Source organism: Antechinus flavipes, chromosome 1 (genome assembly GCF_016432865.1).
Source record: "Antechinus flavipes isolate AdamAnt ecotype Samford, QLD, Australia chromosome 1, AdamAnt_v2, whole genome shotgun sequence".
Classification (NCBI taxonomy): Eukaryota; Metazoa; Chordata; class Mammalia; order Dasyuromorphia; family Dasyuridae; genus Antechinus; species Antechinus flavipes.
Window position 1 is genome coordinate 343976695 of NC_067398.1, and position 72089 is coordinate 344048783.

Genomic DNA, 72089 nt, shown 5'->3' on the forward strand with positions numbered 1-72089 from the left:
TAAATTAGATAATTATCGTCTATCAACTCTAATGACTTAACAATTTGTAAAGATTCCAACAGTATTTTGCTTTAATTTTTGTTGTTTTGTAAAGGTATTCAGCTAGATCTGAGATTATCTTTTGTACAGTAGAAGTTAAAGGAATGCAAGAGTTCCCCTTCCTTGTTTTCATTTAACATCTTCCATTTTGAAAAGATTTACTTTGGCTTTGGAGAAGTCTGAAGAATTTTTCAAAAATTCCTAAATAGGAACTCAAATACTGACAAAAATCCATTAAATAACTCGAGTAAATATTACTTTAATTTGAACAAAGGAGTTTTAGTGTGTGTTTTTTTTGGGGGAAAAGGGAGGCAGAGAAATGGATAGTCCAGGTGTAGGATACCTTAGTGTGTATTTATATCGTCAACTTGTCTAAAATTTCATAGTATTAGAGAGTCTGGGAGAGAGTGACTGAAGCAGGACAGTATGAAAACTGATGACAACCATATTAGAAAAGAGTTCAATAAATTATGAAAAAGAAAAACCTTTTGAAATTAGGTGTAGTCTATGGTTCAAGGAAAAATATGGTAAGACAATACTGACTAAACTGTTAGGAAAAAAAAAAGTCAAACTAACCATATAATTTGAAAATACAAAAGACCAGGTTAAAACCGATGTCTCATTGTGGGATGTGGTGTGTGTGTGTGTATGTGTGTGTGTGTGTATGTACACACATGAAATTACAGAACATACCTCTGGCTAAGGCTTAGGATGTTTAAAAGTATCAACATTAATTATAAATGTCAATAAATTTTTAAAAAGATTTTGTTTTTTATTAAAATGAAAATTTAGTTCTTATTCCTTATGCTTATTTGCTTCACCACAGTAACAAACATTTCAAAACAATACATTTTAATATTGAATGAAATCATTTATACATCTGTTTGCCTGATTTGTTATTGTAAAAGGACTTTTAATTTGATATGACACATATCAAACTTTTCATTATTTCTTTAACCTTCTACCACTAATCTACATAATTTTCAAATCTCAATTAAAGTGGAAAAAATAAATTTATTATTTATTATGACTAATCATGTGTTACAAAATACTTTTCACTTTAAAGCATTCTTCATTTTATTTTCAGTGATCAGATACTTAGGAAATCTAAGCAGTTTTCAATTTTTCTGCTTTATTAATCAAATGTTTCAAGTATATTTATTCAGTGTCTAAAAATGGCAAAAACAGAGATTAAGGAGCAGGCAGTGCAAAGAAAGATATTCCTCTATAGCCAGTAAAAACTGAGGTTATACAACCTGTAAAAATTTAATGTTATTTAGGAAAAAACACAAAAACCTGTTTTGTTTTGTTTTTTTTAACACTGAACCAATCATGGAGGCCAGACTAAGGAAAAGAGGAAATCTTTGTTAAAATTCTTCTTCAGCTTGCTTGCTTCGAGACTGCTTTAGCTGCTGTAACCTCTCGATTGTTTCAGAGACTGTGCGTTCTCCATGTACCTTGTTATCTCTTGTACGGATATTCACAGTCTCACTAGTTTTTTCTTTTTCACCAACAACTAAAATACATAAAACATCTTCATTAGACAGACCAGACCAAGAACAAATCTGAAAGAATAGTTAGAAGAATCATAACTTCCTTAAAGGGAAATTAAAGACTATATAGTTATTGATATTTGTACCTTACTGACTTACCAAGGATAACCAAGGATCAACTATTATATGAATCTTTGCATTCAAACTCTGTACATTTTACTGGCTCTATCACAAAGATATGGGACCTTAGATAAATCATTTTCCCTTGTAACAGTTCTCTCATACATATAAAAGGGGAGAACAATATAATACGTATATTATATCACTCATAGGATTATTGTGGAAAAATAGGATTTTATAACCTTAAAGTATCTTGCAAATGTGAATTACATGTAATTAAAACTTCTACTGCGCATTGAGTTATATATATTCTCAAGCATGATAAATAGAAGAGAAATATTCTGTGTTAAGTGAGAAATATAAGGGGTGAAAAGATATAAAAATGTAAACTTTGTTATCTTTCTATACATCAAAATATTTCATTATATCATGTGTATTACAGTATTACAGAAATCTGTAGCAAAACTATAAGGGTCTCCAAACCAGCTGATTTAAAATGATCTGGTTTTTCTATCAGCTCACCCAACCCTCTTGTGGTGTTCAGCCTCAGTCCAGCCCAGTTTTTTAAGGCACTAGAGATAGCCCTTACTTTTTTTTTTTTTTTTTTTTCATTTTTACCTAGAATGAAGTTATATTGTGCTAGCTGTGCATTTCTGATCTTCTTGTTCAATGTACAGCCTGGATCCAAATCAATGTCAGTCATTAATTTAGCATCATGGAACTGTTGCTGGACCTAATAAGACAGAATAAATCCTTATAGATTTTACATTCAAACCATATTTTGATTTATGACTTTATAATCCATTGACGGCCCTTAACCTCCTTAACTTGAATCTTCCAGAGGGTAATGTTGAAAATAATAATAAGATATTTAAAGGACACACTTAAAAATTTTGCATTAAAATGATATTAAAGACCATGAGAATAATAACTCAAGATATTTTACTCTATAAATGAAAGCAGTCATTAGATTAACTGATCACTTTATGAGATTCAAAGTACAAATTTTTTGTATTTGTATCACTGATTACAAACAGATTATGACTAGCTTCCATTTAGTATTTATGAAATGATTCTAATTCTTTATATAGGATTGCTTTCTCTATTGAATACCTTACGAAGATTCACAATAACCAAAATAATCAGCAGTAACTATTCATAGTCAACTCTCTATGGCCACACTTTTTTATCTGGTTTATTTTATTGTTTTACAAAAAGCAAAAATGCTGAGTATGGACAATTAAAAGATGGTAACAGATTCTATTTTAAATCAGGTGAAGGAATATCATCTAATTGATCAATAAAATTTTCCTAGCAGCAAGTTACTGCACTTAAAACTGCCTCTTAATCCAATTATTTTCTTTATACTCATATACACAATGATCTAATTAAAGAGATTACTGAGAGGAATTTAAATGAACCTGAAGAACACATTCTAAATTACTATGTTTAAAGAAATATTTACAAACAGTTCTTTTCATTACAAATACAAACTTTCCTTTGAAAACAAGATAAGCATTAAATGAACAGCTGCTGTTGTTATAGGCAACAGTAAGTTTTGTGAAATGAATTTCGAATACAATTTTAAAGAAACTTTTAAGCTTGTGAGCTAATGTATTACAGAAATCATCATTCTGGAACCCACTTTCTAACAGGCTCTTTTAACGCCATCACTTGTCCTTGCCATTAGCACACCAGTTTAATCATACTAGTTTACCTTTATCTCCCAACAAAATATCAATCAAGTTTTTGATAAGTTTTTTTTTTCCTTAATTGTACAATAAATTAGTACACTTGGCTAGCACCAATATTTCTACCTATACAACAAGTGAAACACTACAGTTACTTTGAAGGAAGCACTTTAAATACAACTATTTCACAATGTTTTCTACCATTTAAAAGTGAGAAACTCCAACTAAATCATGCTTTGGGAAACTTCTGGGTCATATGACCAACAAGATGAAGAACTGACTATTTTCTCTGATTTTCATGGCCTCTAAAATGTCTTCAAAAGGAATTGTGCACATGAGATAAGACACTAAGAATGGGTAAAATCTGGTTTAAAAAAAAAAAAAAAAAAAAGGTAAAATCTGATGAACTAACAGCAGAGAAGGCAAATTCTCAGCACCCAAAACACTCAGCACTCTTTACAGAATCACAGTATTATATTACAGAACCCAATTATCGTATTACAGAAACCAATGTAGGATAACATAATACTTATATAACAGCACTCATTGATTATCCTTTCTACCTTCCACAGCAACTTGGAAAATTTAAAAAGCAAAAATCTGCTCTAGCTGGGACTGTAGCACTCTGTGCTCTAACATTCCTCTGCAAGAGGTTAAGAGGCCAGCAGAGATCAATTCTGTCCTCCAGAAATCACAGAATACAGAAAATGAGGCTGGTGAAATGTGAATTACCCAGCAAAGGAAGGATGAACTAGAGATGGCTTTGAGACCCACCGCACAGGGAAGGCACAATCAAAAAGAAAGATATTATAAAGTGAATAAAAGGAATACTAGGGAAAAGACCAAAATTAACAAAGCTCACAGGAGAAAGAAAATTCAATTAAAGTCCTTAAACATAAGCATATCAATCAATAGGGAAGATAGTAATTAACAAAAAGGAGTATGGCCTCCAGATCAGCTAAATGAGTCTAGACATCCATGAACAAATAATGGAGGACAAGACAAGTCAATGAAGCAGAAGACATTAAAGAACCACTAGTGAAATGTACTAATTTGAGAGCAACAAGAATTATGAAAGCATAATTAATGATCTGCATGATTGAAATAATTGGCAGAACAGGAAAATTTGAATCCATTGTGACAAAATTTACTATTAAAACAAACAAACAAACAAAAACTGGGAATGTGATTACACAAAAGTGAAGGACTATGTAGGAAAGAAGCTAAAAGCCCTGCTTGACATGAAAAGAAAACATGATTTTCACAATAGCAGAATATATGATGTTGAAAACAGAATGTAGAGAAACAATTTAAAAATTATATGTCTCCAAGAACACAAATAAAAAAGTCTGAATATCATAATCTAAGAAACACTACCAAAAAAACTGCCTAGAATTTCTGAATATGGAAAACAAAGTGTCAAAAGAATCCACAGATTTGCCTCTAGGAAAAACAAAAACCAAAACCTCTATGAAATAAATTCTAAGACAACTAGTGGTTAAATTTAACAGTTCCAAAGAGTAATCTTCAGTGAGGCGTTCTTTCTTATTTTAAGTAAACATGAACTTCAAAGTATGAGAAATGTTGACTTTTTCAAAGATCAAGTTCACATGGGAATTAATTTATTTATGCCATGCTAGTCAAAAACAATCAGGCTCAAGATTTTGATCTGTAATACATAGAAGTTAATAATTGGTTATACACTGCATCAGCAGATCCAATTTACAAAAGCCCTTCACATGCGATTACAAAGCAGAGAAATCCAAATCTGTAGCTCTTGCTTTCCAAGGATCAACTAAGATTCTCCAATTCAGAATACATGAAGAGAGACTAACTTGAAAAAGTGGCAATGTTCTCTTCTAAAGCAAATAAAGAGATTTAAAGATTCCTGGTACCCAGAAGTATCTATCCTGTACTTTGAAGAATACTTGCCCCCTACAGGTTATGCAAAGAAAGCAAATGGAGGATATGTATTGTACAGAACAGTCACTCAGTGAATACTCACTAAATTTAATTAATACACAGTTGAAACTTGGAAACTTATCTTTATTACCACACTATTACAACTAATAATGATAATCTATTAAAGCCCTACTTCAAAGGCTACTTGTAGTCCAAGGACCTTGAAATGTGGCCCTCAGTTCTTGAAGGATGAGGTTTTGGGATAAAAGTTTTAATAAGTCCTACATCGAAGATGGAAAGATTATGTCTAGGCCGAGGTTTGAACTAGATGTCTGCCATCTGGGAACCAATCTCTCACAAGTATGGAGAAGATCATCACAAGACTGACCACCAGTTTTCAGTTACTTTACAAAGTTCTAGTGGATCTCAGTTCTGCTTCCAAATGCCTGACTTACACGCATTCATAAAATGTACCCTTCAAATTATACATGTCAATAAAAGGAAATTTGATAAAATTTAGTCATCTACCCTAATGTTAAAGAATCCAATTCATAATAGGTACTGTTTTAAACCACAGGCTAAAAAAAGTTATTTCTCAATTTAAATGAATTTTAATATTCATATAAGGGTGATAAGAAAAGTCAAAAATTTCAGATGAAATTACTCCAAGGGCCAAAGCCTCAGGTAACCAAACTAAACTAAAGGACAACAGCTGGATGAAACATAAATTTGCAAAATGCTTTCCTAGTTTTTGTCTACTATGTTTTCAAAAGGCTCAAGGACATTTTAAAGAAAAATAAAAATATTTTTAACATAGCAATCTGTTTTTAAATTTGTTTACAATACTTTTAAAATCTACAGCTGTATAAATCTTGCTTCTGACCATGCAGTAATTATGTTCCTCAAAGTTAAAAAATGAATATAATTTGCCAGGGCATACTGATGACTGCGAGAATCACATTTCTCTTTGATATAGGCAACTTGAGAGAAAAAAAAAATCTACAAATAGTTTGCAAAAACCTAAAAAGAAGAAAGTTAGCTATAAAGTTTAAGCTCCCAAACTTTATGGATCACCTTTTGGGCATATCCATCACATGTTGGTCCCACTGGTACCACCATTACTTGCCGAGGAGACAGCCAGAAAGGCCTATGGAAGAAAAAATGTTAGGCATACTAGTTACTAGTAACAATGGTAAAATTCTTTTATCTGTTTTTAACAATACTCAAGTAATATCTGAATAGAATTCTATTCACAATGATGACCAAGTTTTAAAAAGTGATTTGGAATAAACTATCATTCACTGACATTTTAACTGAAATGAAATAAATAAAAGATATTCCTTTGACTATTTTACATATTCAGATGAAATCACATGGCATGGTAGACAGGACGAAGGCCTTGAAATCACTAAGACTTAGCTTCAAGTTCCTTCTCTGACACACACTGGTTATATATCCCTGGGCAAATCCAGTAACTTCTTGGTCCTCTAGGCCCTAGCTTCTTCAATTATGGTTTGTGATTCCATATGGAGTCCTTTAAGTGAAAATGGGGGTGATGGTGGGGGGAGGGGGTAATAAAATTATGATTTATTATCAGTAAATGTTTGATTTGTAGATCTATTTTATATACTTATATACCTGGAGTCACATAAAAATTTTTGGGGCAAAAAATGGTGACAAGTAGACAACATTTAAGAAGTCCTGGTCGAGACAATTCTCTTTTGTTACTGAGAAGGTGCTGATTTGCATTAGTAGAGAAGTTTCTTCCCCAGGAAGTTCCCTATACCAAATGAAATCACAGATTCACTTGGCAACACTATCTAGATACTACCATTTCCCCCCTTTGCCATCCTCATTCATCAAATGCCTAACATATGCACAGTCCCAAGCTAGGTTACAAACCTAGCACAAGTTTTGTCTTTGTGTTCCTAGGCCAGGGAGACAAAGACAAAATTAAAATATTCTGTCCTCAGAAAGCTTACATTCCTAATTTTTACTGCTATCCTTTATTTGTATCTCACCTCCATTTCCCAATATATTCCTTTACCACCCCTACTCAAAGGGTCATTCCTTACAACAAATAAAGGAAAAAACAAAACAAACAACAGTTTAGCAAAACCAATAAACACATTAACCAAGTCTAACAATTTGTGTAGGCATTATATTTTTTAAAAAACTTGTTTCTTTCTTACCATTTGCCTCCATAGTTTTCAGTTAGAATAGCAATCATTCTTTCCACAGATCCTAAAATGGCTCTATGAATAATTACTGGCCTTTTTTTATCATCACCATCATGACTAAAGAAAAAAACAACAACAACAACATATTTTTGCTTATTCCAGAGTAAATATTTAGCTTTAAATATGTCTTATTCTTTGATGTAGGTTTTTCCACCACTGGCATGGATCACGACCCATATGTAATTTGGTAGACAGCTGTTGAGAATTGCTATAGCTAAAAAAAAGTCACACTTTTTTGTCAACCCAATAGTATGAATCTCCACATTTAACTAGACAAATCCCTAGGACAACAGACAGAAAGTGCAGAACGGGGCCCAAACCCCAAATCTTTCTAGCTTCGTTAGGCCCACAGAGTTAATTTTTATTTACATCAGTTTCCAAAAAGTAGATGAGTTATAACTATGATACAATAAAAGCATCAGAGGAGCACTTTCTTGGAGGAGCCTTTAAATATTCCTTTTTAAATAAAAGACTCACCTGGAAAAGATGTAGATGTGCACTCACCTTACATAAGTAAGATTAAATCTAACTGGCAGTTGAAAATCTAGTTGAATTGTTGCACACTGATGGTATCGACCAATAGCATCTTTAATCTGAATGTCAATCTAAGAAAGATCAAATTCACTGAAATAATCTCTATAGTAATAAAGAATGGTAAAATGAAATTTTGTTGTCAATATCTTTAATCAAAATTGAGTAACAATTAAATTAAACGCGTATTACACACAAATAACTAATTAAAATAAGCTAAGTGCAAGAAAGATAATACAAACAAAATTAGCAGACATTTAAAAAGTGCAATTAATTTATATAAATTGTCTCCTCTGAGATTGCTAACAGCTTGGCAGAGCAAGTTCTACATGAATTATTACTGAGGAAAATGACATTCTAAGAGTTTAAAGTGATTCAGGCAAAGTCACATAGTAATTAGATCTGTTGGAGGCTGAATGTGAACAGATTTTTTTCATACATTGCCTATCTGATACAATTGAAAGGCTATGAATGTTCAGAAAGAGAGAAATCATTTGTCGCCTATGTACACCCCTCAGGTAGGGCTGAGGAGAATGAAGGGAGTATGAAGAAAGGGATAATAGAGGTGGTTTTACTGAGGAAGTGCTATTTGAAAAAGGACTTCGAGGCTGGACATGCTTTTAGAATGATGAATAGCTGGGTGTGGATGAAATATAAAAAAATAAGTGTGAAGAATGGGAAAAGATAATCTATACAAAGTGCACTGAATTTGTCAATAGTCTGGACCATAGGCTAAGAGTTTAGATTCCATCCCAGAAGACATAAAGAGGGAATGTGAACAGTCATCAATGTCAGGAATGACAATTGTCCCAGGTGGGGATAGAACACAAATAAATGGTCAGTCAGTCAATCTGCATTAGGAACCTAATATGTCAGGTACAATGCTGAGCAGTGAGGATAAAAAGCCTAATGAAAGAAACTACAATCACACAAAAACAGGAGAGAACGTTAGAAAGAAAACATTAATGTCAAGGAAGGTTTCTTGCAGAGTGTAAGACTTTAGTTTGTATATAAAGAAAACCAGAGAAAGTCAAAAATGAGAAGGGAAGGTTAGTCCCAGAAGGTTAGCCTGTATCAGGAAATGGAATGTCTTGTGCAAGTAACAGAAAGGAGGTAACACAATAATGAAGAGAAGAGAGAACAAGAGCCTGAATTAAAGTGCTAGCAGTAGGAATGGAAGAGGGGCAGGACAGCAGATTCAATATAAGAGATGAAGGAGGAAGAGGAGGAATAAAAAAAAAATTTGAAATTTTGAAAATAGGTGATTGAGATCATAGTGTGTCATTCACTGGATGAACATTAAAGTAGTGCCTACTGTATACAAGAAACAAATCAGAGTCATGTCATTTAATCTCTCTGTAAAATGAGGGCACTGAGGTAAGGGATTGCTGAGATCCATTAATTTAACTGAATTATCAAGAACAAGTTTAGAAAGGAAAAGAAGAGATGTTTGTCTTGGATATGTTAAACTTCAACATACAGGGAGAGAGAATAGCTAGGGAAAAATATGTAGTAGGTAGATGAAAATTCAAATATGGAGAAGTTGAGGACTAAAGATATGGATTTGGAAGCAAATATCAGGGAGAGGCACTTGAAGTCATGGGAGCAAATAAAAGTGGATATCTGGGGAAGAGAGGGAGAAGGGGAGAGAAGGAGAAAGGGAAAGAGAGAGAAAAGGAGAGGAGACAGAGAGAGAGAGAGAGAGAGAGAGAGAGATGGCCAAGGGCTAGGATTTCTATAATACTTCCATTTATGGGATTAGCTATGAAAGGAAGCCAGAACTAGAAGAGTCAAAAAAACCAACTTTCAGAAGGGAAAGCAGAGGGTAGGGCCAGCTGTCAAATATTCCAAAATCTGGAACTTCCAGAGTGACCGAAAAAAAGAACATTGGATCTGGTGCTTAATTGGCAAGATCCTTTACAACCTGACCCTAACTTATCTTTCTACCTCACTGGACATTTCTTTCCTGTAGTACTTTTTAATGTAGCCAAATCGGCCTTAGCTGTGTTCCTCCCATGTGACAATCCACCTCCCATCTCTACACTTTTGCCATCCTCCATGTTTGAGATGTATTTTCTCTTTACCTCAGCCTCAAAGAATGCCTTTCTTTAGTCAAGACAAAGCTCAAGCATCACCTTCCACATGAAGGTATTATTTCTTTTCCTGATCCCAACAACCAGTGCCTCCCCAATATGTTATGCAAGATAGTGTTCTTTTTACTGATCTTTAATATACAGCCATAAAAATTAACTCTTACCTAAAGAAAATGTATCAGATCAAATGGTAAAGGATGGATGCTATTGCCTCTTTAATAGAAACATGTTGGTACCCAAAAGAATGGAAAACAAATTTTGGCTTAATAAAAACTGCTAAAATATGTGTGCAAACAGTTTTCAGATAAGCAGATTTTGTTGTACAAAGAAAATGAACTGTGAAAAAAGGGGTGGGGGATTAAATTGCAATGTAAAGGATAGAGGGTGATAACTTATATATGACTAGTTGGATGGTTAAAAGAGAAAGAAAAAAAAAACTTTTGTTAAAAACTGAGAAAATATGAATGTAAAGAAATACTTGTCAAGAATACAAACTGTGGCAGAGAGAAATTAATGTGCAATGAAGCTGGAAATTGAGTGGGGCCAGGTTGTGACGATCTTTAAAAGCTAAAGAGAAATTTAAATCCAGTCCTAGAGGAAGAAGAGAAACACTATCCATTGATTGTCCCTCATTCTCTTTGTGTGAAAAGCTCACATCCTTCTATTCCTGATGACATAACTATTTATTCTTTTTCTGTATGTAATATATTTTAGAAATATTTTACCAGGGAAAATTGAAACAAAGTCTTAGTAGTATAAAAGAAAAATACTTCAAAAGTGACAGCAGGATACAGATTATGCTCAGTGCCTCTTACTAATCCGGTTATGAAAAACTGAAGGAGAAAGAAGCAGCTTTCATTGAATAAAATTATCAAGAATGTTACATCAGAGAAAAGCCAAGATTTTCTGAGACTTTTAATTATCCCTTCCCTGCATCTACATTAATTAATATACTTGGGTACTAACCTTTGGTCCGTAGAATGCTCCATCCCCAGGGTTTAACTCCCACTTCTCACCAAATTCATTAAGGCTAATTTCAAGTTGCTAAAGATAACAAAACAGGTTAAAACAGAAATATGAATCACTAACTTCAATTCTAGTTTAAAACTTAAGATAGTATTTCCGACCCCTTCCTATACTACCTTTCCCAGTAAATACAACTTGAATGTTTTTAGAATAATAATCTTTTCTTTTTAAAAAAAAAATAAAATCAATGAACCAGGCAGAAATGATAACAATTCTCTGCAATGTGTGGGTTATCACCAATGACAACATCAACACCCTCACCAGCCTCTTGCTTTAGCTCAAATATTCTCAGATTCAATTCCAATTCAATTCGAATAACTTTTCAATAAAATAAAAATACCTTTTCAGCTTGATTCCATATTTCAATATCTCCAAGGAATTTTTCTGGGCGAGTTGAAAGGTTCAATTTAAAAGAAAATCCAAACACATCATACACTGTACGCAAGAAGTCCAAACAATTTTTTATCTCCTCTTCAATCTTTGTTTTGTTTAGCAAAAAAAAATTGAAAAATGTGTTGATTACTTGTTATTACTTGAATTCTGGCATTTTAAATTGGATTTCACAGGATCTAGTTAGTACCTGCTCCATGGTACAGAATATGTGAGCATCATCTTGCTGGAATCTCCGTACTCTTGTGAGCCCTGTAAGAGCTCCTGACAGTTCATTCCGATGAAGTACCCCAAAGTCAGCTATTCGTAGAGGTAACTCCCTCCAAGATCTGGGACGGTGATCAAACATAAGACTATGTTTGGAAATAAAAGGAAAGGTATGAGAATACAGATATTTAAGTCTCCAAACAGTCAATTAGTTTAATGATAATGGCAAAATATTACAACTGTGGTTCTCAAAATTCTTTGGTTTCAGGATCCCTTTAACACTTAAAAATTGAAGAACTTGCCCCTTTTCCCCAGTCCCAGACACCTTTTCTTAATAAGGTTATATCTATCCATACTTACCATAGTAGTATGAAAACAATTTTGACCTTGTGATCCCCCTTGAAGGGGTGTGAAGGTCCTCTACAAGTCCCCAGATCACTCTTGAGAACCACTGATTATAGTGCAATAGATTCCCACAGAAAATTAAGAGAAAATCTTATTTCAAAGTAGAAGTAACATCTCTCAAATTTTGGGTTCCTGACTTTATTCATGAATAGATTATTTAAGGGCTTTATATAAATAAAACTAGAGAATACATTTTGAAACAATCAGCTCTAGACAATGAGTAATTTCTTTGCAGAAATCTGAGGAGGTTAAGCTAGGCCACTTAAAAACCTGCTAGCTCTATAGTGACATGATTTAAGATTAAATCAAGTTTCTGTCACTCTTCATAAATCTCGTGCAAATCAATCTATACCTAAATGGTCTCTGAGATTCTAACCAAATTTCTATCTATGAAGGCTGCTATGAAGGCAGGTCTTTAGGATCACTCATTACGAATCTTTATATTTTTCTTTTAAAATTTCAACAGTCCAGCAGCTCCACAGATGGCCCTCCCATTGTTAGAACCAGTCTGGGGATGATTCCTCCCCACATTCCTCTCCAAAAGCTTTAATGTTTGTTTAACATGTTTTGCATAACTTTACGTATATAATAGGCATCATATTGCCTGCCTTCTCAATGGATAAGAGAACACCTGGAGAGAAGGAAAGAATTTGGAATTCAAAGAAAATTTATCTTTGTTTAGAGTGGATGAACTGCAAATATCATGAAGAAACCTAGAAAAATGAGTAACCCCATCCGATTCCTACAAATATAGTTCAGGTTTTCCTTAATTGCTTTTGTGACTTAATTTCCTGTTTGAGAAACTACCTGGAAGGCCATTTTTATCTTTGTATACCTATGCCATCATAAAAAACAGGTACTTAATAAATGCTTGTAGAATTGAGAAAAGAACAGCCTGACTTTGAATTTCTTAGATCCACAACACTCCTCACCCCTATGGTCAAGCAATCCTTCCTCCACAACATGTAGGTAGAAAAAAAAATAATACTTTAATAAGAGCATATATATTCAAGCATCTTCCCAACATCCATGGAGTTTTTACATATCTTTCCTGAAGGTCAGTATTTCCAGATCCTTGGGTCCAAGTCAGAAAAAAATATAATACACTTAAACCAAATTCCCCAGAAAAACATGGAATATATCTTAAACAGAAAATCTTTCCAGAAAGAGAAAACAAATTCAATTTAATTATAACACTTGATAATATTTTACTAGAATCTCAAAGCAAGCTATATACCAGTGTCCTGGGCAGTTCATGGGCTTCAGAGCAAATATCTCCTTTTCAACTTCAAAAGAGAACATGTTTTCACTGTAGTGCTGCCAGTGTCCTGAAGTCAGCCAGAGTTTGCTATTATAGATATTTGGGGTGACGACTTCCTGGAATCCCCTTTTCCTATACTCACTCTGAAAAAGCAAACACCCAAAATAAAATCAAGATCCTAAAAATAATGGACTAGAAAAACAATTACATCATTATTTTAAAAACTAAACTAAACTAAGTCAAAGTAAACAACATACTAAGAGAACTTTGAGATGAGTGTGACAAAAAAAATACAAGACCAGATAAATGTCTCTAGATCACACATCAATTTTAGTGACTTTATTCATGTGTATATATATATATGCACTGCCTTTTAATATAATGGTTATCAATATATATTAATATCAAAAGACTTAAAAAAAACTTTATAGCATGAAAAAACAAATTCACAAACAAGCAGTTTTATCTACCCACCAAAATCAAAATTAATTCCTCCCCCCCTTGAAATTTAGATTGTGTATTTGGAAAGGCTTGGGAACAACATAATAAAAGAAGATTATTTACCCTAATGAATTCAACAAGTGTATTATAGATGTAGGCTCCCTTTGGCAGGAAAAAGCAACTTCCAGGACTGAGTTCATGGAAGAAATAGAGTTCCTGATCCTAGGTAAGAGAAGAAAAGGAGAACGTCCAAAATATATAACCATAATAATTATCAACTTCATCAATGTTTATGTAACACTTTAAAATTTGTCAAGTATCTTAAATAAACTATTTCATCTAAGCCTCACAACAATTTTACAAGTTATTTTATAAGTTGTTATTATTTTAAGATATTATTATCTCAAATACTGATGAGAAGACAGACATATCCATGGGTATAACTAGAGTCAAGGCAATATTTTAACGCAGACCTTCCTGCCTCCAAATCCTGTATATTATCTGATAAATCAATCAATAAACATTAAATACTTATGATGTGACAAACATTGTGCTCAGCTGGAGATGCAAAGAAAAGCAAAAGTCACCATCTACCCTCAAAGTCTAATAATGAGCTAAACAGGAGAGGGGTAAACAGGAGAGGGGTAGTAGGTGGTGATAGTGAAGGGCTGGCCAGGGCCATATGATGATCTCTCCTGAGACCCTCCTCAAACAGAGAATCTAGGATGAGTCCTTTCATATGTACCTTCCACTCTCTTCAATCAAGAGTGAGAGTACTGAGGAAGAAAATTTCAGAGCTGATATAATTTTGCAAGAAGATGAATTTCTGGAGATAGCAGTGAAGTCCGGGTGAGCAGTCAAGTAGTAATGTTCTGGTACATTTTAAAAATTTTGTCCTGGTTCCATACTAACGACCTTCCAAAAGCATAGAGATATGTCAAAACTTTAGCTGAAGGCCAAATTAACTTCTTGGGCTACAAATGAAGTCCCTCAAAGGATATTCATTGATTTTTTTTTTTTTAAGCTGATTTTTAACATAAGAAAATGCAGACAAAATCCCTTCTGGTCTCTCCTATTCTACTCCCCTGAATAGGGATACCTAACCTTTTCATGAGACAGAATTGTTTCTTATTCCCCTTAAAAGAGGGAATATTCAAGGGATATGAAGAGCTACACTGAACTTCTTGGTCAGGAGATGGGGGTGGCCACCTACAAACTACAATAAAAGAGGTAAAGGAGTTGCTTTCCATGTCTCAAAGTTCATGACTCCCTATTTTAAATGTCCCACAATAAGGAGGTCATGGCTATGGGCTGGCCTGAAGGCAGCAGGAATTTTTGGTAGGCAAGGTGAGGTGGCAGAAGATCCCGCCTGTGACACAATCAATCAATCAAGTTTCTTTACTGACCAGTTGGGTATCTTAGCCCAGGGCACAACCAGTACTTGCAGAATAATGCATGAAAGACTTGTGACTTCTTGAGGGCAAGAACATCTTTTATTAAGACAAAATGAATTTCACCTATAACTTGTAGTTTTAGACAGTTGCCTGAGGCACAGAGAAATTCAATGACTTGTTCATGGTCGTACAGTTAGCTCCAGACCTTCGCATCTCCATCACTAACACACCATCCACTATATAAGGCTGCTTCTCACTTAAGTATCTGTTAACAATTCTTTCAATAATAATACTACCTTAGATCTGGTTAGAACAGATTCAGTATTTTAGCTCAACTAACTATTAACTCAATATAACCAACATTTAATCATATCAGCAGTTTTCTATGGATTTGGGAAAGGGTCCAGATGTTGTTTGTTTCAAACTCTTTTTATCTTACATGTCTAAGGAGGGCTTCAAGGGGCATACAATGGTTACCTTCATCCCAAGGGAGATGCTGGAACACTGTTAGAATAGAAGTCTGATTCCATCTGCCTGGAATGCTCTAAGCCCAAGAATTCACCCAGGAATTCTCATGGTGACAAAGAAGAAAGGGTTTGGGAATACTATTTTAATTTCCTTTGCTGAAATAGTTTAGGGTACAAATCTCTGGTATTACTCAAGCCACTGAGACATCTACTTGTGTGCATAATAAAACAAAGAGAAAAGGTGCCATCCATTCTCCATCATTTATTATTTCAGTTCTACTGGATTATCAGCACAGCTTGAAGGGACTGGCATTTCTTAGAAACTGAAGCTATTAGAATTTTATCAAAGTAAAAATGATCAGAAACAAGGTAGAAAGCATCCTATCCTGAACATTCCTTTATGGTACAGATATTCTTAAGAGCAGATTTATGGGATTATATCACAGGAGTTAGTAGTCAAATGTAGCAAAATTAGTGTATACCACTATGAGCATGAGTATGTATCAGACATGGTATTACTTTAGTAGAAAGCACCAATTTTTTTTATTAACACTGATTGATGATTAGGGTTATATGAAATTTGATACTATTCCAAATGAAAATAAAATACTTCAAGAGTATATCTAATTAAGGCATTTCATTAATTATCAATACATAATATTAGATATTTAACTTACCCGGCCAATTTTTCTGTGATCTCTATTTTTTGCTTCCTCTTGGAATTTCTCCCATTCTTTCAACATTTTAGGGTCTGGGAATGAAATGCCATAAACTCTTTGAAGAGTTTCCATATCAGCTTTGCCTTCCCAATATGTAGATGAATTCTGCAAATAAGAATTAGTGATATAATAATCATTTAACAAATGGCTGCTGGAATGAAATTAGCCTATTTGTCAACACCTTATAATCACTGCAGTCATTATAAACTCACGTACGTCACCATTCACTTCACTGAACAGGAAACAGCTATCAGAGTATTATTATTTGTCATCTGTCTATTAAGTCATTCTGATCATCTTTGTTCTAACAAAACCAGAGAAAACATTAACAGGGGAAGTAGGACATTCATCCAGCTCCAGTGTGACCATTGCTTTTCTCCCACAGTACCTAGTACCCAGCTTCTCATCCATCTAAAAAATTAGCTTTTGTTTAAAAATCTACTTACATGCTGAATATTGTTACTATAACCTTACCTTACATACAATTGTTAAGTTAGATTAGAGGGAAAATACCTGGCATTAATATACAAATAACTTTCATATAATTCAAATCTTATTTTCATGGCAGTTAATCCATATGGTATTTAAATAATAGTAAATAATAAAAAAAGGGTATTTCATTCAAAAGAGAATTTGAATATGAATTAAATTAGCCATTACTTAAGTCAGATTACACCATTGTAGTAAATAAATCAATTTTTTTTTGCAGTCATGAAATCATATTGACATACTTTCTAATAGGGTGCTTGCTGTCTTTTATTTATTGTCTAAACACAATAACAACTAACTTTTCATAAGATTTCAAAGTTATGAAAAAGAAATAGTTAATATGATTTTAATGTTTGCATTAGAGCAGACTGGAAAATCTGATTTAAGAATTCTCTAAGAATTTCTAAATATTTCTTTGAGATCACTTGAGATGAGGAAAAAGTCGTAAGAAAGTTTCAAATTATTATTCTATAGAAATAAAACTGGAATGAGAGAAAAACACAAAAGATCATCAATAATATGCATAAAAATATAAATAAAAATGAATTAAACACGAGGGAAGACAGTAAGAAAACCCATAATAAGCATTCTAAGAATACTGAAACGTAGTGAAAAACAGATGGACATTTATTTGATTTCCAGTTATGAAAATTAAATAAGAGAAATGAAACAAATCAGAAAACTAAAACCCACAAGGACATCGAAGAATAATCAAGGGTAGAGATTATCTTCCCCCCAAAAAGAATGTAAGCTTGTTGGGGGCAGGAACTAACTATGTAATGAAGGATAGACATTCATGGCCTATAACTTCTGTATATCCAATTAATGGGGAATCAGAGGAGGGTCTTGTGCTTCAGGATAGGAAATGAAATGCTGCCTTTGAAATTTTAAAGGTATGTCTACTAGCTTAGGCACCCATTTTTGTAACAATGTAAAATAAATCTTTCCTGCATTCATCTGTCAGTAGAGTTCTTGGTAAGATATTTTGTTTCTTACATTAAGATTAGGAATGGCTTCTAAATAAAAAATATTTTTAAATAGGCATTTTGAGATTATACAGACTTACTTTATGAATTTTCAAAGTCTTAATCTTGCCAGTATGTCTTACATGAGGACCTCTGCACAGATCTATTAAGGGACCACACCTAAAAGAAATGAAAGCAAATTGTACAAAATTTTAAATAGATGGACTTCAGTACACTATGAATTCCTATTATATTATTATTATAAGACACTATACTGTAATAGCTCACCTATAGACTGTAGTAGTTGGAGTATTCACTTTTTCATTCAAGATCCGACATTTGAATTTATTGTACTAAAAAGATAGAAAATTAGAAATGAATATGACACACCTAAATTTTCAGCTCTGTATCATACATTATTTCTGCAAACTGTCCCCACTCCTGGAATGCTTTCCTTTCTCATCTCTGGCTTTCAGAATCCTCATCCTCTTTCAGAACTTAGATCAAATGTCAGCTACTGTTTAAAGCCTCTCCCATTACCTCCAGGTTGGGAATGCTCTCTCCTTCCTGATATTAACTTGTATTTACTTTCTGTTGCCTTGTCATATCCTTGCATCACCGTTTCTCTAGAACAGAATATAAGTTTCTTGAAGGCAAGTTCTATCTTATTCTTATTTTTGCATGTTCTCTTGTGATAATAGATACATTAGATTCATTTAAATTCAATAAATGCTTACTATGCCACTATAACATTAATTCAAGAATAACCCATAATCAATTTAGTATAGAAATGTCTTACGTATAAAAGTTCACATTATTAAAATACCCAAGAAGTTTCATTAACAATCTTTAACTTAGTACACTAAATATCAGATAGACAATCCCTAATACTAAATGAAGATAAATATGTGATGTAATGTAGCTAAATTAAACAGTGAAACCTCTTCAGACATATGTCTTTCTGAACTAAGTACAACTTACCTTAAACATTTCAAGCAAAGTTTCTTTCTTAACTTCCAGTCTTTCAAATAACTGTTTCTCTTTAATGATTTTCTTACATAAAGCCTCCAAAGCAGAGAAATCATTACTAGACACGCCTCTGGGAGGGGAATGGGAGGTGAAAGAAAAAAAAAAAAAGATAAATTTGTCTTCACTTCATTTCAATGACAACAGAAGAGTGCAAAGATACATTTTAAAACAAAATTTGGGTTTCATCAGGAAAATTGGCACGTATGCATACATGCATATATACAAATATACATTCTGCATATATGTACACACATATATACAAAAAGATTGTTGTTCAATCATTTCAATGGCATCTGACTCTTTGTGACCCTAATTTGGGTTTTCTTGGCAAAGAACTGCAGTGACTGGTATTTCTTTCTCCAGGCCACTTTATAGATGAGAAAACTGAGGCAAATCGAGTTAAGTAACTTGCACAGGGTCACACAGCTTGTAAGTATTTAAAACAATAGGTCTTCCTGGTTTCAGATGCAGTATTTCTTACCATTGTACCATCTAGCTGCCCCCTCCCTACATATATATGTGCACAGATAGTGCCTGTATATACTATATATGAATACATATGTATATGACACACATATACATATATAATGCACCGAAGAGTTGGCACTTTTTAATATAAGAAGTTTTTATATTTGCTATAAAACATAATTCTTATTTGTAAGAAGAGCCTTAACTAGGAAGTGGAAAAGAAAACAGCTTCAGAGGAAGCAAAGTATACTTCTGAATTTGAAGTCAGAAGTGGTTTTGCATTGTGACTGTCACTTTTGGGCAGGGAAATATAAAGAACTCATTAGAACTCTATGAACCTCAGTTTCCTTATTTATCAAATAAAATTATGTCTGCATTGACTATATGACAAAGCATTGTGAAGAAAGCACTTTCCCAACTTAAAAACACTATTGATATATGTGAGTTATTATTCTCCCCAGATAAGGTCCCTATGGCTTTTGAGATCTAAGAACTAAAAATTCTTAGAGCCAGCATTGCCTTACCTGCAGAGAATAATGTGCAAATTGTTTAATATGAAAATATTAAGTGTTAACTCAAGAATAACCAAACTTATTCTATAAGCAAAACTTAAGGGGAAAAAAAATCAACCAAGTCATTTTAATTATGACATGTTATGAAGCCTTCAAATTTATGTATTCAGACAATCAAAACTTGATTGAACTCACCCATTTTCAAGATACATGTCATAGTAAAAGCCATTTTCTATTGGTGGACCATAGCACAAGCATCCACCATAGACTCTCTCCATGGCTTCACCCATTATATGAGCACTGGAGTGCCAGTACACCTGAAAAATGAAAGATAAATACGGTCATATGAGTCTCAGGGATATATTACAATATAGTCTACAAAACAAACAAAAAAATTGAATGCTATAAACATAATTTTAAAATATAGTAATTAACTTGTTTTAAACTAATCCAAATACAGAAAGAAACTTAAGCAGAAGAAAATTTAAGAGGATTTTTCATGTATAAAGAAAATTCAGTATAAGATGTTCGTAAGTGAAATTTCCCAGTACATCTAAAAACATTCAATTTATAAAAATTTTAATTGCTTATTGGGTTTATAGCAGTCCTTTTTATAGCAGTAAGGAACTGGAAACTGAGTGGATGCTCATCAGTTGAAGAATGGCTAAGTAAGCTATGGTATATGAACGTTATGGAATATTATTGTTCTGTAAGAAATGATCAGCAGGATGATTTCAGAAAGGTCTGGAGAGATTTACACGAACTGAAACTAAATGAAGTGAGTAGAACCAAGAGAACATTGTACACAGCAACAACAAGAGTTATGGTGGATCACTGCATTCATCAGAGTTACTAAGTCTTTCTACAGTTGATTATTTTAACAATATTGCTAGTATTCTGTAGATTGCTCTCTCCTGGTTCTGTTTACTTCACTTTTAATCAGTTCATATAAGATTTCCCAGGTTTTTCGGAAGCCCTTCCCTTCATTATTTCTTACAGCACAATAAAATTCCAGCACATTTATTGGCTTTTAGGTATACATTTTATTTCTAATTTTTTAAGTTTCAAAGTTTCAAAATGTAAGGTAACATATAACAAAGTATGTGATTTATGGACCCACTATCAAAGTACTTAGATTCTTTATCATAGATAGATATGTATTGTCAGAAGAAAAATACAGGAAAAAATCATTCACATAAATGATTTTACAATGCTAGTTTATATTAGGCTACCTAGAATTCTGGGTTTCAAAAAATCATACATTCTATGTTATCAAAACTATAGTTCAACCAAAGCAATTATAAGCTATGTTATTTTAAATAGGTTCCAGCCTATTACTTTTAGTAAAGTGAATGCAAAAGCTTGTATGAGGATATTTTCAAGGACGTGTGTTATTAGAAAAAGAGATGTACTAATCACATAAGAGCAAGAGTTAACAAATGACTACCCAGTATTACAATGAAATATGTGACATATTAAAATTAAAAAGAGAATATTCCTCTAGATCATTTGAACCCTCATTGGACCCTATATGGAAGGTCATGAAAAGCCATGCACAAAAAATGCACAGAATGAAAAGATATTGTTTAAAAGATACAAAGTGTGGTTCCAAATGCAACTTTTCTATTCAAAAACAGTCATTAGAATTTTTTTATGTTGTCTTAATTTAGATAACTTTATATAGCAAGATAAGACTAACTTATATTTGATTTATTTTCAATGTCAAAAAAGGGTTGCATTCCAATTTTTTTGAAATTAGGAAATTAGTGGCATTCTATGTAAAAACAGTCCAATGTTATAAATGTTAATTTGCTGTGCATTGTTATAAAATGGTAACTAAAAGTTAAGTTGGGTATTAAAACCTTGCATTATAAAAGTAATTATCTGTCCATTATAGGCAATTTTGTAATAATGAAAAAGAATTTAATTCCACATCTTGATTTTTAATAAAAGCATATACACATGTGTGCACTGTCTGTTTTTTCTTTTCTCTCCTTTAATCTAATTTCAATAAATGTAAACCTTTATAGTTGAACCTTTGAATGTGTCCTGACTAGAAATTTTACAATAACCTTTGTTTTAAAGATACTTTGAGGAAGTCATTTAAGTTTTCAAATTTTATTGTCTTACTCTATTTTGCTACTGTTTTTGGTGAATCTTTAAAATACTGTGAGTTTTTGAAGAGCAATCTTACAAGAAACAATAAATTTCATGAACTAATTGGGTCCTAGAGCTCACCAACCCCTACTATGGCATATATGGGAGGAAAAAAAGAATCTATCTTTCAAAAATGTTGATCAGAATTTAATCTTAACAATACATAGCAGTAAAAATCAATCTAATGTTTGGAGAATGATACAATGAACTACTATAGAGCTATTAAAACTGACAAATTTGAAGAATACAGTAAACTAATGTTAAGATGTGAAATAAAGAAAATTGAAATAGGAACTAGAAGCAGCATATACATAGCTTACAACTATATAAAAGGGAAATGATGCTAATGATACAGAGCAGAGCTTTAAAAGCACACAAATGAATTGTGAAGGTGACAAAGTGACACAATGTTCTTGCAGTGCGCTTAGTTTAAAAAGGCCAAAGTCTCCCATTATTTCCAAGGTCATCTCTATCTGGTCACTAGTCCCAGATGATAGCTCTGGAGAGAAAAGACCTTGTACAGCCTTTTCTCACTTAAATCCAATTCATTTGCATGTCATGGTCCTCTTCCAGAAAGAAGAGAAAACAACAACAGCCATTGGCAAATCTCAACAATTAAAATGTATGGCACAATATTGGTGAGTTTTTTCCTTTTCCAATTATGATATAAGCAGTCAGTCCAAATTTTGAGATTTATGCTATATTTGGACTTATTACTTGTTTAAAGGTTATTTGTTTTAAAATTTACATTTGTAATTATGAGAAAAAAATTATTATTTTTTAAAAATTGTCTTTATGAAATAGAGGATCCCGAGAAAAAAAGGCAGGGAATACATCGTTTCTTTATAAACAGTATGACATAATGAAAGTTATTTTGGAAAAAATTCTTAATTTACAATTCAATAAACTAAAAGCAGATTCTTACTACTAAAGTATTTGGTTTCTCCTTGAAAGAACATGTAATGAGCAAAAAATGTGTTTATCACAAATCCAAACAAGGAAATTTGATGGTTTGATCTTTACTCAGTATATTATACTGATTAATCACTTTTTAAATGACTGACTTTAAAATGACTGACTTTATTGACATTCTTCTATCTCATGGATTTCTCCATATATGCCATAACCTTCCCAATGTCCCAGAGTGTCATCTTTTATAACAGAATTTTTTTTTCTTTAAAAGATGAATGAAAGAAATTCATTAATACCTATGAAACACAAGGAAAAAACTTAATGTTATTGCAACATTCCTTGTGGACTCCATCATCTGCAAAAGAACAGAGGGAGATTCTATTTTCTCATATCTCTTCTCTGGGGTTAAGCTAGTTCTTTAGAATTTTTTGTTTCAACATTTTGTAATTGTTGCACTTTATAATTTTATTGTTGTCATCATTTTGAATATTGTTTTCCTGGCTTTGCTTATTTCACTTTGCATAAATTTATGATTAATTATGTAAAAAAAAAATGATCTAGCTCACCCTTCTCCCCTAACAAATTTTGTGATAATGAAAAAGAATTTAATTGCACATCTTGATTTTTTAATAAAAGCATATACACGTGTGCACTGTCTGTTTTTTCTTTTCTCTCCTTTAGTCTAAGAACAAAATACAAATATAAATTTGAAAGTAAAGTCATTTTAGTGTTAAATTCAGCACAAAAAACTTTGAAATTAGTTTGTGAGTTCCAACTACTCATTTATACTTGGGCAAGAATTTTAAACAAATGGGGGAAAAGAAAATAAAAGAAAACAATAATTCAAAAACACCAATAACTAAAAACTTACTGCTTGAGCTTCTTCATCCTCAAATTTAAGAAGCTCCAAGGTACAGTCTTCCTCCAGAGGGCGGTCTAGATCCCAAACGACTTTATTTACTTTGGCAATTACTGTATTATCAGCTAGTCCTTGACTAAAAAAAAAAATAATAATAATAACAATTATGATGATGATGATGGTGATAATCATAATTTATGTAAAATATCAACCCTGTGCAGGACAGATTCTATTTAGTTCAGCACTTAGTTTTTTCATGGACTTGTAAAGAAAACTAAGAGAATCTAAAATCATAGTAATGAAATCAGGAAAAGCCCTGAAAAGTACAAAGGATAACCAAAAATAATGGATGAATTTCAGGACTTGTCAAATCTAAAATTCTAAAGTTCCAGATTTACTATGGAATAAAATTTCTCATTTAACCTGAAAAATCAGTTTTATATGACAAAATATGTGTGTGGGGGGAGTGGGGGTGGGGGGGAGGTGGTATTTTGATTAAGCTGTTAGTACATAGAATTATCTTACCACAAAAAAAAAAATTATTTTGAATGACTCAGGCCTCAATAATAAGTTTCTTAAGCTTAAATAACTTTGTGACTTTTAAAACCATGCATTTGTTCTCCTAAAACAGATAATATAGTAAAGCAACTTTGCAGATAACTATAAGAATATTATTTTAACTATGTACAGGAACATTCTTTTTGAAGGTGTAATAAACAATTCCCATAGCTTATACCAACACAATTATGGTAAACAATAAAAATTGTTCATAATACTTTGTTATTAAGAAAATTTGGAAAGATATTTTGTTTTCAAAAGACAATGGGATAGATCCATTATTTTATCTATTAAATGAAACAAAGCTCATAAAAACCTGTTTAACTCTGGTCTGGCCTGGGTGAATAATTATACAATGTAAAAAGATACTTCATTAGTCTCACCAAGCTTAGGATGTAACAAAGTATTTCATTATGCTAATAAAGAATATTTGAAAGCTAAGTGATACTTTTTTTGTGTGTGTGTACAATGCTTTAGCTACAGTTTCAAGGACCTCACCTCAAGCACTATTTCCAAGACACTGCAAGTAAATAAATTACTCTTGGGAGCTTTCAATGTAGTTGAATACTCAAGAAGAGAGAGGAAAATTTAGATAATGTCATATTTTTAAAACAAGTATTACAACATAATTAACTCTTCCAGTTACACAATTCTGCACCTTCCTCTTATAAGAGAAATTTCTTTATCTTAACAATTTTCTCCTGTTCTCCCCTATCCTTGTACTTTCGTGTAGTGTTCCAAAATAGGGCATGTAACAAACATTCTGATTTACAGATAACTGAAATACCAGATATAAACCTAATAGATTTATGGACTCTTTAAGGGTGGCCAAGTCTTTAAGGTCATAAGGATATCTTACTTGTAAATACCTGGGTGTTCTTTCTATTATGGTTCTTTTTACATTCAACAACATGATAAGTTTCTGAATATAGGATAATTATCAAAATTAAAGGGGTTGAAATTAGCAATTTTTTAAAAAGGAAATTGACTTTTAAATCCATAAAACTATAGATTTATTTAAACCCCAATGAGTATATTTCTTTTGTAGTATGAATAGTATGTATTATGTAGTATGAATAACTAGTATGATAGAAGAAAATATACATTAGGCAACTTAATTTGATTATAAAAAAGTAGAAAGCCAACTAAGTATGTTTCATACCTAATTCCACAAGCCACTTGATATGGAGTAGTCTTCCAGGATTCAGCATCAACTTGTTTACCATCAGGTAAGGTGACTTTAATTGGCTGACTATTTTTTGAAGCTTTCTCTAACATAATGGCATCATTTTCTGCTTTCAGTTTATTGTACATCTCAAGACGTTTGTTGATATATTCAGGCCAAGGATTCAACTGCAAGACAAAGAAAATGAGGAAAATAAAGGAAAGGCCAAGCATGCTTTCTTTAAATAAACCATCATCCTTAGTTTAAAAATTTTATTTTATTTTGATGATATGAAAAAGATAGTAATTGAGTTGGTATAAACACAACAGGCTATTCTCATAAAGTAACATTTCAAGATATTCTCATCTGAAAAAGAGGATAGAGGATTTTGAGATGGATTAGATTGCCTCTTTAAGATATTTTTGCCTTAAGATAATTAATAATAAATGCTCATCATTCATTCATTCATTTATACATACAACTGAACATAATATTCTACATGAGAACTGATGACCTGATATATTGAGCACCTAATATGCCAGGTACTTTACTTGAAAGAAGTCAGGAGACAAAGACAAAGAGGGGGAAAATCTCAGGAATGAGAAGCCGCAAGTGAAAATGCTGAGAGGCCGCAAGTGAAAATGCTGAGAAAGGAAGGAGATAGAATTAAAAAGTGTATGCGAGGAGGTTGGGAGAAATGTAATGGCATTCAAAAGCTAAAGTTGTATATTTGATCTTAAGAGTTGATGGGGAGCCATATGAAGTTTAGGGAGGAAGACACAGTCAGACTTGGACTTTAGAAATATCACTTTGATAAATGTTTGGAGAATAAGTACAATGGCACTTGATTATTGATAGCCAGTGGAAAAAAAATCATTGCACTAAAAGATTTCTTTTTGTGTCTAGAGTGACTGTAAGAGTTATGAATGATTTGCAAACATCTGATTTCTGTTTGTGCTTTAACTATTACTACATCACTGTTAACCGCCCAACAAGTAGATGCACGACCAGAAGAAAGACACTGTATCCATTACGATATTCACACAAAACTGAGACAAAAAAGGATTTGAAGCTACTTCAAACAACTTCTTTCTGAGCCACCACATATGGTGTCCCTCATGTACTGTACAAGGAAGATAAAATGACCAAAAAACTCAAGCTGGGAAAAGCAGCTAAACTATCCAGAAGTTATTTGTTCTACAGAGCCTAAAGCTTTGATTTTTTTAAAAATACAAGTTATTAACATATAAAAAACTCAAACAAAAGACAATATAATCTAGCATACATAGATATCTATAACAAAAATAATAATAACATTAAGTATAGGGTGAGCTTATTTTTGGTACAATTTCTCAAAATGTGATATCTTTACTGACACTGCTAATTATAATTCTTTTTCTTTTCTTTTTTTTTTTTTTTAAATAATTTTTTATTGATAGAACGCATGCCAGGGTAATTTTTTACAGCATTATCCCTTGCATTCATTTCTGTTCCGATTTTTCCCCTCCCTCCCTCCATCCCTTCCCCCAGATGGCAAGAGTCCTTTACATGTTGAATGGGTTGCAGTATATCCTAGATACAATATATGTGTGCAGAACCAAACAGTTTTCTTGTTGCACAGGGAGAATTGAATTCAGAAGGTATAAATAACCCGGGAGGAAAAACATAAATGCAAGCAGTTTATATTCATTTCCAGTGTTCTTTCTCTGGGTGTAGCTGCTTCTGTCCATCTTTGATCAATTAAGGCTCTCTTTATCAAAGAGGTCCACTTCCATCAGAATACATCCTCAAACAGTATCATTGTTGAGGTATATAATGATCTCCTGGTTCTGCTCATTTCACTCAGCATCAATTCATGTAAGTCTCGCCAGTCCTCTCTGTATTCATCCTGCTGGTCGTTCCTTACAGAACAATAATATTATAATTCTTTTTCAACCATTTTTTCCCTTTGATTTATCCAATCCTCATACTACTTTGCCACTGAGCAAAAAACTTAACAATGATAATATAAAGCCCTCAAAACACAAATGCATAGTCCAACCAAAACAAATTCTCACATTGGTCCCAGATGAAAATCTATGTCTCTTTCTGTATTTTAAATTCATCATCTTTCCGTTAGGAAGTGAGTGGTGCGTATTATTTTCATTCTTTTTGACTTGTGACTTATCAGTTACAATGTGTAAAGACTTAAAAAATTTTTTTCCTATACTTTTATAATTTTAAAGATGATTCTCCTAGTTCTTCTAGGTCCTTTCAGACTCCTCTGAAATGGGCTATTTCATCATTTTTATGACACAACAATATTCTACTCATTCACAGATCATAATTTGTTTAGCCATTTCTCATAAAGGATATTATTAGTTTCTAATTTGGAGCAACCCTTGAAAGATCCAGTACAACTATTTTTGTACTTATGGATCCTCTTTCCTTTTTCATTTGCCTCCCTGTATCAGGATCTGTTGCATAGATGGACCTCTGAGGCCATGTGCTTCATTGTTGATTCTTGTTATATTTTTCTCTCAAGAGCTATTCTTCCTTCTACAGCTTCCACTGAAGCTCCCCGTCAAGGGCAGAGGCATCAAACTCATGGCCAGCAAGCCAAATCAGAATAAAATATAATTGGGAAATGTCTAACAAAATAAATAAAATAAAAACATACAACAGAGATAAAAACATTAATTTGTGGTTTTTTATCACATTTACTTGGCAATGACAGAAATATAACATTGTATATTCGAGTCTAGTTAGTGCAAAATTCTGCTTGCCTTTGCTTTTTGCTGCAAATGAATTCTCCACTCCATTCTCATTCTTGCTAGTAGCTTATTTGAAGAATGGCTATGGCAAACTGCTGGTGAAGCTCCATGTTTATTTTGCTAAAATTTTGACAACTATAGCGTATTTCCTCCACCATTTTCATCTCTACCTCAAACTCTTCTGCTTAAGACTTCCTCTTTCTGCCAAAATACTTGCCAAATATATTTTGGATAAAGCATCTCAGGAAAAAAAAAAGGCTTAAGAAAATGACTTTCATCAATTGCCAAAGTCAACCGTTATTATGAACATGTGCCACAATTCAAATAAAGAAACTATAATCAGGCAGTGGTGACATTTAAGCTACTGACTTCACCTAAATTACAATGATTTTATGTACTACCATTCATCTAAAACAATGTATACTTTCAGCAAGCAACTGTAATTACATATAATGTGAACAACAGCTGTGTAATTGACTGGAGAATTGTTATAATTTCCCCCAAACTTTTATTTCCAAATGGCTTTTAAAGACATTAGCTACTGCCCACTGATACTTACATATATTCAGCAATACTATACAAAATATTATTTAAAATCTAAACAAATTAAAAAGTTGGTTCTTGAGAAAACATTTTTTGGACAAAAAAAAAAAGTATCTCAACAAAACTCCTAGTCCATTGTTTCACTGAGATATGCAAGTGATCACTCTTGGTTCATGGAGGTTATAAGTCCAAGCCCTTCCAAATGGGATAAGCAAAAGCCCAATGATAGAATGTGTCTGAGGACTGAAGACTGGCATTATAAAGCACAAAGCATATTTTAATTCTTTGGCCATGAGATCTCATGAAATAGATAAAAATGCAATCAAATTTTCAATCTTGTAATGTTTCCTTGACGGTGGCAAAACAGAAAAGAAGATTGAATCTAAGAATCAAATGACTTTATGACATTAGTAAACTTTAATTTAACTCTTGGTATTACTCTTTATGTTTGGCTTGTTGTCCATCCAAATAAGAAGACACACTTCTAGAAAAACTGAATTACTGTCATACTGATATTATCAATATATATGAAAGTAAAATGAAGAGCCAGTCACAAAATTCTCCTTAGAAAAGCAAATAAAGGAGCCTGTTTCATTTTCTACTCCTTGCCCTCTGTTCCCTCCCCCCCCCCCCCCGCCCTGAAAAAAAATCACTTCATGAAATACTTGGTTATTTCACCTTGCAGTACAGATGAGCACAAATAAAAAGAATACCATGAGGATGATTACTGTTTATGTGCCAATGCTGCTAAGGCACAGTCTGATAATACGACTCCCTGCATCAAAAACTAAGCTCCAATGATTTCTTTCCATTACTCTCTTTCACACTCTTCCAGCTAAAATGGGATGCACTAGCTGCTTCCAAATGTGTGCTGCAGTTTCACCTCCTTGTTAAGTCATTGCCCATTCATTATTAGAGATAAGTTGTCTCTAATTTTAAAAATTCTCATTTTCCTTTAACTCAGCTTATTTTCCTCTCTGAATTTTCACTACTCAATTACTCCTTATTGCAATCATACAATCTTGAATTTAGGATCAAAGCTGAATTAATTATGACTTCATAGATTTCAATTATACCCCCTTCTTGATCTTTTTCCTATTGAAAACACCAGTCATTTTAGTCACTACTTTTATGAGACTCCCTCAATGCTTGGCAATTTGATTTTCCTCTCATCAAAACATTTCTGGTTCTATTACAGTTTAGCATTCTTGATATGGATAAACCATAAATTTTGTTCAAGAATAAGATGAAGTTGCTTGATTTTTTTTTTTTTTTTTTTTTTGGTCTCCAAGAGTTAGGTTTCCAAATTTTTTTCTAAAATTGCCCGGTATTTTGTGGGCTTTTCTGGCCACAATACATTTTTCTATGAAAATACAAGCTGGGGGAAGATGTATACATATATCCACATGTATGTGGCATAATATAACTTTCTCTTTCTTTCCCAGGATTGGGTAGTGAAAATTCAGAGAGGAAAATAAGCTAAATTACAGGAAGTTTCACCTCCCTGTAAGTCACTGCCCGGCCACATTTGGGAAGCAGCTAGTGCATCCCATTTTGGCTGGAAGAGTGTGAAAGAGAGCAATGGAAAGAAATCACTGGAGCTCAGTTTTTGATGCGGGGAGTCGTATTATCAGACTGCAGCTACATAAATTTTGAGAAATTATGGATCCTGTCAATTTATGATCTTCTTTACCTCTGCAAAGGCATTGGCACACAAACAGTAATCATCCTCATGGTGTTCTTTTTATTTGCGCTCATTTGTACTGCAAGGTGAAATAACCAATTATTTCATGAAGTGATTTTTTTCTGGGGGTAGGGGGGTGGGAGGGCGAGGAGTAGGTAATGAAACTGGCTCCTTCATTTGCTTTTCTAAGGAGAATTTTGTGACTGGCTCTTCATTTTACTTTCATTTATATTGATAATATCAGTATGACAGTAATTCAATTTTTCTAGGAGTGTGTCTTCTCATTTGGATAGACAAGAAGCCAAACACAAAGAGTAATACCAAGAGTTAAATTAAAGTTTATTAATGTCATAAAGTCATTTGATTCTTAGATTCAATCTTCTTTTCTGTTTTGCCACCATCATGGAAACCTTACAAGAGACTGAAAATTTGCTTGTATTTTTATCTATTTCATGAGATCTCATGGCCAAAGAATTAAAATATGCTTTGTGCTTTATAACGCCAGTCTTCAGTCCTCAGACACATTATTATCCTATCAAAACTGGCTTCAGTACTTTAAGGATGCATTATTTAATCAATGTGGATACTAACCAATTGTGACCACAGCAGGTGGTATTCAGAAGTTGGTATGGCCAATATACAAATTTAAAAAAAAAAATCTTATCATCTGCTGGCCAGCTGTCTGGTGATGACTCTTTGTGGAGTTAGATTAGCTAGTTCTCAGACAACAGCCATTAAATCTTATGATAAGGAATCTCAAACATTCGCATATTTTGCAGCAAAGACTGTTAGCACAACTAAAGAACTGAGGGTCACTGAAAAGACATGATGAGACATGATGGGAGATGATTTTAATGAAAGGCTTCTGATTTTCTTAGGCTTATTACTTTTTTTCTTGCCAATTCAAATTGCTTCCCAAAATCTATTTTTGTAATTTATTCTCACTGATCTGTCCTCTAAAAACTCAGAAATTTCACCATAAACTTTCTCTTTTAGATCATTTATTTAAAAAAAATTATTTTAATTATGCTCTTTGAGAAGTCCCCAAAGTCTATACATCTCTATTTGAGTAAATACACTATTGTTACTATGTATTAATAACATAGCACTGACTGTTTTTAATTATTTTCTATAAGAATATGAAGTCCTTGAAGGTAAAGAACTGGGACAACTTAGAATCCAAAAAGCGCCCTGCTTACTTTGCCTCTAACATGGCACTACAAGTGGTTTTAATTATCTATAACTTACCTCAGCCTTTTTTCCCCTCTATTTAAATCATGTATTTATAGGAAACAAATGGTTTCTCTAATTCAAAAAGTACTAACACATTCACTTATTATACAAGTTACTGTGCTAAGTTTAGGGCTACTGAGTAAAAATATTAAACAGTTCTTGCTCTTATTGAATCTACTTTCTATTAAGGAGATTCAACATTTACATAGGTAATTAAGTACAAAATATATATAATTTAGAGAGGAGGAGAGCAATAAAAACTGATGGGGGAAAAAGGATAGATGGACATTAGGGGAAAAAAAAGAATAACTTACATTCTTTACTAAAGTCTGATAGGAATTAAGGGGATTCCAAGAGGTGAAAATGAAGAGGGAAGGCATTCTAGGGCAAAAGAGGTGGGAGATAAATCATCATATTGGCTGGGGGGAGGGGGGGAGAGAGGAAGGAGGGAGGAGCAGAGTGTTAGTCCCGTAAACCAGTCTGGCTAGAACACAGACTATGTGAGTATAAGTAAGTCAGATGGAAGGGGTTTTATCCGACAACCAGAGGCTTTTGGATCTTATCCTAGAAGCAACAGGGGGCACTTTGGAAACTGAGAAGTAATGCAGTCAGAGATATATCTTAGAAATGTGATTTTGGAAGTGGTGTGAGGAATGACTGACGAGGGTAGAGATTGGAAGCAAGGAGACCAAGTAAGAGATTACACCCTTAGCTCTGGCAAGAGAGAATAGGAGAATTAAAAAAACAATGACGGTTGTGTAAGCAAAGAAAAAAGAGATAGATACATACAAGCTGTGTAATGGAGCTTTGACAAAATTGACAAAATTTGGCAACTGATTGGATACAGAGATTAGGAAAGAATAAAGATTAATGTATTCCACAGCTACAAAAATGGAGGAAGAGGAAATTAAGTGCCTTTGAAAGAAATAGGCAAGTTGAAAGAATCAGATTTATGGAAGGTAAATCCTGCTTTAGACTTATAGTCTGAGGTGAGAAGGGACATGCAAGTGGAAATGTCCAGCAGGCAGTCAGTTGGTGATATAAAACTGGAGTTTGAAAGAGAATAAGATTGGATATACAGATTTTGTGACTAATCTAAGAGATTAGAACACAAGTAAAATTGATGAGATCAACTAGACACTGGCAGTCAAGAAAGATCCTGTGTTTTATATTTTATATATATTTATATTTCACTCTAATTCCATTCTGTAACCATATTCTGTATCCCATGTAAGAAACTCAGAACTCTTCTTTTGTCTGAATTAAGAAACTCATGATTTCAAAAGTTCAGTCTTTCACCTTCTAGTTACATACAAAGGTTTTCTCACAACTACTATTAATAAAAGGAAAACTTGGAGCTATTTTTAGATTCAATACCCTCATAAAACATTTTCACTCTCAGTGAATTGCATCACCTTCAAACTGCTTTGTGCCAAGGAAACTTATCATAAATGTTATAGATTCACTGAAATACAATGGGACACCTACTAAATCACTCCTCCCCTGGTTTCATCCTAGTCTTTCAGTGTTAACCCTTTGTTTGTCAATTGACTAAGAGTAGGTGTCCCCATTGTACTTCAATGAATCTATAACATTTATCACAAATGCTATAGGAAGAGAGAATTTAGGAGGAAGGGGTATTCAGCAATATTAAAAGAAGTGAGAGTTTAAGAGGGATGAAGACTAAGAAAAAGGTACTGGATCTATCAATTAAGAGACTGCTAACTCTAGAGAATAATTTCACTTAAGGTTTTGAAGCAATAAAGATTATGAACAGTGTGAAAAGAATAGAGATACAGTAATAGGTTGAGGAGATGGCACTATCAAGCGAAGGTAAGAAAGATCAAGGAAGCTATACAACAGAGTCTGATCAAAAAAGCAAGCTGGAAAGGGTGTAAATAAAAGAAGTGGTCTTGGCAGAAAGGACCTGCTCTTTATTCAGGAAGAAAAAAAAAATTAAAAAATAAAAAAGGAAAATGATGGTTATTTTGAGAGAGAAAAAGACAGAAAAATTCACAATATTCTATATTCTTAGGAAAGAAGGAGACTGTCCTTTACTGAGGGGGAAGAATTGTAAGAAGTAAACTAAGGCATTTTAAATTAATCAGTATATAATTGGTAGAGACAGCTCTTTATAAAAAACAAGTGAAACCTGTTTTAACATATAGCTAAAAATTGGTTCTTTGCTCTACTGAATTGCACTGGAAATTTTGTAATGGCTGCTAGTAAAACACCTAAAATGACTAAAACAGAAAGTGGAATATTGCTCAAAGGCATTTAACATCAAACAAAACAAACGAAGGATATAAGGCTGGCTAATTATGCCCTGTCACAATACAACCAGAGATGGCTTGGTTCAGTGAGTTTAAGGTCTCGGGGATAGGAGAAAGATTATAAGTTATGGAGCTAATAGGGATTGAAGAGATGGGTGGCAATCTCAATTGCCTTTTTTTTTTTTTTTTTTTTTTAAATACACATGATGAACTGAGGACCATAGAGATTAAGTGACTTTCTTATGTCACAGAGAGCTAGCTAGCTTTTGAACCCAGATATTTAGATTCCAGAGCAATTTGTCTTTCCCACAATGTCCACTTGTAAGTCTTAAGAAATCCTAGAATGGACAGTCTGAATCTAAAACATTTTCAAGCTAATCTCTGGTCTATACCAACTTCCAGAATTCAGAAAACTAGATTCCTTTTAAACTCCTTTTCTTTTCAATATAAGGTTACAAACTACATTAATGTCCTGAAATCAGTTTCTAACCTTTTTGGCCCTTAAACCCCTCTTGATCTCTATCCTCCCCTTCCTCCCCCTTTTTAAAGTTTTTGTCTAGAATTTTAATTTTTGTTATTCAATATTTCATCCCCCAATTTTTTAAAAATAAATTTCATATGTAAAGAACAGGAAATGAGAACTACATACAAAACTGTGAATCTCCATTCCCAATATAAATTCAACATTTTAGTCCAAAACAAATCCTGCTTTGATATATCACCCTGTAAACCTCCTGTTCTCATCTGTTGCTTTTTTTTTTTTTTTTAAATTTTTAAGGACATCATCTTCTTCTTCTTTTTTATTTTGATATCACTAACACTAGCTCTAGCTTCACCTTCTATTTAGGAAAAAAAAAAGCATTCCTTGTGAAAAATAAGCATAGTTAAGCAAACCAAACCCAATTTTATGGTTGTCTCCATTTTAGCGTTTAGCTTTTTTTTTTAATAGCTTCACTCTAGTCTGTTAAGTTTCTTTAACTCTGACATCCCAATCCTTTCCAATCTCTTCATGAACATTAGACAGTTTCTAATCTCAATTCTCCTCTTTTTAGAAAAATCTGGTTCTCTATGTTTCCTTTCAACTTGTATGATTATATTAAGCAAAATTTTATTTCCTAAATATTATAATTCCTAGATCTAACTTTGGATATCAAAAGAAAAAATAGATTTCTTCTAACTAAACTCTGATATAGTGTCTATTTTAAAAATTTACCTCTGTTCGACCTCCATCGGTAGATCCTTCTTTATTTTTCTTTTTTCCTCCTTCTTTTCTCTTTTCTTCACCTCCACCTAACTGAATAAGAGAAAAAAATAAAGCTTAGGGATGTACAATTTAAATTTATTTTTCCTCTAAAAATTTGGGAATTTTTTGAAGTAGCTAAAATAAAATTAGCAAAAAATCCAACTTAATTTTTTAATTTTATGAGTAGTAAGTAATAAGCAGCTAGTATGCATGAGATAAATCTTGTTTAGGTAGAAGGGATTCAGGTGCAAGTATGTACTATTTTATATTTATTTCTTTCCTTTTATATGAAGTACTGGGCACGTAAAAAAAAAAAAAAAACAATTATAGGATTTATTTCCTGCTGATATAGTCAATCACTCCTCCCCTGGTTTCATCCCAGTCTTTCAGTGTTAACCTTTATTTATTTGTTTGTCGATTGACTAAGAGTAGGTATACCTGTTGTATTTCAAGCTGAGACTGCAATGGCCACTCATAAACCTGATGCCAATGCAGAATTGGCAAAGAAGCTCTAATAGATTCCATTTCTGACTGATTCACTCCTCCAAAAGCAGCTCTGATAGATCCTTTCTCCTGAAAATTCACACACTAGTACAGATTTAATGTGAACAACTGACCAGCCTCAAATCTGACCTCAGATACTTACTAATTTTGTGACCCTGGGCAAGTTATCTTGCTTACCTCAGCTTCCTTATCTGTAAAATGGGAATAATGTAAAAGTCTCTTCCATATCTCAACTTTTCCCTTCACCATTTTGATATACTGAAGGTCAGCATAAGAAATTAAAGTGGAATTCGTGGAGGAAGTTTTGTGGAAGCTGTGGACAATATGCAATAGCAGATGGAATGAAAAAATTTAGATACTTAGAAATGAATAAAATATATGCACAGTATTGTATAACACCAACATATTTCATCTTTTTAATGCCATAATAATCCAATCTTCTTCTTCTCTCTCATACAAAGGTAGAGTCAAAAAAATTTACATGGATTTTCCAGATTGTAGGGCCCGAACTCAACACTTCATCTTCTGTCTGTGTTGACATAAGTTCCATGTCTAGATAGTTCTCCCCCATACACCAGTACTCAATATTTCTGAGTACTGTCCACCTCTTGTTCTCCAATAGAGTGCTTTACCTCTTTGTTCTGCTTCCTATAATACCTGTGCATTTGTTGTATCATCTCAGTCCAATCAAGTTTCTTGTTTTTCTGGGGTTTTCTGTTTGTTTTGGTTTTAGTGAGGTTTTAGTGGGGTTAAGTGACTTGCCTACGATCACAAAGCTAGTAAGTGTTAAGTGTTTGAGGTCACATTTGAATTCAAGTCTTCCTGACTTCAGGACTGGTACATTTTACCATCTAGCTGCCCGCCCAATTAAGCTTCTTAAGGACAAAGACTATTTCATTTCTATCTTTGTACCCTGTGTATGGACAGAGGACAATTTATTGATCTAAAAACTTGAATGTGTACCCATCAATCAAAAAATGTTATTTTATAGCTATTATGTACTGAGCCCTAGAAATATAAAATCAAAAATAAGATGATGCCTGTCCAAAGAAGCTTATGTTCAACATTGGGAGAAAACAGTAAGTATAGAGATAAATAAGGTAAAAGCATACACAAGGCAGTTTTGGGGGAAAGAGAAAGGAACTAGCAAATGAGAAGAATCAGAGAAGGCTCCAAGCAGGAGGAAGAAGTATACTTTAGGTATGGAATACTGTGGAAGTTAAGGTGTTCAATCTATTCATTGAACAGTAGAATGTGGCCTGCTTTCTTAATAAGCAGGCCTAACTTGATCACTGATCTTATTCCATAAAGTCTCCTCCAATAAATTGCCCAATTCTCTACTGCCTAGAAAGAGGTTCATGCTTCCCCTATCTTGAAAAAACCCTCATTTGAGATTTTTAATTCTGCTATTTCCTATCTGTTCTGCCCTTTGTAGCTAAACTCCTTAAAAAGGCTGTCTAGAGCAGGTATATGACTCCACTTTCCCCCTATCATTCTTTTTAACCCCTTATAATTTGACTTCCAACCCTATGATGCCCACCTCTCCCTTCTCTTCCCCACTCCCCCCAAACTGCTCTCTCCAAAGCTACAGATTTCTTAGCAGTCAGTTTCAATGGCCTTTTCCCAATCATATTCTCTAGTCCTTTTTGCAGATTTTGACTATTGATTACTTTCTCTTCAATACTCTCTAAGTTTTGGGACACGCTCTTTCTTGGTTCTCCTAGCTATTAAATGTTTTTTTCTTGGTCTGCTTTGCTGGATTCTCATTCAGATCACATCCTCTAATTGTAGACATCCCATAGAGTTTTGTCCAGAGTCTTCTTTCTCTATACTACTTCACTAAACAGTCATCCCGGATTCCTTATTGTTTCTCACTCCTCCCCTTCTGCCATCTTATCCAATCTAAGGCCAAGACCTATTGATTTCAACTTTTCAAACATCTTTTCAATATACCTCCTTCTCTCTTTTGACACAGCCATCATAATAGTATAGGCCCTCATCACCTCACTCCTGGATTATTACAATAATTTGCTGGTAGATCTGTTTTAAATAACTCTCCACTCCAATCCATCCTCCTTTTAGTCACAAATAATGTTCCTAAACTTTAGATCCAATTAACTTGCTCCCTTTGCCCCAAGTTCCTCAATAAATTTCAGAGACTCCCTATTGTCTCTAGGATCAAATATAAAATTGGAATTCAAAGCCCTTAAAAACCTAGCCTCCCTCATGCCCAACTTTTCCACTCTTCTTACATCTTATTCCCTACCATATGTTCTTCAAATTATAAATAACACGTTCCACCTCTCAGTTCTGAAGATTATCCTTGGTTCAACACCCCTTCCCCCTTTCCTAGAATGCTCTCCCTCCTTCACGTTTGACTACTGACCTCCCTGGCTTCCTGTAAACAGAACTAAAATGTTACCTTTTATAGGAAGCCTTCCCTAAACTCTTATTCCTAGTGCCCTCTTGGAAATGTTATATTTTCTTATTTTTTTTTCCTAAAGTGAAGATTTGCTTATAAAGTACAAATTCTAACCTTTCTCCCTCTATCCCAGGGGTCCTCAAACTTTTTAAGCACGGGGCCAGTTCACTGTCCCTCAGACTGTTGGAGGGGCGGACTATAGTAAAAACAAAAACTTTGTTTTGTGAGCCTTTAAATAAAGAAACTTCATAGCCCTGGGTGAGGGGATAAACGTCCTCAGATGCCACATCTGGCCCGCAGGCCGTAGTTTGAGGATCCCTGTGTCTATCCTAATTTTCTGGATACAAAAAACTCATAGATTAAGGTAAAAGGAAAAAGACTTAACTGTACAAAAATATTTATGGTGGTTCTTTTTGTAGCAGCAAAGAATTAGAAATTGTGGGGATGTCCATCAATTGGGGAATGATTAAATAAGTTGTGGTCTATGACTGTGATGAAATGCTATTGTGTTATAAAAAAGATGAGCAGGGTGGTTTCAGAAAAACTTGAGAAGATTTATATGAACTGATGCAAAGTGAACTAAACTGTTGGTCTTTAATTCTCCACTGTGATATAAGGGAGGTGATGTCATGAGATGCCAGGTCACCTACCTCACTTTCCCCTCTGCAGCCATCTGGGTCTATGACCAAATTCAAATCAGGACAACTGAAGTGCCTAGACTTAATCAAAGACTCAGTCAAAGTGAGACCTGCTGAAGATTTTAGCTTAAAAGGACCTAGGTCTTCCATTGCATCCAGGATCATCTCTAGTTGATTCAAGATACTTCCAAAGGACCCATGATGAAAAAGGTTATTCACCTCCAGTGTGAGAACTGATGAACTCTTGAGTGCAATTTGAAGCATAATTTTATCACTTTCTCTCTTTTCCTTTTGCATTATGCCTAAAATGCAATTTTTCCCCCATAATTTATGTATAAGTGTGGGAAGAAGCAGGGAATTTGGAAATTCAAAATTTAAAAAAAATTAATGTTAATTTATAAAAGCATAATTGTAGAATTTAACAAAATAAAAATACATTTAAAAATTTATTCCAATTTTTTTTTTTTTTTTGCTGCTATTCTGTTATTCTGGGAGCTCTTCACTTTTATTTCTCAGATGCATGAATTCATCCCTTCCATTCTATTAATAAAACTTTTGAGTTGCTATCACCAAGAATATAAAAGAGAGAAAAGGAAGGACTTAACATGTGCAAAAATTTTTGTGGTAGCCCTTTTTGCAGTGGCAAGGAACTGGAAACTAAGTGGATGCCCCATCAATTGGTGATGACTGAATAAGTTATGGTATTCATGAATGTAATGAAATATTATTGTTCTGTAAGAAGTGAAGAACGGGCTGATTTTAGAAAAGCCTGGAAAGACTTACACGAACTGATTTTGGGTAAAGTGAGCAGAACCAAAAGTACAGAGTACATGGTTACAACGAGATTATGTGAGGTTCAACTGTGATGTACTTGGCTCTTTTCAATAATTTGGTGAACTATAATGACTGACTGTGAATCAAGGCATAGTATTTTCACCTTTTTGTTTCTTTCTTTCTAATTTTTCCCCCCTTTTGGTCTGGTTTTTCGTTTACAATGTGACAAACTTGAACATATATGTTTAAAAGAACGGCACATATTTAACCTACATCAGATTACATGATGCCTTGGAGAAAGGGTTGAGAAAGGGAGTAAAATGTGGAACAGAAAATCTTACGAAAATGAATGCTGCATTTTGATTTTCTTCCCGAGTTATTTTTACCTTCTGAATCCAATTCTCCCTGTGCAGCGGGAAAACTGTTCGGTTCTGCAAATATGTATTGTATCTAGGATATACTGCAACATATTTAACATATATAGGACTGCTTGCCATCTTGTGGGGGGGGGGGGTGGAGGGAGGGAGGGGAAAAAACAAAACATAAACGAGTGCAAGGGATAATGTTGTAAAAAAATTATCCTGGCATGGATTCTGTCAATACAAAGTTATTATTAAATAAAATAAAATTTAAATTAAAAAAAATGAATGTTGCAAATTATCTTTTACATATATTTGGAAAAATAAAATATTATTGAAAATATTTTTTAAAAAAATCATGGATTAAAAGTGTTAGGGTCAAAATTTGAACCCAGGTTCTCTTGAATCAAAATCCAGAGAACTTTCTAGAGGATTATACTGAATTATAAAATGATCTCTGTAATTTTCTTTTAATCTGCGTTTTAATTCTAATGCCTATCCTATTATTTCGTTATCTTGATTGTAGTTTACATACAAATATGTGTATGCATATATGTGTGTTTCTTTGTTATCTTCTCCATTGGATTGAACTGAAGCGTAGACACTTTTTTTGGACCTTTCCTTGATAAACAGTGCCTGGCACATGTAGGCCTTTAATAAATATTTGATTAATACTGTCTTTCCCATTAGACTGTGGGCTCTTCGAAGGCAGGTCATCCCCAGCTCTTAGCACATAGTAGGTGCTTAATATTTATTGACTAATCAATACTGTACTTGGCAGGCACCAACTGGCACCAGCTTGAACAGGATAACCATAGATTCAAATCCTATCAACCATATCACCGTGGGTCGGTCACTTAATCTCATATGTAAATAACAGGTTGGGAAAGATAACCCGTCCTTCCGCCTGTCTGGGTATACACCCAGAGTTCGAGATCCTCCTCTCCCGGCCTTAGAACTACAACCGCCCTCACGCCAAATGGGAAGCCCCCCAAAAGACCCGCGGAAGTGAGGGCTCTCGTCACTCGCAAGGACCTCCTCTCCTCGCCCAGGATGGGCTCCGGACTCAAGAAAAACGCCCAGCAGTCCTCGGCAGTCCTCCACACCACCCCTGGTCGAGAACTCCCAGCGCTTACCGACTTCTCTTCTCCACTCATCTTCCCGGTGGGATCGACTGCTATCTCCTGAGACATCGTCAGAAGCTACGGGGGCCGCGAAGAGGCAACAGGGAACAGAAAGATCGCCTGCCGAAGGGGAAGAAAGGGAAACGAGGAAGATCTCCAGGGGTCTAAAAGAATAAAAGCTAGATAAGCAGCACAGAGACACGCACCTCCACTGCGCTTGCGCCACGTGGCCACCACTACGGCACCAGCTGATGCAACCAGAGCGCACTCAAGAGCCGCCCTTCCTCAGCCCGCCTTCTGGTTTCAGTATCCAATTAGCAAAGTGGAAGGAGGGCCTTCTCATTTTCTCATCCAGTGGGGTGTCTGATTACGAGGTGGAGGGGAGGGACCTATGCTAATAATACCAGACCCTTTCATCCCAAGGAAGGGCAACCTTTCTCTGTATTTGAGTCGGCCCCGGAAAGACCAAGGATGAGTGAAAAGGAGTATGAGCGCTTGCGCCTGCGCTGTATGGTGATGGGCTTTCTGTTTGAGATACTTTGTGCTTTTGCCTCCTCGGCTACCGTAGCACTGGCGTGGAACGCTACTGACGCGTGGTGTGAGGTGGTAATAGTCGGATAGAAACTTGTTTTTATAAAAAAAGAAAAAAAAGGCTGATTTTACTCTTGGGAGAGTTTCTGTTTGGCCCACATCTATGAAACAATGTGGTTCAATGTTGGGAGTCAAAGAACTAAATCCTGCCTTTGCTATTTACTGTGTGGGAGTGAGCACGTCTCGACTTCCCCGAGCCTTAATTTTCCTCCTCTGGAAAATGAGGGGAAGGGAGATTGGATTGGAGGGGCCTCGGAGGCTCTTCTCAGGCGATGTTATGTGAAGAAAAGAGTAAAAGAAAAGGAGAAGCCAGGGACACATCCTGTAGCAGACACAATGAAAGAATGCCACCTACCAGTCATAAGCCGGAAATGGGGGTCGAGACTAGGTTCGATGTCGAGTTACGTCTCGTGCCAGTATCAGTGAGAGGGTTTTCCGGTTCCGGGGTCCCTCAGTTTCCCATTTTTCATCCATCTTTTTTGCTGTCTCTTATGAAACTTGGGCTTTTTAGTCTTGTAGCTGCCCAGATTTACCTTTATTGGGAAATTTAAAGTGCTTCCTAGAAATATACTTGATTCCATTTTTTCATCCCTGCCAAAACAAAGAAATAAGAGAGTTGAGGAATGGTTTGGTATGCACCTTTTTATTGTCTCAAACTTTTGGTATTATTCCACCTCTAAGACCATGTTGTGCCAAAATTCCCTTTTAATGTCGTGACCCAATTTCTCCAATTGTCCTATTTAGTTATTCTGCCTTAGATTATAATCTTTCCCTCTTGAAGTTTGAGATAAAGGTTTTATAGACATCCCTTCTTAATGTTTGACAAGATAAAGGTTTATCCATTTTAGGTGTCATTAGAATGTCAGTAACCTCCCTCCATTAGGTTATCCCCATCTAGGTACCTCCATTATGCCATTGTTCTTGTTATTCTATAAAAAGCTTGCTGTCCTGATACTCAGGGCTGGACTCTTTGAGATGATAGTCTCATCTACCTCTGGGATCAAACATGGATCCATTGGTCCTAGTATTTCTCTCCGTTTAATAAACTATTGAATTGGTCTCTAATCTCTTGTCTTGCTCAGTTTCTTTGGCATTACAACCACTTCTCACTTCTACCGCTAAGCCAAAAATTAGCATGTCAGTTAACATGAAGCACTTTATCTCTTTTTCCTATATAAATTTATCTTCTTGCTCCTGGTTCATTGTTAAATTCTTTTGGAACTTAGCCTGCTTTAATTGGTGTTACAATTATAATAAACTTTGCCCTTTGGCTTGGAGAAAGGTCCCAGCCTGCAAATTCTTTGGAAACCCAACCTTTTTGGGGTGTCCTTTGAACCCTTTAGTCACCAATAATTTTAATATTTCAAAGATTGTGATGTTCCATGACTTATATACACATAGTTTTATTGGAATAACACTGGACTTAAAAAATATTTCTGTGCTAGGAAATACAGTGGAATAATTGCAGGTTCCAGATAATTTCCCAAGAAAGATTTGGCTTTTTTTCTACTCATTTTAAAACCTATTTCTTTTGTCTAGTGAGGAAAAGCAAGAAATGAATGAAATGGAATAAGATCTAAAGCAGTGGTTCTCAACTTTTGTTCTTAGTATCTTTATACTATTAAAAATTAGTAAGATGTGTCCAAAGAGTTTTTGTTTTTATGGGTTATATTTATAGATATTTACCATATTATAAATAAAAACTAATTTTGGATTTGTAGAACAGATGAAAGAGTTTCAGAGACCTTGGGGATTATCTGGACCACACTTTGAGAGCCTTTGGTCATAAGTATAGAAGAGCAGGAAGTGGAATAATTCTGGAGGGTATTTTGGTGAGGAGTTACTGCTTACTTAATCCACAGTGCCCTCTGCTGTCCTTTTATCATTTGTGCATCCTAGTAATCTAAGGAGAAAAAAAGATACATATATATAAATATAACAACAATAATCAAGTAACTACAATAATTTCAATTATCCTAATTTTAGATATTTTAGCAAAAACAAAAGAAAAAGAAAAGAAAGAAAAAGAAAATACTCTTGCCAACAGGTTCAGTGTTACTTTTTATTATTCAACAAATACTTTTAGACCTCTATTTTTAAATTTTTATTTCAATAGTACTTTATTTTTCCAATTATATGTAAAGATAGTTTTCAGGGCTCATTTTTGGAAGATTTTAATTTCTAATTTTTTTTTTCTCTTTCACTTCCTTAGCTGACCCCTCTCCAAGACAGTAAGCAGTCTAATACAGGTTATACATGTACCATCATTTAAAACATATTTCCCATATTTAACTTCTATTTTTAATGAATTTTCAATTTACTATTTTTATACATTGTATGCCTTAGAAAAATATTTTATTTGTAGTTTCAGAGATTTTTAAAAAGTAGTTAGTGAATTATTTAATTACCTGAAGCTTGTTTATTACTCATTTGATAATATTATCAGTTTTTATTATTGGAATATTCATTTTGGCTCACTTAGCCAAAGCCAGTTTGGCTTTGTCAAAGAAGTTGAAATCGTTAAGATTTTTGCTTATTCATCATGGCAGTTTTTTCAGCAAGAAATAGTTTCTTTAAAACTAATAAATATAAATTAACAATATTTTCAAATTATGTTATATATGTAAATATATAAATATTATTAATTAGTCCTCATGACAAAAAATTTAGCTCACTGACATCCTAGAACTGTAATGTTTACACAACCACATGAAATTAAATGGCAATAAATCTTTTATTATTCCAAAACTCTTTAGAAGGATAAGAACTGGGGAAATTAGAGCTACATGAGTTAAAATAGTGTTGTCAAACTCTAAATAAAAATGGGGCTACTAAATAGTACATAAGAATCCCTGAAGATCACATAATAACTTAGAAAACTACATATTAATTATTTATATTCTATTTTATTTTTACTTTTGCGGTAAGTTTCCCAATTATATTTTAATCCAGTTCCTTCAAGAGTGTTATGCAACTCCCTGTATTTTTCACTTCTGAATTACAATATCTTCTTAAATGGAACAGGTCAAAAAAACAAACAAACATGCTTCTCAGAAGTACATGGAACTTTTATAAAAATTCCCCATGTATTCAGGCCCAGAGATTTTGGGTAATGAATGTTTAAAAGGGCAGAAATAGAAAATTTACAAACCAAAATGTAGTGAAGAATACTAATCACTTGAGAGAGCACAAACAAAAGAGAAATTATTTAATATTAAATTCCTAAATAATGAGTAGAATGAAAAATGAATCAGAAACAATGAAAGTAAATGATCAAACAATATACCAAAATTTCAGGATGCAGCTAAAGCAGTCCAGAAAAAATGTATATCATTAAAAAGGCATACTAATAGAAGAGGAAAGGATTAGTAAACAATATGCAGTTTTTAAACATTAGCAAACCAACATCCAAAATGAGCACAAAAGAGGAGATATTGAGAATTATTGGAGAAATAGATAACTGAGACCCTAAACTAAAGGAACTACTAAAACCTGGTTCTAGTTCTCAAAAAGAGTTAACAAAATTTGATGACACTTCAGTCAATCTTATGAAAAGGGTAGAAGAGCTAGAGCCAAGATGGTAAAGGCAGAGGCTTGCACGATCTCTGCTCCAAATCCCTCCAAATCTCTTTAAACAAATTTTAAAGTGGCAGAACTCACAAAAAAGACAGTGATACAATTTTCCAGTCCAAGACATCTTAGAAGTTTGGCAAAAATATTTGTTGCACCAGAATGAGAGTGGATCACAGTCCAGCAGACCACACCAGCATAGTCCCAACCCCAGCCCCAGTGAACTAGGAGCAGGACTTTGGAGCCACTCAATCAGAAGTGGCAGGAACTATTTATAGAACTCTTAGTCTATACATGAGAAGGAGATCAAACAATTGGTCAGGAGATTACAGGGTTTTTTTTTGTTGTTGTTGTTGTTAGCACTGATGCAAAACTTTGCCCATATTTGGACCTAGATCTCAGTCCTGGAAGGCAGTCTCAAGTGGAGGAGCATTTAGCAAACCAGAACCTTCAGGTACAATGGAGCAGAAATCCTCCTCACAGTTCCAGGGCAGAAATGAATGCCTATCCTCACTCACAAGCCAGGAGCTTAGTAAACAATTCTCCTTAAATCATATCACCTAGAAAGAACTCAGAACATACAGATCCTTAGAAGTATTTGACCATGGAAAATTACTATGATGACAAGGAAGATCAAAACATACTCAGAAAATAACAAAGACAAAACTCATATATCCAAAGCTTCTAAGAAAAAGATGAATTGTTTTCAGGCCATGAACAAGCTTAAAAAGGATTTTGAAAAGTAAGAGACATAGAGGGGAAATGGTGTAGAGAAATGAGAGTGATCCAAAAGAGTCATGAAAAATGAGTCAGCAGCTTGGTAAGGGAGACACAGAAAATATGCTGAAGAAAACACCTTTAAAAAATAGAGTAGGCCAAGTAGTCAAAGAAGTACAAAAATCCAACGAGGAGAAACATTCCTTAAAAAGCAGAATTGGCCAAAGAAGAAGAGGCACAAAAATTCACTGAAACAAAAAACAAAAACAACTCCCTAAAATATAAAATTAGCTGAATAGAAAAGGAACTTCAAAAGATCATTGAAGAAAATAATTCCTTAAAAATTAGAATTAAGCAAATGAAAGCCAATGACTATGAGAAATCAAGAAACAATAAAACAAAACCAGAAGAATAAAAAAATAGAAGACAATGTAAACTATCTCACTAGAAAAATAAGTGATGTAGAAAATAGATTCAGAAAAAGTAATCAAGGAAAACTGATGCAGAGTAAAATAAAAATTAAAAAGAATCCATACAGTCCAGAGAAAATTTATAAAGAACTCAAAAAGGGATTTAAAAATCAAATGGAAGACATTGAAAAAAACTTTTAAAAAAGCATTTAAGAAAAACAATATTATGAAAAAAAATTAACCAAAAAGAAAAGGCGATACAGACTTTCAAAGACAAAAATAATTCTTTGAAAATTTGAATATGAGTAGAAACCAGTGAAGCTGTGAGAGATCAATAAAACAGAATATAAAGAATGAAAAAATTAGAACATAATGTAAAACATAAGAAAAACAACAGATCTGGAGAACAGATCAAGAAGAGAAACTATAAGAATTATTGGACTATTTGAAAGCTGTGATGAAAAAAGAAACAACACAATAGTGCAAGAAATAATCCAAGAAAAATGTCCTGGAGTGATAGAACATGAGGGGAAAGTAGAAATAGAAAAAATCCACCAATCACCACCTCAAAAATCTTTTATGGAAAACACATAGGAATATTATTGTCAAATTTCAAAACCCTCACATCAAAGAGAAAAATTTGCAGAAATAAGAAAAAAACAATTCAAATATTCAGGAGCTACAATTATAATTGTGCAGAATTTAGCAGCAACCACAATAAAATACCACATGTCCTAGAGTCATACCTATCAGCAATCAAAAGAACTAGGCCTGTGGCCAAATATATCCAGCAAAATTATCCATAATATTGAATGGGGAAAAAAATGGATATTCAATAAACTTGTAGATTTTCAGGTCTTTCTGTCAACCAAGCCTGAACTCAATAGAAAATTTAATATATAAGAGCAAATATCAAAGATTAATTTTAAGAAACTTAATATGGACAAATTGTTTATGATTTTTACATGGAAATGTATACCATATGTTTAAGACTGACATCAGTAGTAGAGTGGCTCAAAAGAAAGATTGGGACAGAATTAAGGTAAAAATAGTAATTATGTTATATAAATGAGATACAAAGGAAGAATAGACATGGGCATTGGGGTGGCAGAGGTGGCGGGGTGAGGGAGAAAGGGCTAGTAGTTCTGAAAATCTACTCACATCGGTAATGGATTAAATAGGCAACACGAAAGGTGTAGCACCTTCCGAAATCTAAAGAAATAAGGGGGGAGAGATGAGGAGAGAGAGAAGCAAAGAGTGGAAGAAGACGAGAAGGGAAGGATCCCTGGATGGGGGGAAATTAAGTAATATCAAGGCAAGTAAAGAGTTAGCAGGGATAGGAAAGATGTGTGTGTGTATGTTTATGTATATATCTATATAGGTATACATAAATATATCCTTAACTATAACCTGCTTAGGGAGGTTAAGGGAGGTAAAAGGGGGAAAAAGAATACAGCAAGTCCAGAAAATCCAATTAAATGGCAAATTATGCAGTGGGGCCAAATTTATGGTACCTCCAATCTAGATTTTCTGCTTATTATGAATGCTTCTTATGAAATTCTAAGTCTCATATGGGAATTGACAAATTTGGAAGATTAGCACTAAAATCTCATCAGATAGTTAGGCCTAATGCCAGTTGGAGATGCTAGCTCAATGAGAATTGTAAAACTTAAGGTGCTTTTTATCATTTTCTTCATTTTTTATCAGCTCTGAAATGAACTAAATGTATAGGAAATTCATCTTTTAAAATATTGTTGGTATACACATATGGATTTTATAATTCAATAAATGATTTCTGTGTACAATGATTTATTTCTATATATGTACACTAAAGAAGAAGAATCCATTAATTACCTCCTGAAAGAAATCTCAAAATGAAAACTCCAAGGAATATTTTAGTGAAATTCCAGAGCTTCTAGGTCAAAGAAAAAACATTGCAAGCTTCCAGAAAGAAACAGTTCAAGTATTGTGGAACCACAGTCAAGATAATACAGGATTTAGTAGCTTCTACATTTAAAGATCAGAGAACTTGCAAAATGAGATTCTAGAGGTTAAAGGATCGAGAATTACAACCAACAATCATCTACTCAGCAAAACTGAATATTCCCTTTCAGGGGAAAAATAGATATTCAATGAAATAGAGGACTTTTAAGCATTCATAATGAAAAGACCAGAGATGAATAGAAAATTTGACTCTCAAATACAAGACTCTAGAGAAGAATAAAAAGATAAACAGAAAAGAGAAATAATATGAGATTTAATAAGCTTAAATTGTTTACATTCCTACATGGGAAGATGATCCTTGTAACTCATAAGATTTTCTCATTATTAGGGCAGTTAGAATATAGGTGTGAATTGAATATGAAGGGATAATAGCTAAAAAGATTAAGATGTGAGAGAGGAATGTACTGGGAGAAAGGGAAAGGGAGAGCTAGAATGGGATAAATTATCTCACATAAAAGAGAGAAGAAAATGCTTTTACAGTAGAGGAAAAGAAGAGGGAGGTAAGGAACAATGAGTGAACTTTATTCTTATCAGAATTGGCTCAAAGAGAAAATAACATACATGCTCAATTGGGTATAAAAATCTATCTTATCTTACAGGGAAATAAAAGGGGAAAAGGATGGGGGGGGGAAGGTAGTGATAGAAGAGAGAGTAGAAAAGCAGGGAATAGTCAGAAACAATTTTGAGAAGGGATAAGATGAAAGGAGAAAGAGAATAGAATAAAGGAAGTGGGGGAATCAGATGGAGGGAAATAGAGTAAGCAATCATAATTGTAGAAAAAATTTTGCAGCAAGTTTATTTGACAAAGGCCTTATTCCTCAAACAAAGAAAATGGAGTCAAAGTTATAAAAGTAAGATCCATTGCCCAATTGATAAATGACCAAAAGATATGAACTTTCAGATGAAGTAACCAAAGTTTTCTAGAGTCATATTAAAAAAAATACTCTAATTTGCTAGTGATTGGAGAAATACAAATTAAAACAATTCTGAAGTACTACCTCACTCTTATTACATTGGATTAGATTTCCAGGAAAGGAAAATGACAAATGGTGGAGAGGATATGGAGAAAATGAAACATTAATACATTGTCAGTGGAGATTTGAACTGAATCAACTATTCTGTAGAGCAGTTTGAAACTACCCTCAAAAAGCAAAACAATACATATCCTTTGACCTAGCAAAATGCTATCCATCTCCAGATGGTTTCTGAATACAGATTAAAGCATTTTTTAAACTTTATTTTTCTTGAGGTTTTTTTTTCTTTTGGTCTATGTTTTGTTTTATAACATGACTATTATGGAAATGTTTTGCATTATTACACATATATAACCCATGTCAAATTGTCTTCTCAATGAGATTGTGGAGAGAGTAAGGAAGAGAATTGGGAAGTTAAAAAATTTTAAATAATTGTTAAAATTTTTTTTACATGTAACTGAAGAAAAATAAAATATTAGATAAATTAAAAAAAAACATTTTAAAAAAGAGGACAGGAAAATAAAAACAAAATGGTAAAACAGCAAAAACTATAAGAAACTTTTCAATCAGAAAAATAATTTATCAGAACCCATTATACACAGAAATATACTAGCAAATCTGAGAACTTAAAGGAAATAGAGGGATGTCTCTAAAAATATTAAATACTTAGATTAACCAAAGACCAACTAGAGATCTTAAATAAGACTACCAATAAAGAAAATACTAAGGAAATAATTTTTTTTTTGATGCTCACATATTCATGGGGCAATTCTTTCAAACTAAAAAAGAAACAAACAATTAGTACTTATACTACACAAGTTATCCTTAAAAGTTGAGAAAGAAAACATTCTACTAATCTGTTATGAAGAAAATATAGTCCTAGTAACTAAACCATGGAGGGGTAAAACACAAGAATCATAGATAAGCATCAACCATAAATATTTTTAAAAATTTACATAAAATTCTTTCTAATAAAGTACAGCCATTCATTCAAAAAATTGTTAATTATGAACAAGTAATTCCATTTATATCAGTGATGCAGATACTTCAAAATTAGGAAAACAATCATTAAAAACAAAAACATCCAAAATCCCAAATGATTTTTGCAATAGAAGTAGAAAATTTTTTTGACAAAGTATCAGTATATGTTGATAATTCTTTGGCTATCCCTCTCTAGAAGAGTCCTTCCTAGAAGAATGTAGGATTCTCCTATTGACCCTTGGTTTCAACAATTGTTCTGACAATGCCATATTCCTCCCTTCAGGTATGATTGTCAATAAGTTGAGGTATTCAGTTTATGTCTAAGGAAAGATCTGTGGGATAGCAAGAGATATTGCAAAAATAACCCTTAATGAGTTTGAGTGTTAACAATAAGATGTATAAGAATGATAATCAATTAAATACAAAGCTTTCTTGCAAGCAGTGGGGAAAGGAGAACCCAACACACAACTCAGATACATATACTGACATAAGAGTATAACTCATGGAGCAGCTAGGTGGTGTAGTGGATAGAGCACCTGCCCTGAAGTCAGGAGGACCTGAGTTCAAATCTAGCCTCAGATACTTAACACTTCCTAGTTGTGTGACCCTAGGCAAGTCATTTGACCCCAATTCCCTCAGCAAAAACAAACAAACAAACAAAAAAGAGTATAACTCATGTAATGGCAGAGCTGCTTTGGAGAACATATGGTTCTATTCACCAGGAAAGGGATGTTCTTGCTGGAGGTAAGAATGTATTCCAAAATGCATTTCTTTTTATTTTATTTTGTTTTGTTTTTATTATTACAGCTTTTTATTTACAAAACATATGCATGGGTAATTTTTCAACACTGACCCTTGCAAAACCTTCTGTTCCAAATTTTTCTCTCCTTCCCCTTACCCCCTCCCCTAAATGGCAGGGTGTAACATGTTAAATACGTTAAAATATATGTTAAATTCAACATATGTATACATATTTATAAAATTATCTTGCTGTACAAGAAAAATTGGCTCTAGAAAGAAAGAAAAAAACTTGAGAAGAAAAACAAAAAATGCAAGCAAACAACAACAGAAAAAGTAAAATGCTATGTTGTGGTCCACATTCATTTCCCATAGTTCTCTCTCTGGGTATAGATGACTCTCTTCATTACTGAACAATTGAAATTGATTTGAATCATCTCATTGTTGAAGAGAGCCATGCCCATCAGAATTGATGGTCATATAGTATTGTTGTTGCCATATATAATGATCTCCTGGTTCTGCTCATTTCACTTAGCATCAGTTCATGTAGGTCTCCCCAAGCCTCTCTAAAATCATCCTGCTGTTCGTATATTCCATAACATTCATAATTTAGTCAGCTATTCTCCAATTGATGGGTATCCATTCAGTTTCCAATTTCTAGCCACTATAAAAAGGATTGTCACAAACATTTTTGGACATACAGGTCCCTTTCCCTTTTTTAAGATCTCTTTGGGATATAAGCTCAGTAAAAACACTGCTGGATCAAAGGGTATGCATAGTTTGATAACTTTTTCAGCATAATTCCAAATTGCTCTCCAGAATGGTTGGATCCATTCACAGTTCTACCAACAATGTATCAGTGTCCTAGTTTTCCCACAACCCCTCCAACATTCATCATTATCTTTTCCTATCATCTTAGCTAATTTGAGAGGTGTGTAATAGTATCTCAGAGAATGTATGACCAGAGTTCTCTGATCAATAGTGTTTTGGAGCACATTTTCAAATGACTAGAAATAGTTTCAGTTTCTTCATGTGAAAATTGTCTGTTCATATTCTTTGACCATTTATCAATTGGAGAATGGCTTGATTTCTTGTAAATTTGAGTCAATTCTCTGTATATTTTGGAAATGAGGCCTTTATCAGAACCTTTGAATGCAAAAATGTTTTGCCAGTTTATTGCTTCCCTTCTAATCTTGTCTGTATTAGCTTTGTTTGTACAAAAACTTTTTAACAATATAATCAAAATTATCTATTTTATGATCAATAACGATCTCTAGTTTTTCTTTGGTAACAAATTTCTTCCTCCTCCATAAATCTGAGAGGGAAACTATCCTATGTTCTTCTAATTTATTTTTAATATCATTCTTTATGTCTAGATCATGAACTCATTTTGACCTTATCTTGGTATACGTTGTTAAGTGTGGGTCAATGCCTAGTTTCTGCCATACTTGTTTTCAATTTTCCCAGCATTTTTTGTCAAATAGTGAATTCTTATGCCAAAGTTTGTCAAATACTAGATTGTTATAGTCATTGGCTATTTTGTTCTGTGAATCTAACCTATTCCACTGATCAACTTCTCTATTTCTTAGCCAGTACCAAATGGTTTGATGACCACTGCTTTATAATATAGTTTTAGATCTGGTACAGCTAGGTCACCTTCATTTGCTTTTCTCTTCATTAATTTCTTTGAAATTTTTGCTCTTTTTTTCTTCTAGATGAATTTTGGCATTTTTTTTCTAGTTAAATAAAATAGTTTCTTGGGTGTTTGGTATTGCACTAAATAAATAGTTTAGGGAGTATAGTCATCTTTATTATATTTGCTCGACCTATCCAAGAGTACTTGATGTTTTTTCCTAATTGTTTAGATCTGACTGTATTTGTGTGGAAAGTGTTTTGTACTTTTGCTTATATAGTTCCTCACTTTTCCTTGGCAGATAAATTCCCAAATATTTTATATTATCAACAGTTTTTTAATATGGAATTTCTCTTTATATTTCTTGCTGTTGGATTTTGTTAGTGATGTATAAGAACGCTGATGATTTATGTGGATTTATTTTATATCCTACAACTTTGGTAAAGTTGTGGATTATTTCTAATAGCTTGATTCTCTGGGGTTCTCTAAGTATACCAACATATCATCTGCAAAGAGTGATAATTTGGTTTTCTCATTACCTACTCTAATTCCTTTAATTTCTTTTTCTTCTCTTATTGCCAAGGCTAGCATTTCTAATACAATATTGAATAGTAATGGTGATAGTGGGCAACTTTGTTTCACCCTTGATCTTATTGGGAATGGTTCTAGCTTATCCCCATTACAAATGATGCTTGCTGATGGTTTTAAATAGATGCTACTATTTTAAGGAAAAATCCATTTATTCCTATACTCTCTACTGTTTTAATAGGAATGAGTGCTGGATTTTATCAAATGCTTTTTCTGCATCTGTATAGATAATCATATGGTTTTTGTTAATTTGGTCACTGATATAGTCAATTATGCTAATAGTTTTTCTAATATTGAATCAGCCCTGCATTCCTGGTATAAATCCTACTTGGTCATGTTCTATTATCCAGTGGATGATTTTCTGTAATCTCTTTCCTAATATTTTATTTAAGATTTTTGCATCAATATTCATTAGAGAGATTGGTCTATAATTTCTTTCTCTGTTTTCATGCTACCTGGTTTAGGTATCAGTTCTATGTCTGTGTCATAAAAGAAATTTGGTAGGAGTTCTTCATTCTCTATTTTTTCAAATAGTTTATATAGTATTGGAGTTCATTGTTCTTTAAATGTTTGATAGAATTCACATTTAAATCCATCTAGTCCTGGGGATTTTTTCTTAGGGCATTGATTAATAGCTTGTTCTATTTATTTTTCTAAAATGGGACTATTTAATCAATTTACTTTTTCCTCTGTTAATCTGGGCAACCTATATTTTTGTAGGTATTCCTCCATTTTGCTTATGTTATCAAATTTATTGGCATAAAGTTAGGCAAAGTAACTCTTCATTATTGCTCTAATTTCCTCTTCACTGGTGGAAAGTTTTCCCTTTTCATTTTTAAGATTAACAATTTGATTTTCCTCTTTCCTTTCTCTAATCAAATTTACTAAAGGTTTATCTATTTTGGGGTTTTTTTTTTTCATGCAGCCAGCTCTTAGTTTTATTTATTAATTCAATATATATTTTTTTACTTTCAGTTTTATTAATCTCTCCTCTTATTTTTAGAATTTCAACTTTGGTATTTGATTGGGGGTTTTTAATCTGCTCTTTTTCTAGCTTTTTTAGTTGCAAGCCCAATTCATTGATCTTCTCTTTCTCTATTTTATGCAAGTAAGCCTCTAGAGATATAAAAATTCTTCTTATTACTGCTTTGGCTACATCCCACACATTTTGGTATGATTTCTCATTATTGTCATTCTCTTGGATGAAATTATTAATTATGTCTATGATTTGCTGACCTTTCATTCTTTTTTTACCCATTCATTCTTTAGGATGAGATTATTTAGTTTCCAATTTTTTGGATCTATTTTCCCCTAGTTGTTTATTGAATATAAATTTTCTTGCATCATGTTCTGAAAAAAATGCATTTACTATTTCTGCCTTTCTACATTTGATTTTGAGATCTTTATGTCCTAATATATGGTCAATTTTTGTATAGGTTCCATGAACTGCTGAGAAGAAAGTGTACTCCTTTCTGTCTCCATTCAATTTTCTCCAAAGATCTTATCATTTCTAGTTTTTCTAGTATTCTATTTACCTCTTTAACGTCTTTCTTATTTATTTTGTGGTTTGATTTATTTAGTTCTGAGAGAGCAAGGTTGAGATATCCCACTATTATAGTTTTGCTGTCTATTTCTTCTTGCACCTCTTTTAACTTCTCCTTTAAGAATTTAGATGCTACACTACTTGGTGCATATATGAAACACACACACACACACACACACACACACACACACACACACACACATATATACATAAAATCACAATATTGATATTGCTTCATTATCTATGGTACCCTTTAGCAAGATGTAGTTTCCTTCCTTAACTTTTTTAATTAGATCAGTTTTTGCTTTTGCTTGATCTGAAATGAAGATGGCTACCTCTGCTTTTTTTTTTTTTTTTTACTTCACCTGAAGTATAATAGATTCTGCTCCAACCTTTTACCTTTACTCTGTATGTATCAATCTGCTTTAAATGTGTTTCTTGTAAACAATATATTATAGGATTCTGGCTTTTAATCCAATCTGCTATTTGCTTACATTTTATGGGAGAGTTCACTCCATTCACATTTACAGTTAAAACTACAAATTCTGTATTTCCTGCCATCTTATTAACCCCAAATTATACTTTTCTCTTTCCTTTTCCCCTTTCCCTCCACCCCAGTATTTTACTTATGAGCACTACTTGCCACAAACAGTTCTCCCCCTTTAGAGACCCTCCCTCTTTCTTATACCTTTCCCCTATTATTTCTCTTTTCCCTTCTATTTAGCCTAGCCCTTCCCTTTTCCCCCTTCCCCTCCCACTTTTCTATAAGTTGAGAGAAGTTTCTCTGTAAACCAAATATGTCTAATATTTTCTCTTTGAGCCAAATCTGATGAGAGTAAGATTCACACTATGTTCATCCCCTTCCTTTCTTCCTCTAAAATATAATAGGTTTTCTCTGACTCTTCTTGAGATGTAATTTCCCTCATTTTACCTACTTTTCCCCCCTTTTCCAGTGCAATCCCCTTTTCACCTCCAGCTCCTTTTTAATATTATAACAGTAAAATCAAATTATACATGCACTCTCTATGTATGCCCATAACAGAAATACAGTTCTCAAAAGTTCTTTTTACCTTTTTTATGCTTCTCTTGAGTCCCATATTTGGAGGTCAATTTTTTTTTTGTTTAGCTCTGGTCTTTTCATCAGAAATAAATGCAATTCACTTGCTTCATTGAATGCCCATATACTTCTTTGAAAGAAAATACTCACTTTAGTGGGGCAATTGATTCTTGGCTGCATTCCAAGTTCCTTTGCCTTTCAGAATATCAGATTTTCCCTTTGATTCTTTAAGGTAGAAGCAGCTAGATCCTCAGTAATGTTCATTTTGGTTCCATGGTATTTGAATTGTTTTTTTTCTGGCTGCTTGTAATATTTTTCCTTCATCTGATAGTTCTGAAATTTAGCCATGATATTCCTTGGAGTTTTAGTTTTGGGGTCTCTTTCAGGTGATGTTTGGTGAATTCTTTCAATGACTATTTTACCTTCTGGTTCTATGACATAAGGGCAGTTCTCTTTGGTGATTTCCTGAGAAGGTGTCTAGGCTGTTTTTTCATCCTGGTTTTCAGGAAGTCCAATAATCCTTACATTTTCTCTTCTAAATCTATTTTCCAGGTGAGTTGTTTTCCCAAGTAAGTATTTTACTTTTTTTTTTCCATTTTTTCATTTTTTTGGTTTTGCTTGACTGATTCTTGATGTCTCATTGAGTCATTCATTTCCATTTGTTCAGTTCTATTTTTTAGTAAATTATTTTCTTCATTTATTTTTTTTACTTCTTTTTTGTATTTGTCCAAGTGAGTTTTTAAATGAATTGTTTTGTTCTATGGAATTTTTTTCCATTTCACAAATTCTGTTTTCCTAGGAGTTATTTGCCTTTTCCATTTCACAAATTCTGTTTTTGCAATGAATGTTGGAGGGGATGTGGGAAAACTGGGACACTGATGCTTTGTTGGTGGAGTTGTGAACGAATCCAACCATTCTGGAGAGTAATCTGGAATTATGCCCAAAAAGTTATCAAACTGTGCATACCCTTTGATCCAGCAGTGCTACTACTGGGTTTATACCCCAAAGACATACTAAAGAAGGGAAAGGGACCTGTATGTGCCAAAATATTTGTGGTAGCCCTGTTTGTAGTGGCAGAAAGTGGAAAATGAATGGATGCCCATCAATTGGAGAATGGTTGGGTAAATTGTGGTATATGAACCTTATGGAATATTATTGTTCTGTAAGAAATGACCAGCAGGATGAATATAGAGAGGCTTGGAGAGACTTAAATGAACTGATGCTAAGTGAAATGAGCAGAACCAGGAAATCATTACATAGGATGATACTGTATGAGGATGTATTCTGATGGAAGTGGATTTCTTTGACAAAGAGAAGATCTAACTCAGTTTCAATTGATCAATGATGGACAGAAGCAGCCACACTCAAAGAAAGAACATTGGGAAATGAATGTAAATGTTTGCATTTTTGTTTTTCTTTCCAGGCTATTTTTACTTTCTGAATCCAATTCTTCCTGTGCAACAAGAGAACTATTCGGTTCTACACACATATATTGTATCTAGAATATATTATGACATATTCAACATATATAGGACTGCTTGCCATCTGGGAGAGGGGGTGGAGGGAGGGAGGGGAAAAGTTGGAACAGAACTGAGTGCAAGAGATAATGTTGCAAAGAAAATTTTTTCAAAATAAAAAATAATAAATAAATAAATGAAATAAGTGGGAATAGAAAAAAAAACAAATTCTGTTTTTCAGGGAGTTGTTTTTTTTTTCTATTTTGTCAAATCTATCTTTTAAAGAGTTATATGCATTTTCCAAATCTTCTTGTGAAGTTTTCCTTTCTTTTCCCCATTTTTCTTTTAGCTCTCTTTTGAGATCCTTTTAAATTTCTTCCAAAAGAGCTTTGTGTTATGGGGACCCAATTATATCACCCTTCGGGGCTTCATCTAGAGACAATCTGCTTTTAATCTCCTTAAGGTTTGAAATCTGTTCTTTTTTTTCACCATAGAAACTATCTATAGTTAGAGTTCTCTTTGCCTTTTTACTCATTTAAAAAAAAAAGTTAAGATCTACTTTTAGGACAATGGAGGTTTTCCAAGCTTCCTCTCCAGGTGGCAGCAAAGCAGCCAAGGGTCCATGCTGACTCACTCCTGGCGCTTGGTGGTCATGGCCAGGTCCTGTGAGACTCCAGCAATTAGGAGTTCTCTATTTACCTTTAGTGTTTGTGCTAGATGTTTTATAACTTCTTTGCTGATCTACTGGCTTGCAGCCAGGGCAGAGTAGCCAACACTGGTGTCGATTCCTTCCTGTAGATTCTTCTACCCAAGGAGTCTGCACCACTCCAGGTCTGCATAGTATGCTCTGGCATCCTGCGCCTGGCCATCTCCTCCTGCGCTCCACCAAAACAGACCTTTTTTGGAGAACCTTGAAATTATCTTCTGCTGGTAATTTGCTGCACTCCCAATATTCGTGGATTCTGCCAGTCCAGAGCAAATTCATGAGGTGGATTTCCTAATTAGTGTGAGGGTAATAGGAGAAGGTCAAAAAGAAATGTGTGTCCTCTCAGTCATCTTGGCTCTGCCCCTCAAAATGCATTTCTGAGAGTGGTCAATTTGCTTATGAGGGCCGGGTCAAAATATTATTTGAGATTTGATTATTAGGGAGAAAAAACAAGCTTGAAGAAAACAAATTATCATTTGGGGACTACAGATTTACTGATCTTTGAAAAATAATATTGTCAGTATTTTTCCATCATTATGTCCCATAATGCCTCCCTTAAGAAAATTCCTTCTTGACTATTATAAAGCCATTAGGTCTAATCGCACTTTTAAAAAAATGTTTTCTATGTATAGATTCTATAAGTTACAAAATCCTTTAATGGGAGAATGTCATAGTGGTCTCAAAGTCATGAGACCTAATCTTATAGCACAATCTTAAATATCCTATAAAGTACCGGTTAAATGCTTTTAAAAAATATAATAAAAAACCCTAAAACCTACAACAAGCATCATCAATGAGGATACACTAGAAGATTAATGCAGGAATAAAACAAAGATTCACTAATACTTGATGTAGTTTTAGGAATGCTAGCAACTAATATGCTGAGAAATAGAATTAAAGACATGGTTTACTGAGAAAATCCTAAGTAATCAACAAAATTAATTGAGACAATAGTTTGGGCAATGTTATAAGCTACAAAATAACCTCTCTTTCTACTCCTTTCCACCCCCAACAGCTATTCTATGTAATTATAACAAAATCCAAGAAATAATAATAGAAAAGGAAGACCTCTGCTAAGTAACTTACTAAATAAGGGACAAAATATTTGAGGAATCAATATATTAAAAGTACATAAGATTTATATAGATTTAATCACAAAGTGTGGAATGTCACTGGAAGGGAGATAGGAATAGTTATGTTTAGTGTTTCTACCCCCTACTCTTTTTCAGGGGAGACCTCAGTCCTGCCAGGAAGCCACAGTCTGGCTGCTACTTTGATCTCCTCTGAAAAAGAGAGTACTAAGCTATAATAATATCTATCTGCTCCCTTAAATATTATAGTTTAGGAAATGGAATTTTCAAGCTAAACTGATCAGGGCAGCTAAATGATACAGGGTATAGAGAGCCAGGCCTGGAGTCAGGAAGACTCATCTTTCTGAGTTCAAATCAGACTTCATACACTACTAGATGTGTAGTCACTTAACAGTGTTTGCCTTAGTTCCCCATCTGTAAAATGGGGGAAAGAAATTGCAAACTATTACATTATCTGGAAAAAGAAATCGCAAACTATTACTTTTTTTTTTTTTTTTTTGCCAAGAAAACACAAAATGGGGTCACAAAGAATCAGATATGATTGAAATAATTTAAACAGACAAAAAACCGTCTGACTGCTATTTCTCAAGTCTTGACACCCATTCCACCAAATATCAGTTGCACAATGAATGCGCCTATAGCAAGTATCAAAGAAACCCAACTACCTAAGTCAATAACAAAACAAATCAGAGGAAGTATTTGTATGAAAATATATACCTGGCAAAACAGATTGAAAGAGCTCTCCCATTGGGAGTTGGGTAACTTACAACTAAGAAAAAAAGAGTTATATATCTCACCTAAGGGGAAATTCTCATGCATTAAGTATTCTTTTGTGATGTATGTATGAAGTATTCCAATAATGTTTTTGTATATGAATGGGATAAACTGAGTGAAGACCTTTCATTAAAATGTGGCTTCAACCTTTACCCTAAATGTAACTTGATACTTGATAGAGTTGTGCTATAGTCAAAAGCTGTAGATATTTGCTTATCTTAGACAAACATGCATTTCCTTCCTATTTCCCTTATCCTTTTTTGCCACATTAGCACTAAGTTCCTAGTATGGTAAAGAATGTGTCATTGGCTAGAATGCTTTATCTCTGGGGTAGATTTCCATGTTTAGAAGGGGATCCTGGATTTCCAGCCAATGACAAGAAGGACTGGTGCGGAGAGGCTTCATCATTAGGGTCTATATAATCCTGTGTTTTGCAGTTTGTGCTTTTCACTCCTTTTCTGATGTCATCTTGTCTATTGGGAGTTGCCCTTTCTCAAAAGATTTTGATAAATCCTTTTTGCTTTTCTACCTAAAGAGTTTCTGATTTCAATTTGGGTACGGGTCATTGCTGTCTCACACAGCTTTGGGAACTTGTTCTAGAATATTTCCTGTTCGTGAGGAGTCTCTCCCACACTGGGAAAATGCCCACCAGAGAGTTTTCCAGTGGTCCTTGGTCTCGGTTTGGGAACTCTCACTCTGATCAGGTAAATTCATGAAGGGTAACCCTCAGAGAAAGCAAAAATGAAAATAAGTGGAGCTCTGGACCAGACTAGAGAAAATAGAGAATTAATTTGGCTCTGGAGATAAGCCATTGATGAGAAGTTTGAAATCAGTCATGTAAGTTATGGTAAGTAAGAACTGGTAAACCTGGAAACTCTAAGCAGTTTGAGTCTATCAAGGTTCTATTCTTTTGGCAAGAACTGGTGAACAGCCTAGGTGACTGGGGTTGGGAGACTCTAAGTGGTTCGAATCCATAAGAGTACTCCTATTCTCTTTGTTAAGATAGGGTGAGTCCTCCATTAAAGGGAACAAGATACTGTGAACCATGGGGAAAGAACAATCTAAGGTAGATGGCTCTAAAAATCTATCTAATATCCCCCAAAATAGCCCTTTATGAAATAGACTTAAGAATTTGGATGAAGTACCAAAATATAGAAAGAAGCATAAAAATAAAATGATTATTAATTTATTCATACATGAATCCTCCTTATTGGTGAGAAGAAAAAGGAGAAAGGGATATGCTAAAATTAATGGAGATAGGAATGCTGTAGTTGAAGCTGGGGGATTGCCTAAAACATGATCCATCCAGATCTTTGAAATTTATGTGCTCAATCAAGCCCTGAAGTTATGGGAAAAGAAAGAAGGGAATATTTATGTTGATTCTAAGTATACCTGGAGAGTGGTATATGTTTTTGGAAAAATTAGGGAAGAGAGAAGTATGGTCAATAACAAGGGCAAGGAACTAGTTCATACTGCATTGTTATTACAAGTCTTGAAAAACCGTTTTGCTATCATACATGCAAATGGGCATCAACCTGGTCAGTCCTTTGAAGCTAGAGGAAACTGCCTTGCATTTGAAGAAGCAAGGAGGGCATGACATGAATGGGCTGACCCTCTGTTGTTCTTGATTCCCTCTTTTTCCTGAATCTAACTGCTCCACTTTTGTCAAAAGAAGAGAAACAACAGGCCTGAGAGTTGGGAGTCTGGGAGGACTATAATGGCAAATGGTCTCCCAGATGTTGGGAAGTGTTGAATAAGGCAAGTATGAAGCATATTTTATAGCAGCTTCAGGGCAGCCACTAGGATATGCAAAACATGTGCAATGCAGTCTTAGCCTGATTTGTATCTGCTGGCTTGTATAACCTTGCATGCCAACTGGTGGATGGTTGCCTTATTTATCAAAGGACAAAGTACTCCAGGCACCAGCAGGAGGGAGGTCCCTAGGAATCTGAAAATGCTTTTCAGAGCATACAAGTGGACTTTACTCAGCTGTCCTTGGTAGGTCACATCATAGATCATCTGACCTTGTGGATAGAGGTCTTCTCTGTAAGATCTTATTGGAACAAATTGTTCCTATATGTGGGATGATGGGGAGGATAGACTCAGATCAGGGAACTCACTTTACCTGTAAGTTTTTCTAGTCCCTAACACAGGCCTTAGATATTACCTAGGAATTTCATACTTTTTGGCACCCTGCTTCCTTAAGTAAGGTGGAAAGAATGAATCAGGAGATCAAGAGGAAACTTACTAAATTGGCATGAAAAACACAGTTGCCATGGACTAAATGCCTCCCCTAGCCCTCATCAGAATTAGGACCAAATACCAAAGGGATATTGAGTTATCACCTTATGAACTCCTCTTTGGACATCCTTATGCAGGAATAAGAGAACAAAAGTGGAACCTCATATTTGACAGTAGAGACAAATTCCTCAGGAATTCTGTGTGATCTCTAGCAAAACATTTGATTATGTTGCAGAATAAAGGGCTGATTGCTCAGTGTCTACCACTGGGATTTCCTGTACACAGATTTCAACCTGGAGATTGGTGCTGAAACATGGAAAAAGGAAAAACTCACCCCTTCCTGGGAGGGACCTTTCCAAGTCTTGCTGAATTCGGACATCACTGTGAAGACCAAGGGGAAAGGCTGGAGCCACTACATGTGGGTCGAAGGACCAGGAAGAAGGATGGGTTCTGTGTCTATATAATCTATATAATATAGATATAGAGGTCTATATAATCCTTTGTTTTGAAGCTTGTGCTTTGCACTCCTCTACTGACTACACTTTGTCTGTTGGGAGTTGTCGTTTCTCATGAGATTATAATAAATCCTTTTTGTTAAGGATTTCAATTTGGATGGAGGTCATTGCTGTCCTATACAGTGGATATGAGAATGTAGGTAGATCTGTCATATATATTTTCTTAATTGTTTTTTTTTTGTTGTTGATGAGTAATAAGGTCTGTGTTTTGTTTTGTTTTCAAATATTTAATATTCTTCCCTATTTCAGGTATCTTAAGAATCTATGTCAGTGTTCTAGAACAAATGGCCTCTTTCTATAATGTCTGATCTAGCTGCTCTTCCTACCTTTGTTCTACACAATGCCATCTCTATTTCCTCATGTAATATATTGTAGACTTTGATATCAGTCTAAATGTGATCTGTTCCATTGTTACTGATGGAAGATAGTTTCTTATACGAATCTTGGCAAATCTTTTGTGCTATCTTCTTTCCATTTTATGTTTAAGTACTATTGGGATTTTCATCCCTTATTTAATTCTCTTACCAAACTTCTTTAAGGGCTTCTTTTAGCCCTTCTTTAAAGGGCTTTTCCCCTCCACCTCATCTTGCTGTTTAATGAAGTAACACCATCTACAATCTTCCACTATCCTCTTCTCTAAGACTTTTCAAATAAAAAAGAATAAATTTTAAAGTTTGTTTATTAATTTTTATTCTAGAAACATTTATTGAGAACCTCTGTCATGAGTGAAAAATGTTTCAATTATGAAGTTGAACAATTTTTAAAGTATAAATTACTACACAATCACAACACTATAGCAAGGGATTCTATATGAAATATGATGTAAAGACATACTTTATGGATTTCTATAAAGCTCTTCTTTGTATCTAGGTGGCCCTGTACTATTCCTACACTCTGAATTTTCCCCTTGCATCCCATGAGTTTAATTATTGCTTACAGATTAACTCTCTATGACAGGAAGATAACAGGAAATAAAAGTAACATGACAAAACACTCCAAGCTTTCCTTGGAGCAAAATTTTCTTTAAAAATTTTCAATGATGAAATTATTTCATATTCTTCATCAATAAAATTCAACTTAATTCAATAACTGTATTAATATACTTGAATGTAACTATATATAACTATATATATATATAGTTATATATATATATTACACTTGAATATAGCTCAGGTACAACTCAGGCACTAGGTGATATAGAAAATTCACAAAACATATAGCCCTTGTTTCTTTGGAGTTTTTATAGAAATAACTACAATACAAAATCTGAAGTTCTTTAAGACAGAATTGAAAGAATCTTTATTTTCTTAAAAAAAATTAGGAATATATGCCCAACTTAAATGATACTTGTCAACTACCTGGGAGCATCAAAATGCTCTGATAGAATTTACATTGAATAAATTAAACAAAATAAAAGAAAACACCCCATCTCGTTATGTTGTACTATCATTCAATATTCCTCATTTTGCCAGAAGGTGGTAGCAAAGGTATTTAGTCTCGCAGATATGACTGTTATTTAAGCTATTTCAGAAATATTTATATTTGGTAACTCCAGAAGGAGGAAAATACATTGTTGCCCTTTTAAATAATTTTTTTCTGGAATTCTAAGAGAATCCCACAAGAAAATAAAAGCTACTTTTTGATATAATAAAGAGCCAGTTCAATTTTAAGAGTTTAAATCTTAAAACTTTTTATAAAATCTAATTTCCAAATTATCAATTATGCTCACAGACCTGTGAAAAATATCAGGAATCAAAGCGAAAGACTTTCAATGGATAGAGGCAGTAATATGCCTTAATTTTTTTCCTAGTAGTCTGCCAAATGATATTAAAATATTAATGTCCTTCAACATATTTTTCAAAAATGGTTGATAAGGATAATCTATTAGAGGAGTAAAATAATATTTTTGTTTCACATTGTTTGTTTAATTTCTTCAAAGCAGCTTGGTGATCCTGTAGATAAAACATTGTGTGTGAAGTCAGGAAGATTTGAGTTCAAATTTGGTCTCAGATACTTATTAGCTACTTATTAGCATAGTCCAGTAAAATAAATTCCCTAAATGGCTATATATGTACATATTGTTTAGATATGTATACATACATATCTAAACAATACATATATATGTGTATACACACACACACACACACACACACACACTCCACAATGGGTCCACATATATATATGTATATACATATTCTCTCTGTGTGTTTCTGTCTCTATCTCTGCTTGTCTGTCTATCTCTCTATCTCTGTCTCTCTTTTTTTTCTCTTCATTTCATATATTTTTACCTTTGATTTTAAGAGAATTTATGTTACTTGCATTTCCTACAAGTTTAAATGTACAGTAGTCAGACAGGTCCACTCTTGGAAATGGAGATGATATTCCATTTGTGTAGTAGAGAGTGATTTCTGACTAGTACCTTTCTTTCCTAATCCCAATCAAAGTTGCTTATCCATTTGTTGTACTGGTAAGGACAAAGAAAATAATTTAGAAAAGCCTCTTTTGGAGATGTAATTACTAATTCAAAGAAAAAGAAAATGAAAATAGTCATGGGAGAATAAGCAGAAAAAATTGTTGATTTTCTTATACAGATATGTTGTTTTTTTGGCTTTGGGAAAGGAGAAAAAAATTCATGATATTTCTATATGATATTGCTTATATTGGGAGTGGGAACATGGAAGAGTTTAATTTAATTGAAATTTCCTGATTTGACCTTATGTTTCTTTATTCTCTTTCCATTGTGCAGCCTCCTTTTGGTTCTAGTATCTCAAGCTAGAATGCCCATAATTTTTACATTCAGAAAGTTTCTTGGAATTTCTGAAAATCTGTGTTATACTATATAGAAGAGAATGTGTTGAAGTAGCAAGAAGACTAATTTTCTGTCACTTACTAGGTGTGCAGATTTGATCATGTACTTTGGCCTGTCTAATTCTCAGTTAATGAAATTGTAAAATTGGGATAATATTAAAGATCATGCAAAATTGTGAGAAATAGTGTTTTGTATATTCTAAAGCAGTATGCAAATATAAATCCTTATTATCATTATTGTGAATCAGCTTAGTTGATACATTTTTTTTTTTGACAAGTGTGGCTATAAATTTCAAACTACAATGGCTTGTACAGAAATTCATATCCTGCTTTTTCCATGAATTAAGTAAATGTAAATTTACATTTGAGAAAAGACTGCATAAAGAAAAGGATAAAAAGCTCCAGAAAGCAAATTTGAAGTCAAGTATCAGTTTCTTCCTGAGCTGTGGGAATACCCTAATTCCTCTTATGGGAACCTTAAGATGCTACATTCTTTAGAGTTAAAAACATTATGTAATATCATTTTATCCTATGTCTTAAAATATTCATATTCTAAAGGAAGTTGAAATACATTTGAATAGGTTTAAGTATGAAATACTGATATTTACAACTCTGAAATGACCCTAAGTTTGAAATAATTTCTTTCCCCTGGTATCTTCTCTTGTATATATTCTATGGCCAAGATCCTAAAGCTATTGGTTTTCATGGCCCAGGTTTAATTTTGGAATCTATTGACAGATCACTTTTTGGCTTGTTCCTAAACATAGGATTTCCTCAGGGAACATCAGAACAAAGCTAATTTCTGCATGTCTACCTAAAAAGGAAAAGCACTTGTAAACCCCATGTAAAACTCAACAAATATATATATCAATTATAGAAGACATCTTAACAGAAAATCCCAAAAGACATTGATGCCCAAGGGCATAAATGAAATGCTATAACTGTTTCTAGTGGGTTGCCATTTTTTTTCCAAGGCCCACTCTAGGATTGAGACTCACTGAAAGCATCTGAAATCACTGAAAAAAGATGACTTCTCAATGCATTGGAATTCTTATGCTAAAACCACCCCTTTCTTTTTACTATTAGGAAATAACCCCCTATTTCCATAACTAAGACCAGAAATCAAGGCCTGAGGTTGGCATAACAACAATCTCTTGTGCTCATCCTTTGGATGAATTCTGCTATAGCAAAATTTCAGAATTGTTTCATATCAGCCCCAGGTGGTCCTTGAGCTTGGAAAAGCACTTGTAGAATCCATGTTGTTGTTATCCCTCATTGTCAGGGCTATAACTCACTGTGTGATCACTACTCTGTATATCAAAACTTGATATTACTAGAGTAGATCTCCTTAAGGAGACTTCAGCACATGTGTCTAGTTTCCCTCCTCCAACAGAATAAAGAGATCTTTTTGCTTATGATCACTGTTGGCTCTATTTTTATTTTGTTTTTATTTTATTTTATTTCTTAGCCCTTACTGTCATTGTGATAACCTATGTGAGCTTTTTGATATTTTAAAAATTAATAGCAGTTACATACCCTCTGTGATTTTTAGGTAATTTATTTTCAGACTTGATACTATCTAGTGAACCTTATCTCCTCTAGATATCTGTACAGATCTCGGAACTTACATAATTATCTTGTGATTTAATCCAACCATTCCAAAATAGAAAACAACTGGAACTTCCTAGAGAACTACCTTTGTTGCAGCACTCCAGGTCTAGTTTTCTGCACTATATAATGGCTCCATCCTTTGGCACTATTGTAATTAGGTTTTATCTCTTTTTTGGACTATGAACTAGGTGATTTCCAGGAATCCATCTTCTTGCCTGGAGGCTTGCTCCAGGAGTTTCTTCATGGCTCCAGCTACTTTCGTGGTGGCCATATGCCTCCCTTTCTTCCTGGATACAATCCAGGAAATGGTCACTGGTTCAGTTATTAATAATAATATGCCAGGAATAGGAGAGTCCATAAATCATTAAAGAAACATTAATGCTAAAACAATCTCAAATGTGGAGTCAAAGATGCTGTTTATATATTGTAAAGGGACCCACTTTATTGATAGAGTTAAAGCATCATCTTATAACCTTAGTTGCCTCGAGCAGATCCTCTAGGGCCAAATTTCTTTCTTTGTTTTTTTTTTTTTTTAATAACTTTTTATTGACAGAACCCATGTAATTTTTTACAACATTATCCCTTGCACTCACTTCTGTTCTGATTTTTCCCCTCCCTCCCTCCACCCCCTCCCGCAGATGGCAAGCAGTCCTATACATGTTAAATAGATTACAGTATATCCTAGATACCATATATGTGTGCAGAACCGAACAGTTCTCTTGTTGCACAGGGAGAATTGGATTCAGAAGGTAGAAATAACCCGGGAAGAAAAACAAAAATTCAAGCAGTTTACATTCATTTCCCAGTGTTCTTTCTTTGGGTGTAGCTGCTTCTGTCCATCCTTGATCAATTGAAACTGAATTAGCTCTCTTTATCAAAGAGATCCACTTCCATCAGAATACATCCTCAAACAGTATCATTGTTGGGGTATATAATGATCTCCTGGTTCTGCTCATTTCACTCAGCATCAGTTCATGTAAGTCTCGCCAGTCCTCTCTGTATTCATCCTGCTGGTCATTTCTTACAGAACAATAATATTCCATAACGTTCATATACCACAATTTACTCAGCCATTCTCCAATTGATGGGCATCCATTCATTTTCCAGCTTCTAGCCACTACAAACAGGGCTGCCACAAACATTTTGGCACATACAGGTCTCTTTCCCTTCTTCAGTATCTCTTTGGGGTATAAACCCAGTAGAAATATTGATGGATCAAAGGGTATGCACAGTTTGATAACTTTTTGAGCATAGTTCCAAATTACTTTCCAGAATGGCTGGATGTGTTCACAATTCTACCAACAATGTATCATTGTCTCTGTTTTCCCACATCTCCTCCAACATTCTGCATTATCTTTCCCTGTCATTTTATGGGGCCAAGTTTCTCAAATGGTGGTTCATAACCCCATGTAGGACCTTACAACTGAATGTAGGGATCATGAAATTAAGATTTATTATCAATAAATATTTGATTTACATATCTATTTTATATATGTATATAATCAAGGTCAAGTAAACATTTCTCAAATGAAAAAAGGTTGCAAGTGGGAAAAGTTTTGGGAGCCCTGGACATACCCTTTATATAGAAAATAACCTTAAGTCTTGTCTTTCTTATTGTTTTACTTCTTTAGTGGTCTACCCACTAAAGACCATTATATTAGGCAAATATATAATCAAATCAATTTTCACATATACATTTATATATGCATATACATATATCATTTTTTAAGTTTAAGTACTTTAATAAAAACTTATTAGTATTGTAGAATTTTGTAATGTTTCATACTCTTAAGTCACACATCCTGGTGATTGTCTTAAGAATGCTGTTTTAGCTGGAAATTTAATGGATGCCCATCAATTGGAGAATGACTGAGTAAATTGTGGTATATGAATGTTATGAATATTACTATTCTGTAAGAAATGACCAGCAGGGTGAATACAGAGAGACTTGGAGAGACTTACATAAACTGATGCTAAATGAACTGAGCAGAACCAGGAGATCATTATATACTTCAACAATACTATATGAGAATCAATTCTAATGGAAGTGGCTCTCTACAACAATGAGAGGATCCAAATAAGTTTCAATTGATCAGTAATGAACAGAACAAGCTACACCTAGTGAAAAAACAATGGGAAATGAGTGGGAACCATAACATAGCATTTCCACTTTTTCTGTTAATTGTTTACTTGCATTTTTGTTTTAGGTTTTATCAGGTTATTTTTACCTGTTTTCTAAATCCAATTTTTTCTTGTATTGCAAGATAACTGTATAAATATGTATACATATATTGCATTTAACATATACTTTAAGATATTTAACATGTATGGACTACTTGCCATGTAGGGGAGTGAGTGGAGGGAAAGAGGGGGAAAGTTGGAAGAGAAGTTTTTGCAAGGGTCAATGCTGAAAAATTACCCATGCATATATTTTGTCAATAAAAAGCTATAATGAAAAAAAGAATGCTGTTTTAGCAAAAAGAAGATTACACAATGATCAATTCTGATGGATCTTTTCAACAATGAGGTGATTCTGGCCAATTCCAATAGACTTGTGATGGAGAGAGCCATCTGCATTCACAGAGAGGACTATGGGGACTGAATGTGGATCACAACATAGTATTTTCACTTTTTTGTTGTTGTTTTCTTTCTTTTTGTTTTCTTTCCTTTTTGATTGATTTTTCTTGTGTAGCATGATAATTGTGGGATTATGTGTAGAATAATTGCACATATTTAATATATATTGGATTATTGCTATCTAAGGGAGGGGGTGGGGGAAGGAGGGAGAAAAAATTTGGAACACAAAGTTTTATAAGAGTGAATGTTGAAAACAATGCATATATTTTGAAAATTAAAAGATAAAAAAAGAAAAAATATATAATGTCAGTTAATTGTGTTTTGTTTTTTTCCTGAGGCAACTGAGGTTAAGTGACTTGCCCAGAGTCACACAGCTAGAAAGTGTTAAGTGTTTGAGGCCGGATTTGAACTCAGGTGCTCCTGACTTCAGGGCTGGTGTTCGATCCATTATGCCACCTAGGTGCCCCAAGTCAGTTAAAATAAAAAAAAAAAAAGAATTCTGTTTGATAATGTTTTTTGATATGGTGCCAGTAGTGTTGGTAAAACTCCCTTCCCCAAACACACACAAAAAAGAAAAACAAATCCAGATTGACAAAACTGAAGCAAACTAAGTTCCAAAAGAGGAAATTAGAAAACGCAATCCAAAATTAGAAAACAGGTCATTCTTTCTACCAGATTTGTCAAAATTAATTTTTTTTGTTAGAACTTAAATTGTCATTTGATTCTGATGTAGTTTTAAAATCTTGTTACTCTCAATATGGGATAGATTTGCACTATTATTTATACATAAGTGAATCAGTCTCTATCACAGAATACTAAGGTTTTCCTGAAAATTTTGTCTTATTGTACAAAAATGATTGTATTATTTTTATTTCATTTTTGCATAATTCTTTTATAGAGCTTGGGACATTTTTATCATAAATAAACAACTTTGGGAAAGATATTACCAAGTAGTATAGAAAACAATTTAAAATGTAATGCTGAAAGAATAATGAAATAGATTTTTATTCCTTGGAGAATGTTTATATCTGGCCTTTACAATCCCAGATTGTGGGAGGGAAAATCATTCTATATAATGTTTGTACTTACCAGGGCAAGACCTGAAAATCATATAGATTAAAAAAAAAAACCATAATGCCACTGAAACTCAATTCCACAAACATTTTTTGAATGTATACTATATGTAAAATATGAAATTTGTGTCAGAGATAGAAAGCTGAAACCTATGTGGATCTCTTTACCTTTACCACATTCTGTGAGTATTGGCAATCTAATGGAAAGGTATGTATACGCAAGTAAAAGTGATAGTGGGCAAAATGTAATAAAGGGAAAAGTGAGATCTGGACAAATTACTTTAAGGAAATTTAAGAAGAAAAGATCAATTTTAGATGGGGGCAAAGGAATCAGGAAAATATTCATAGAAAAACAACACCTAATTTGCTCCTTGAGAGGAAAAAAAAGATTTCAAATGGCAGAGATAGTTATATTCTAGACATGAGATACAACCTATACAAAAACATAGAGATACATGACTATAAGGCAAGATCTAGTAATTCAGAATGCTTGAGAGAAGCAGAGAAAAATAAAGCTGCAAAAGTGCATTGGAGGGGAGCCAAGATGGCAGGGATAACACATGTTTCTTTCTGACCTTCTCCTAGAACTCTCAGGCTAATTAGCAAATCCAGCCTCTGAATTAGGTCTGGACTGGCATAATCCACAAATTTTGGGAATGCAACAAATTATCAGCAGAAGATAATTTCAAAGATCATTAGTAAAAGTCTGTTTCAATTGGAAACAGGAGGGAGGCAGCCAAGCACAAGCAGTTGAGCACAAATGCCAGCACAGACAGCACAGAGACCCAGGTTTGTGCAGTCTCCATGTGGCAGTTGTAGACTCCATGTGGCACAGAATCTACAGGGAGGAAACAGACCAAAAAAGGTCTGTTTCAATTAGAAAAGGGAGGGAGGCAGCCAAGCATAAGCAGCTGAGCACAGATGCCAGTGCAAACAGTGCAGAGGCATGGGGTGGTGTGGACTCTGAGGGTAGGGTGGACTCCATGTCAGGGAGAATTCACAGAGAAGAATCTACAGCAGCAATGTTGGCCATTCTGCCCTGGTTGCAAGACAGTAGATCAGCAGAGAAATTATAAAATCCAACATAAACACAAAAGGTAAATAGTGGACCCCAAAATGCCAGAATCTCACAGGACCTGGTAATGCTCACTCAGCACTGGGATTGAGTCAGCAATGACCCAGTGCAGCCACCCCTGCTTATAGAGGAAGCCACTGCTTATAGAGGAAGCTTGGAAAACCTCCATTGCCCTAAAAGCAGATCTTAACTTTTTTTTTTTTAATGAGTAAAAAAGTAAAGAGAACTCTGATGATAGCTTTTATAGTGAAAGAGAAGGACAGATGAGACTA

The 72089-nt window shown here is 33.8% G+C and overlaps 1 protein-coding gene across 2 annotated transcripts; it reads right to left on the reverse strand.

Annotated features, from left to right (window-relative positions):
* Positions 1 to 790: 790 nt before the first annotated feature.
* On the reverse strand, positions 791 to 41378 carry TARS1 (threonyl-tRNA synthetase 1). 2 transcript variants are annotated; one of them, XM_051969535.1, is made up of 20 exons: positions 41290 to 41378; positions 41096 to 41203; positions 35233 to 35313; positions 25531 to 25721; positions 23823 to 23946; positions 20078 to 20199; positions 18855 to 18972; positions 18162 to 18226; positions 17975 to 18053; positions 16378 to 16524; positions 13963 to 14061; positions 13375 to 13541; positions 11716 to 11878; positions 11476 to 11613; positions 11076 to 11153; positions 7990 to 8090; positions 7438 to 7542; positions 6320 to 6392; positions 2271 to 2385; positions 791 to 1555 (listed from the first exon to the last, which is right to left on the reverse strand). In XM_051969535.1, the coding sequence occupies exons 2-20, from the start codon at positions 41150 to 41152 to the stop codon at positions 1407 to 1409; spliced, it is 2172 nt and encodes a 723-aa protein (XP_051825495.1). In that variant the 5' UTR covers positions 41153 to 41203; positions 41290 to 41378; the 3' UTR covers positions 791 to 1406. The 2 variants fall into 2 exon arrangements, with proteins under 2 accessions (XP_051825495.1, XP_051825494.1); XM_051969534.1 differs by lacking the exon at positions 41290 to 41378 and having other exon boundaries at positions 41096 to 41283.
* Positions 41379 to 72089: the final 30711 nt, after the last annotated feature.

Coding starts and splice junctions, on each gene's coding strand:
- TARS1 (XM_051969535.1), bottom strand. CDS start 41,152: ATGTCTCAGGAGATAGCAGTCGATCCCACCGGGAAGATGAGTGGAGAA. Junction 20,200..23,822: donor AGGATGAAGAAGCTCAAGCA/GTAAGTTTTTAG, acceptor TTCATTTTTCAG/GTGTACTGGCACTCCAGTGC. Junction 2,386..6,319: donor GTGATGGATATGCCCAAAAG/GTGATCCATAAA, acceptor CTGTCTTATTAG/GTCCAGCAACAGTTCCATGA.